This window comes from Drosophila eugracilis, unplaced genomic scaffold (assembly GCF_018153835.1).
Source record: "Drosophila eugracilis isolate 14026-0451.02 unplaced genomic scaffold, ASM1815383v1 contig_2120, whole genome shotgun sequence".
Lineage (NCBI taxonomy): Eukaryota > Metazoa > Arthropoda > Insecta > Diptera > Drosophilidae > Drosophila > Drosophila eugracilis.
The window spans coordinates 226-72,314 of record NW_024573001.1 but is presented as its reverse complement, the minus strand read 5'-3'; the positions used below and the strand labels follow the sequence as shown (position 1 = coordinate 72,314).

Here is a 72,089-nt window from a genome sequence, read left to right as displayed (position 1 = left end):
ATTTAAAGTGTTGCTGTAGGAGAAGGATTATATCTCAAACCATATAGAACAGGTTATGGATTCTACCTAAAACCATAAAGTAAGGGATATGGTGTTAAAAGCCGAAAAAACGAATATGTCAGCTACCCAATAGACCACTTTCAAATATAGACATTACAACTTTTGCTTAAAAATATATATATATAAATTTTCGAGGAGTATATATGAGGGATTTACTTCCACGCTCTCCAAGAATTCGCGAATGTGGTATAGTAAACCTAGATGATTCACAATCAAGTGGTACACATTGGGTCGCATATAACAATAATAAAAATGGTATACATATTTTGATAATTCGGAAATCTACAACCACCTATAGGGTTAAACAAATGTGTCGTATATACGTTTGTATGTGTGACTTCTGGATGGTATAAAAATCGGGGCTGCCTACTTCAAAATTCACAGTCCAAGTTTCGACTTTACAAAAAACAACTGCTAAACGACAAAAAAAACAACTTCTAAACAACAAAAAAAAACTGCTAAACAACAAAAAACATCTGCCAAACAATAAAAAACAACTGCTAAGCAACTGCCAAACAACAAAAAACAACTACTAAACAACAAACAACAACTTCTAAACAACAAAAAACAACTGCCAAACAACAAAAAACAACTGCTAAACAACAACAACTGCCAAACAACAAAAAACAACTACTTAACAACAAAAAACAATATACATATATAATAAAATGGAGAACGAGGAGACTACAGAATTCGAATTCGATCCTATTGACCAGGATAATAGGAAGACACCTGTTAATCCGACAAGTTTGGTTTGTTATTTCAACGAGAAGAATGATGAAAAAGATGATGCCGCAGAAACAGCGTTCATACTAATTGATGTTGAAAATAATGCAAAACGAATAAAGCTTGAGACGGTAACTCAAGAATTCTATAGATGTAATAAGAAAGCTATTTTGTCAAAGGCAAGGATGCCTGAGAATGTTATGTTCCCCATCTTCAAGACGGAGTGTAAAAGGACGAAGATTGGAAAATCCCTTGTTCTGGAATTAGAGGATTACTTTCTATACACCCCGGAAAGGTATAAACATCTTCGGTAGGAATTTATTAAGGAAATGGGATGGGAAATTTAATATTCATAAAAAGAATGATAATTTATATTTAGAAAAAAGTAAATAAAATATTAAAAATAAATAAATAATAAAAAACCGGAATTGTATAATTCGTCGAATAAATACAATTTTAAAATCTATATAAACAATACATTTTTTATTTCATGGGATGGATGGGGAGGATATAAATATTAGAAGTTATAGTTTCCAGTATACAGTATAGATCCAGTAACTGAAGAGTGATTACATAAAGATTATATATTTTTTTAAATTTACTTTATCTAAATTTCTGCAGGTTTCAATAATAAATGTGCACAGTTAACAAAAGCGAGATCTGCCTTTACATGAACTTGTTAACGAAAATAAAAGTCAACCATTTTTAAAAACAAATGTAGGAGCCAAGGTTAAACGTGAATTATATAAAAATGAAAAGTATGAGAATGATATGACAGATGACGCTGATCTGTACAATAAAACCAATGGGAGACAACATCAGACAAAACCAAACTTATCTACAAAATTTATTAACAAAAATTTGAAATTTGATTACAATAATAGGGTACATAGAACCATAAAAATAATCCAATCACTGTCAACACAACCAATGAAAAACAAATATTACAAGAGTCATATAATCACATAAAGATATATGTTGATAGTGAGCTACGAAATGGCGATCACGTTCGTATCAGCAAGTATAAACATGTGTTTGAAAAAGGGTATACACCAAATTATACAACAGAAATCTTTAAAATTAGAAAAGTCAACAATACATTCCCCAAAACATATTTACTTAAAGATTATAAAGGTAATCCGATTTAGGGTGGGTTTTTCAAGTTGAGAAAATTTTAAAGCGAAGAGGTGATAAAGTTTTGATAAAATGGCTTTGCTTTCCAATGGACGAAGCCAGCTGGGTAAATAAAGTTGAAATTTTATAGTACAAATACCAAATTAAAAGACAATGTAATGTTTCATTTTTATTTTTGTTTTATTATTAATATTTTTCTCGATCAAAAAAAAAACATTTCCAATTCAATTGACTTATAAAATAATTCTTGTTCTATGTCTACTTGCTTATCTCTAAGTTAATTTAATGTATTTACATCTGTATATCTCCCATTTATTATATCTCTTAAAAATATATTTTCAAGTTCTAAGAAATTGATACCATCCACATTGTCCTTTTCCAGTAACCTTTTATGTTTTATTGATAGAGTACCATGATCATCATGATTTAACATTGTAAACTCTGTTTCAATATGTTTTCGTTTTCTTTTACTATCATTAGCACAAAGCACATTCTTATATACCCTATTTGTTGATATTTTGTGCGCCCTTGATCTTAACATTGTCCTACTACCATATAGTGGAGTTCCAGTGAGTAATACATTTTTATAATGATCCATAGTTAAATATCTGGAGCTCACACCTTTTGCTTTATTATAAGAGTTTTTATCTTCATCTATTTTATAAATATAAACTTTGGAGCATAGACCTATAAACTCACTCATTGGTTTTACATTCAACTCATCTTTAAAATATCCTAACCTCTTTTTATTAACGTTTTTAAAATTATATAAATCGATTCTTCTATCTGAATAATCGGATGTATCAAATGTTGATTCAATATCACCACAAATATCCTTATAAAAATTATCAGTTTTTATAGTATAGATGAATGAGGGTGTATACATGTAATTTAAAACTAAATTTTATTGAAGTTTGGGTTTCATGTATTGGTAATGAAAATCATACATTTTCCACTTTGATAAGTCCAATAAAGCAAAACCCAAATACATTGGCTTATCAAATACCACAGAAAGTTTTTTCATTTGGATGGTATAGAACTCGTCATATATTTTAGTTGCACTATGAAAATTGATCTTTTAAATTACATTTTTAGCACAATGTTTTTTCCGACCGAGTTTATGAACATCTGTAGACTCCCATGTAGTTACCAATTTAACCTCTGCACGTTTTTCAGGATTTGCCATAGTTTTCCCATAGACCGAGTTGTTTCTTAATTTAAAAAAATCTTTTTCAAATTTATTCTTGGCATTCTGTCTACGTAAAGTATTTAAGTCAATATAAGTCTTTAGCAAAGGTTTTTGTAAAAAGCGAACCGCCTATGAATCTTTTTTAATATTACTAAAATGGATTACATAATTATACCCGTTACTCGTAGAGCAAAAGGGTATACTAGATTCGTTGAAAAGTAAGTAACAAATAGTAGGAAGCGTTTGCGACCCTATAAAGTATATATATTCTTGATCAGGATCAATAGCCAAGTCGATTGAGCCATGTCCGTCTGTCCGCTGAGATCTCAGGAACTATAAGAGATACAAAGTTGAGATTAAATATGAAGATTCTTGAGGTCCCGGGACAGCGCAAGTTTATAACAGCATCCTGCCACGCCCACTCTAACGCCCACAAATCGCAAAAAATTAAAATTGCAGAAATCTCAGGAACTATTGGAGCTAGAAAACTGAAATTCAGAAAGTACAATCTTTAGATGCCAGAGCATCTTAAGGTGGTTATCCGTCTACACCCACCCATACGCTCACAAGGCTCAAAAGACGGTTTTCGGATTTTCTAGAAAAGCTGATATCTCGGTAACTATAAGAGATAGAAAGGTCGGATTATGCATGTAGGTTTTTATGATGCTCCCAATTCCGATCAAGCCACGCCCACCCTAACGCCCACAAAACCCGAAAAACCAAAAATGCAAAAATCTCGAAAACTATAAAAGCTACAAGGTGCTTAGGAACACGTATTTAAGAGATGCCTCTGCAACTTGCCACGAAGTTGCATCCGTCCACGCCCACTCTAACGCCCACAAACCGCGGAAAACTGTGGCGTCAATAATATTATTATGAATGCGTTCGTTTGACCTTGTATAACATATATTTTCATTAATATCTACCGATTTTCCAAAGAGTTTTCAAATCGGAACATTATTTCGCTATTTATAAAGAAATTAAGGTTATAAGGCCTCACATGGGCAGTGACGTCACTATAAGCATACTCAACATACTTCCTCTGACAATAGGTGGCGCCTTGTGAATTCCCACTAGCTAAATTAATATTTTAAAATTGTGTAAACAGTAACGGTTATAGTCGCGGCACTCGACTATAGCGTTTCCTCTTGTTTTTTTTGTTCCCGAGGTCAGCTATTAATTTTTTAACTTTATCCTCTTTAAATGCCAAACTATTTGACGATGCGAGCGATAAGGGTAAATTAGGTCTACTTCCAAAAAATATCCATACTCACTCTCAATAGATTTTTTTTTTTTCGCGACTCTCGTTGCTTGCCACCTTCCGACCAACCGACCGAGGGGCGCTGCCGTCTGACGTACGGCTCGGAACACGGGGATAGATCCGAGTGGATTAGTAAAGATACGAGGAAAGTTAGTTTTGTGCTAAATGGATTAGTATCGAAACTTTCAAAGTGTTAGGAGAACACCGCGGAGAGCAAATATTAAAAAATTACTTTGGATGGATTCAATAAGGCACTGGTGGACCCCATACTGGGGGTCCCAGATACATGATCCATATTCAAGAATCGGACGAACTAATGAAATAAAAAGTTTTGGTAATATAGGGGTCGTTAAATTCCTTCGACCACCTTTTAATGAAACCAAGCACTCCTCTAGCTCTAGCTAGCTCCTCTTTGCATCGAGTAAGATGCCAAAATCTTCAACTGCATTTATTCTTTCTAGAGCTACACCATGCAGAGTATAAGTGGCAACTTTAGGTCTTAGGCGCCAGAAGATCATTGCTTTGCACTAAGAGCCTTTAAGATTTAATAAGTTTGCAGAGCACCAGTTTTGAAAATTATTAAGGTCAGATTTCAGTTTCTTCTGGTAGGAGGCATCGGTAAATTGCACACAGAGTTTGACATCGTCTGCAAACATAAGTACTAGGGAGTCATTAACAACCAAGGGAAGGTCATTAATGAATAAAGTAAAAAGTAACGGCCCAAGATTGCTCCCCTGTGGGACCCCGGAAGAAGCGTAGACTAAAGCAGACATTGAATTTTCAAAAAGAAATCGTTGCGTTCTACCTGTGAGGTAACTGCTAATCCAACCCAGGAGATCAGTAGGAAAACCGATACGATCAAGTTTTTCTAAAAGAAGGCCGTGATTCACGGAGTCAAATTTACTGAAGTCAGTGTAAATGACATCCGTCTGAAGTTTATTTTGGAAACCAGTGATCACGAAGGATGGCATGGAGATATGACAGATCTACACTGGTGCTGGAAGTGAGGCACAAGAATTTTTTCGAAAAGTTTCGGAATTGCTGATAGTTTAGATATACCTCTGTAATTTTCAGCATCCGATTTTCTCCCCTTCTTGTGAAGAGGAATAATAAGGGACTTTTATCAGATAGCGGGAAACGTGGACCTTTCCAGGGAAATGTTAAATAATTTTAAAAGAAGTTTCGCCAGGGTAGCAGAGCAGTACCCAAGCACACAGCCCGGTACCCCGTCTAGACCTGGCGAAAAGTCGGGCTACACATTCTGAAGATCCTTTATAACCCCACATTTCGACAAGGTGGGTCGGGAAATAAAATTAGACCGGGGGATATCCTAAGCGTAAGTCTGCGCGTTTATTAACAAAGATGAATATGTGGTTTGAAAAAACTGTGCAAAAAGACCGGAATTTCCTGATTCGTGCTTGCAGTAGATTTTCCAAACGATAGCAAAGTCGGAAAGGTTTTAGATTTACGCTTAGTGTTAACAAAACTATAGAACTGTTTCGGATCCAGAGCAAACTGGTTCTTACATCGAGCTAAATAGTTCATCTAACACTGGGTGTTATGCACGGTAAAGTTAGACCGAGGCACCATATAATGCACATAACAGTCATTGCTGTTAGTTCTTAAATATTTTTTAAAGAATATTAATTTAATATTTTTTAGATTAGAAAAGTGCCTTGTATACCAAGGGGGCTTGTCCGCCATAGCCGGATACTGCAACGGAACAAAGCGATAAAAAATTAGGTTTAATGTACTATAAAATATATCTACAGCAGTCGACTTATCGGTACATGCGTAAAAATCGGACCAGTCAAATTCTGAAATAAAGTTATTAATTCTTTTAAAGTCGGCTTTACGAAAACATCGAATTTTCTTATCAGCGTAATTGTTCTTAGATCGTAAGATCTAATGTTGGATGATCATAATCTTCAGGGTGTGTGAGAGGTGGAGCTCTGTATATGGATACGGCCTCCGTATCAGAGAGAAAGCACAGATCGAGCAAACGACCGAAAGAATTCCCTATATGATTAATTTGAACCAGTGACATGTCTAACGTGCCAGCAATAAAGTCGTGATGCGTCGTAGGTGTTAAAGCTTAGGTGTTATCGTTCATGGACCAAGCCACCTGGGGTAGGTTGAAATCACCCAACACCACCAGCTGATCCATGTCCGATAACATTGAGAAGACAGACTGAATGGCTGCTAGGTGCCGCTCATATGTCAAGGAATCGGACCTAGGCGGAATATAAGAGCAAGTGATATATAAATTTAACCTAGAGAATGAAATTTTAACTGTAATAAATTCTAAGTCTCCAGTTTGAAGATTTATCACATCGGAAACGAGATTAGAGTCCACTGAAATCAGGACCACCATTTCCGAGGGATCGGTCAAGCCTATATATTGTGTACCTAGTGGGAAAAACTTCAGAACTAAGAATTTCTGGAGTTAGCCAGGTTTCGGTAAACACAATGACCTGGGATGCAAACGAGAAGCTTACCGAGATCAAATTAGAAAGCTTAGAGCGTAAGCCCCTTGTGTTCTGGTACGAAAGAATAATGGATGATGTTAGTTTTTTAGGTTGGAAGGAGCGTTTACTTGTGGAAGCTTTACTCCTAAAGGTCGATTTTTTTCTTCTTTTTATTTTCAAGCTGATGTTCTTGAACGAAAATATGTTGCGGCCAAAAATTGGTCGAACAGATATCGTCAAAAGCCATCGGAGGAACACGGATCTTAAAAGATGATACGTTCCTAGCGTAGGAATACTTATACTTACAGATAATATCGACTTTAAGTTTGGATTGAATGTAAGCCAAGATGTCCGATTCGGATGTATCAGGGGAAAGCCGGGAAACAAAAATTTGTTTTTCTAGAGAAATACCAAACAAAGGCTTTGGCGGGGCGGGTGGTTTACCCACGCTACCAGTGGGTGCCGGTAAACCGGACCCTAAGTTCCTCTGGTGAGTCAAGGGTAAGTTCTTTTGGGCTTGTGGAACATTTGGCACAGGAGGGTCCAATGCGACTACCTTGGACTGCTCATCGGAAAAATGCCTACTCACCTTAGCAACATTTTCGGGATCCGAAATATGGGCTGTTACCTGTGTCTTCACGATTGGAGTGGTGGACGGCAGCGGTGACAATGAAGGAGACTGTTGTTGTAAATTGTTGAACTGAGTGTCCAGCGCAGAAAACAGGTCGTTAGCTTTGCGAAAAGCAACCAATACCTGACCGAACCCATTTTTAGTCTGCCGCATAAGCGATCTAATTTCCTTCTGTGCCTCACGACATCTGTCACAACAGTAGTGTAAGCCAGAGCCGGAACGACCCAAAGCATCCGGAATGGTGGCTGACTTAAACCCTGCACACTTGGGGTGCGCAATGGTATCACACAGCCAACAGTGGACGTTTACTTGGTCAACCGACACAATTTTATTGAATTTTTTAATGCAACAGATAATATCGGACATTTTGGCAAATAATTAATAAAATGTAAACCACTGTGCCACAGAAATATTATAGGGAAGAAGAAAACACTTGCAAACGCCACCACTCAGATGACAACTAACCCTCAATCACCGAATACTAATATAAATACACACGCAAAAACAACACAACCACAACATAAAAAATCGAACAACACACCCACATCAGGAACCCAAACTCCTCCATCAAATACGACAGCTACCGGTTTAGTCACAACAACTCCACCATCAAGCCAAACTCTTCAACGCCATCACCACCGCGATTACGACAAACTAAAAGACATGGATACTGACTGCATCACACATACCATAAAACTAACCACACCATACTCGTCACAACTCATAGAAGACTCACTAAAAATAAAAATCTTCCATAAAGATAAGTCTAAAAACCTAACAACTAATCTTAAAGCATCTAAGACTAAGACCAAAGCGCTAAACAAAAACCAACTTACTAACAACAGCGACAGCGAATCCATATAGAACCTTAAACTCTAAGTAAGACTTAATCTTAAACCGTTAATACTACTAATAAAGTTAAGTTACAAACTTTCATCTTCACAAAAATGTCATTAACAATAATTCAATAAAATTTAAAAGGATATGTAAATAACTATAACCAACTCCTTATTCTCATCAAAAAACATTCACCACATATAATTTCCCTCCAAGAAACCCACATTCAATACACTAATAATATACCAATCCCAATAAGCTACAAACTATTAAAAAACATAGCAACCAACAGATTTGGCGGCATAGCACTTTTAGTTCATAAGTCAATTAAACACACTACCCCTAACACCACAGACGACCTAGAAACAATAACCATAAATATACAATCTAAACTAAAATTAAACATATCTTCAACATACATATCTCCCACCAAAAACATTACTATCCAGACACTTCAAAACACATTTAACACACATCAAGCACCCTCACTAATTATGGGGTATTTCAATGGATGGCATCCTTCCTGGGGCTCACCAACAACAAACACACGAGGAAAAATAACTCAAAGATTTATTGACAATGCACACCTTATTCTACTAAACGACAAATCTCCCACTCATTTTTCAACTCACAATGCTCTTCAATTTTGGCCCCCCCACACTAAGTGGGAAATACTGAACGACCTTCATGGTAGCGATCATTTTCCTATTATCATCACCCTATTTATATCAACTACTACACAAAAATTCAATAGACCCTTCTTTAAGCTTAAAGAGGCCAACTGGGAAAAATACAACTTATTTACGCAACAATCAAACGAAAAATACCCAACCTCTCAAAACGTAAACAAAGAAGTAAAGAGAAGAAGAAGGTAAAAATGAAAAATTTAGATACACCTTAAAAAATAGTAAAAATGAAGCCTCTAGATCCTTTACTTCAACCATCCAACCATCAACCCCTTCATCCAAAATATGAATATAAGACGCTTCTGCGGAATTAACCCAGTTATGCAAATCCACGCCATACCAAACCCAGACAACAACGAAGTAACTACAACTAATAACGAATTTGCCAATATCTTTGCTAAACATTTTTCAAACCTGTCACACGACATGAATTTCCCAGAACATTTTCGAACCAACAAATACAGGAACAATAATGTAGATTACACACCCTCCCCATCAGCTCAATCCATAGAAAAACAGATTTCAAACCTCGAACTAGCGTCAGCACTACAAACCCTCAAAGGATCTGCCCCAGGACTCAACAGAATCTCCTACCAAATGATCAAAAATAAATTCAATTCTACAAAAAACAGAATAACAGCCCTATTTAACAAAATATTCGAGACTCACATACCACATGCCTTAAAAACTAGCCTTATAATTCCTATCCTGAAACCAAACAGTGACAAAACTCAAACCACATCCTACAGACCCATCTCCCTCAACTGTTGCCTAGCAAAAACACTAGATAAGATCATAGCCAAAAGACTTTGGTGGTTTGCAACTTACAACAATCTGCTAAATAAAAACCAATTTGGATTTAAAAAAGGCAAATCGACTTCGGACAGTCTACTTTACGTAGACTATCTCATAGCGAAGTCACACCAACACAGCTCACTCGTCACTCTTGATTTTTCAAAAGCCTTCGACCGAATAGGTGTGCATTCTATAATCGACCAACTTCAGGAATGGAAAACAGGGCCAAAAATAATAAATTATGTCCGAAATTTTATGCTTAACAGAAAAATAATAATTCGTGTCGGTCAACACAGATCCAACACACTACCCTTATTCAATAGAATCCCTCAAGGATCCCCAATCTCCGTTATACTATTCCTCATAGCCTTTAATAAATTGTCCGATATAATATCCTTACACAAGGAAATCAAATTTAAAGCATACGCTGATGACTATTTTCTCAAAAAGCACAACTGCACTTGTATCGTTACATTCAATAGCATGCAAATCCCCACAGTAAACTCGTTAAAAATCTTAGGAATAAATATAGACAGCAAATTCAAATGGAACACATACATAGATAAACTTATACCTGCACTTCATAAAAAACGAAATATAATAAAATGCCTATCCAGTCTCAAGTTTAACTGCAGCACATACACATTAATTAACGTGGTAAAAGCTACTATTGTTGCAAAAATAGATTACGGCCTGTTCCTATACGGACACACACCCAAAACCACACTTAACAAATTAAAACCGCCCCTAAACTCCGCTATTCGCCTAGCTCTCGGAGCCTTTCGTTCTACTCCAATAAATAACCTCCTACAAGAAGCCAATATTCCTCCAATAGAATTAAAACGAGATTTGGAAACAGACACTAAATCAAACCTTAAATCACACAAAAATAACCGACATTATAACATACGCCATTACAACGGAAACAAGAATCCTGAATTGAGGAATCCTACCACCATACTCCTCTGTTTTAACAGCCGAAATCATCGCCATTCTCGAAGCCATCAAAATTATAAAAAACAAAGGAGGCAAATATGTAATCTGCTCAGACTCCCTCGCAGCAATAGACTCAATTAAAAATACAAACAATAATAATATTTCCCCAAATAAAATAAGATCACTATGAACACAGTTAGCCCCAAAAATAAAATTAATTTGGATTCCTGGTCATGCAGGCATTACGGGAAACGAACTAGCAGATCAAGCAGCAAAGTCGACCAACAAAAGACCACTAATCTTTACACCCAATATAAATCCTACATATATAAAAGACAACTCAAATCTGAGCTCAAGGCAAGACAAAGCCAAAACGTAATACACTGTAGCCAATGGTACCAATCCATCAACACCAACAGCCACCATATTAGCGACCATTTTAGACAAAGCCACCCAAACTGGAATAGACTCGCCCAAACTAAAGTTACCCGACTCCGTCAAGGACACACCAGCCTCACCCACCAACAATATCTAAACCAAATTCCAACACCACCTTGCCCTTTCTGTCAAGGCAACCTCTCCCTACACCACATACTAAACACATGCCCACCTCTCTTGCAAACAAAGCAAACTATCTTCCAGAACTCCAACCCGCTAGATCTCCTCAATGACCTAAACCCAGAAAACATTAATAAAATACTACTTTTCCTAAAATCAACACAATTATACCACAAAATCTAAATATAAACATTTAATAAGACTAGTTGCCTAACTTAAGAAAAATAATGTACAGAATAAATAGATAACGATCCCTTAAGACTTAAGCACCAAAAACTCACATACCTGAAGGCCACAGTAGCCAGCGCTATATCATTAAGCTAGTCTAGTATTGTAAACTTTTCTACCTTTTATAATGATAATAATAATAATAATAATAATAATAATATGATAAATACCTTGAAATATTTTTAATGAACATATAATGTCCATTTCCGTACAGAATGTTAACGTGACATGGTTTCTCAATCTCCGATTGAAACAGCGGCCCACTTTGTTTGGAATCTTCATTATACCCAAAGATGTTTATATTCATGTAGAGATTATTCTTTAAAAATTGTTTCACATAGTTTATTTCCATAGGGAAATTTAGATTGGTGAAATCCAATATTAATCCATTGTTCAAGTATATTTTTTCATTGGATATATCAACGTTATAGGAACTACATCTTTGGGGGTTTTTTAAAGCCGATAGCAAGGCCCACTTAAGCCAGTATGCATCATTTTCATTACATACATTAATAATAGCTTTCTTTGAAGCTAAGAATTTTGGAAGCGGGATATATGATGAACCTGATAAAGGTGTATATTTGTTCACATTAATTTCTAGGCGCATTACTTTAATTAATGCCCACCCGCTATATTTTTCTTGGAATTCCTGTGTTTTTGTTACTATTTCCATAGTATGCTTAAGAAAAATCCCCACAGTAAACTCGTTAAAAATCTTAGGAATAAATATAGACAGCAAATTCAAATGGAACACATACATAGATAAACTTATACCTGCACTTCATAAAAAACGAAATATAATAAAATGCCTATCCAGTCTCAAGTTTAACTGCAGCACATACACATTTAACGTGGTAAAAGCTACTATTGTTGCAAAAATAGATTACGGCCTGTTCCTATACGGACACACACCCAAAACCACACTTAACAAATTAAAACCGCCCCTAAACTCCGCTATTCGCCTAGCTCTCGGAGCCTTTCGTTCTACTCCAATAAATAACCTCCTACAAGAAGCCAATATTCGTCCAATATAATTAAAACGAGATTTGGAAACAGACACTAAATCAAACCTTAAATCACACAAAAATAACCGACATTATAACATACGCCATTACAACGGAAACAAGAATCCTGAATTGAGGAATCCTACCACCATACTCCTCTGTTTTAACAGCCGAAATCATCGCCATTCTCGAAGCCATCAAAATTTTAAAAAACAAAAGAGGCAAATATGTAATCTGCTCAGACTCCCTCGCAGCAATAGACTCAATTAAAAATACAAACAATAATAATATTTCCCCAAATAAAATAAGATCACTATGAACACAGTTAGCCCCAAAAATAAAATTAATTTGGATTCCTGGTCATGCAGGCATTACGGGAAACGAACTAGCAGATCAAGCAGCAAAGTCGACCAACAAAAGACCACTAATCTTTACACCCAATATAAATCCTACAGATATAAAAGACAACTCAAATCTGAGCTCAAGGCAAGACAAAGCCAAAACGTAATACACTGTAGCCAATGGTACCAATCCATCAACACCAACAGCCACCATATTAGCGACCATTTTAGACAAAGCCACCCAAACTGGAATAGACTCGCCCAAACTAAAGTTACCCGACTCCGTCTAGGACACACCAGCCTCACCCACCAACAATATCTAAACCAAATTCCAACACCACCTTGCCCTTTCTGTCAAGGCAACCTCTCCCTACACCACATACTAAACACATGCCCACCTCTCTTGCAAACAAAGCAAACTATCTTCCAGAACTCCAACCCGCTAGATCTCCTCAATGACCTAAACCCAGAAAACATTAATAAAATACTACTTTTCCTAAAATCAACACAATTATACCACAAAATCTAAATATAAACATTTAATAAGACTAGTTGCCTAACTTAAGAAAAATAATGTACAGAATAAATAGATAACGATCCCTTAAGACTTAAGCACCAAAAACTCACATACCTGAAGGCCACAGTAGCCAGCGCTATATCATTAAGCTAGTCTAGTATTGTAAACTTTTCTACCTTTTATAATGATAATAATAATAATAATAATAATAATATGATAAATACCTTGAAATATTTTTAATGAACATATAATGTCCATTTCCGTACAGAATGTTAACGTGACATGGTTTCTCAATCTCCGATTGAAACAGCGGCCCACTTTTGTTTGGAATCTTCATTATACCCAAAAGATGTTTATATTCATGTAGAGATTATTCTTTAAAAATTGTTTCACATAGTTTATTTCCATAGGGAAATTTAGATTGGTGAAATCCAATATTAATCCGTTGTTCAAGTATATTTTTTCATTGGATATATCAACGTTATAGGAACTACATCTTTGGGGGTTTTTTAAAGCCGATAGCAAGGCCCACTTAAGCCAGTATGCATCATTTTCATTACATACATTAATAATAGCTTTCTGTGAAGCTAAGAATTTTGGAAGCGGGATATATGATGAACCTGATAAAGGTGTATATTTGTTCACATTCATTTCTAGGCGCATTACTTTAATTAATGCCCACCCGCTATATTTTTCTTGGAATTCCTGTGTTTTTGTTACTATTTCCATAGTATGCTTAAGAAAAATAGATTCCAAATCCGAGTACTGATTTATAATACTCATTTTACTTCGAAAACTTTTAATCTCAATTTCTTCCGTTTCACCCTTAAAGAACATATACTCGCAAATAACTCGAAATTTACTTTAACCGATATATAACTGTCTAATAATGTACTGAGATGTGTGAGCCAAAATGATCCTGCTTCACTCATAAAGTTTTCAGGTAATTGGATGTCCGATCCATCGTTTACATACATCGAATGGAGAATCCTTCCTTTAAATCCTTCCGAAATTTTCTTGATGCGTCCATCGACGGGTTAAATTGCATTCTTCTTATGCATTTCCGTGCGGAGATGGTTTGTCCACTTGTTCTTAATAACCAACAATTGGCACGAATGGCAAAACTCGAATTGATTATTCATTTTGTTTTTGTTTTTTATTGATTTTGGTTTGTTTTTGCTTTTGTTTTTGTTTTTTATTTTATTATTTGATTTTTCTTTTTAATTTATTGTATGATACTTGATAAATATATATACATATATATATTTATTTAATACACTTCACTACACTTTTAGTCGTTTGCTTCTTTTTAAGTTTTCAAACTAACAATGTTGTACCGAGATTGACTTGGAAAGAACTAATTAAGTTCTCCGATTTTGTTCACAATTTTAAAGTGGGCGTTTACAAATTTTAGAAGTCTGGGAGTTACAATTCTAGGTTTCAGAAGATAGCAGCTCAGATAGATTCCTAGATAGTTTGAGATGGTTCGAAACCAAATGAAACCTCAGTTAAAAATATAGTCCTTTGGTTAGAATAGATCAGAAATAGTTTCTTCAAGATACAGATTGTTCAAGAAAAGGAAAACCAATATAGTGTGAGTTTAAAAATAGATGACCTGTAGTTAGAAGAGAGTAGAAATAGTTTTTTTCAAGATAAAGATTGTTTGAGAAAAAGTAACCAATAGAAGCCGAGTTTAAAAATGGACCTGGAATACATTGAAATTAATGACTTTTCATTTGCAGGACTTAAGATATTTACAAGTCAGGGTAGAAAAGATGAAGAAAACTAGAAATTTTTTAGAATGAATTCGGTAAGCAGGTGGTATAGAGCATCATTTCTTTTTTTAAAACTTAAAGTCTTGGATGTACATTATGTATTCGGATCAAATTAAATTGTTTCTCAATCAGTTTAATGGAGTTCAACTAAATTCTCACTATCTGCGACTTCTCTTTATAAATACAAAACTACTTGAGTGTGAAGAAGTTGAAATGATAACTTCTATCCATGGTGTACACCGAAAAATATGTATCTGGAGTAAGGACTCAGCTACGGACGGAATTGACACTTGTGGATGTCATAAAAATGTTGAGTACAAAAGGGAGGCAGCAAACATTAATAATATATATTATAATCTAGAAAATAGAATGAGAAGAAAATAAAAAATACAAAAAAAGTATTTCAGACTATATAACTTTATTTTAGATAATTAAATATTGATTTAATTATATAATGAAAACAAAATCACTGAAATAATGAAAATATTTAAATAAACACATTTAATGATAAAGTAAAAATTTGTTTTATTTATTTCAGTTAATATGGGCGTGAAAAAATAAAAGACTTTTACTTTTGAATTTTAAATATTTTTATTTCATTTTATTTTTATAAAATTTTTATTTAAATATCAAAGCTATTGGCAACATTTATTAAAAACTCATCGTCTTCATCTTTCAGTAAATTTAGATATTTATTTTCTAAGTCATCCACTTTTATATAATCAAAGAGGTAGTCATCGTTTGGAAAAACAATTTCTTCCGGGTCATCTATATCCATCCTTTCAGCACATTGAAAGTGCTCATACAAAAACTCATTTCCAAATACATCCATCATTTCTTCTCCAAATGGGAAATCTTCCCATTTGAGTGATTCCAACTCTTTTGGAATCGTTTGAGTAGATGATCAGTAGGTTGCGAATACTTCCGTCAGATTCCTGTCTATGGTGTCTTCTTCGTCTAGAGCCATTATACAGTTTGGCTCCGAGTCTTCGATGACCACCACATCGGAGTCTTGGTCACCGATTTCGATGTCCGTCAACAATTCCAAAGCCTGAATTGAATCGACGAATTCCACAGATATTACGCTCATGGTGATTTTGGTGCTCCTGACGAACTGATGCTGAACAATTTGACTGCTCTCCTTTTTATACTTAAAGGGCATACAGATATGTTATAGTCCTAGACCTCCCAACAATCCAATTCAGTTTTTCAACTATATTGAAAGTCAGATATCCCAAACACTTTGAAATATGTATAGAAATGTCTTAGAAACGTGTTCTCAGAAAACAATTACTGCAACGTTACACTCCTTGTATCCATTTCCTCCTTCAGTTAATTGAGTTGGTTCGTGTTTACCCAATAACTGTATGCATATGTATTGACACTTTTATTACGGGTCGGAAAACTAATCATGACACAATCGTCACATTTTATAACACTTTTTGAACACGTGCACTGATTTTAAAAACTATAATTTATGGGTTTATGATTTCTGTGCCAGAATCCATACTGACTAAGAGGGTGGTGAGGGGGAATCGTTATCACAGGAGACGACGGATAATGGGTTTCGGGGTGGGGGAAACCATGTTTTTATCACTAATATGACACCTTAATAGCCCATAAATCAGAACCAGCTTTATTTACCTACTGACAGGGTAATTATAGAACACCCAGACATTGTTGACAGAAATAGGCATATTCCTCAAGTAAAAGTTGAATCTGTTACCGACCGCAACGAAATACGGGAAGCATAAATATTGCTAATCAGGCTATTGAGTAGCCAATGGTTAGGACTAGAAAAATTATTGGCCAATAAAAAGACCAATATTTTGAGAAGTTATAAGTGTGTTAAAAAAAATACACCCATAAGAAAAGAAACGCTGCAAAAACATTTGGGAGAAAAAAAGCTCTCCAGAAGTATGAGATTGTTTTCCATATACCAGAGAACTTTAAAGACCCAATAAAGGCAAATATAACAATTGCCTACACAGACGTCCACGATAATTCGTTGGCTGATATTTTTGAGGAAGATATCAGTGATGATTTCTTATTTTTCGAAAGCCCTCTAGAAGTCAGCAAAACAGAAGTAAAGTGGATACAGAAAACATTAAAAACATAGTTGAGGACTTGGAAGAGGCAATAATGGCTCAAACCAATGTCCAATTCTTAAAAACTGCAGCTTCACTCATTCCTGAGTTTGATGGCAAAGCAGAAAATCTACGAAGCTTCTTAGATGCCTTGGAGCTTGTAGACGGAATAAAATAATCATATGAAAACACAGCAGTCCAACTAATAAAGACAAAAATAAAAGGACGTGTTCGCAAGCTCATTGGAGAGGAAAACACAATAGAAACAATTGTGGCAAAGCTGAGTAAGTCAGTCAAAGGAGAGTCGGTTGAGGTTTTATCAGCCAAACTCATGAATTTGCAGCAAAAAACAAAACGGTAAATGCATATGCCAAAGAAGTAGAAGATCTGACCAGAGCATTACAAGGGGCTTATATAAACGATGGCTTAACACTAGAATTAGCATGTAAATGTAGCACCCAAAGTGCTGTGAAGGCAATGACAACAAACTGCTCAATTGATAGGGTAAAACTTATCATGCAGGCGGGAACGTTCACAAATATGAACGAAGCCGTAACTAAATTTGTCAATAGTTGTACCGAAGCGACAGGGCAATCGAACGCAGTATTATTTTATAATAATCGGTATAAACAAAACAATTACCAAGGAAATAACATATATCGGAGTATATCGTGGTGGTGGCAGAGGAAACCGTGGCTGGTGGCCCAACAACCCGTGGAACCCATAACTCCTCAAACCGCGAAAATAACTATAACCGAAAGATTAGGATCACACAGGAAAACGAGGAAGACCCCTTGACGATTAAATAGGAAGAAGAAGAGTAAGAATCTATAAAATCAATATTAGCCTCAGTTTTCCATAAAAGTTAAAAATGAAAAAACCAACAAATATTTAACAGTGTTAGTAAATACCGGAGCCGAGATTTCATTACTCAAACAATTTAGTCAAGAGTACCCCGAATTAGACAGTTCTAAAATTTCAAATATAATGGGAATAGGGCAAGGTTCTATAAAATCCTTGGGTTTAGTGAGCTTAAAACAAAAATGTCATTATACCACATGACTTTCAAATAGTCCAACCTAATTCTTCATTAAAGAATTCAACTGTATCTTAGATTTTCAAAACTCACAAGGTTCTTTAGTATTAAGACCGAACAACCTGACTTTTCCAATACAAATCCCAATGCACAATTCAATTTCCGAAAATACTCTCTTACTACCATGTACAGCAGAAGTAATTAGAACAGTAAAAATGAACTCAAAAGAACCGTCCGTTTTTATTCCGAGCCAAGAACCATTTAAAGGTGAGCTGGGTCCGAGCACATTGGTTAACACGAGTTGTGCAACAGTCCGATATCTAAATACAAACTCTGAAACAATTAGTTTGAATGTTAATACAATAAAATTCGAATCGTTAGAAAATTATGATATACAAAAGCCCAAGGAACTCAAATCCAAGTACAGTAATGATAAAACAAAAGAAGTATAAAAAAAAACTTCGTTTTCCCTCTCAATTTCAAACAAAATTGTCAGAACTGTGTACAACTTATAGCGATATATTCGGTCTTTAATCGGAACCGATATCGGCTAACAATTTTTATAAACAACAACTTCGCTTAAGCGATAAAACACCAGTATATATAAAAAATTATAGAAATGCAGAAAGTGAAAAGCCAGAAATAAACAAACAGGTTGACAAATTTAGAAGGATGGTATAGTCGAACCATCAATTTCAGAATATAACAGAATATAAAAAATGTCTACCAAATTCAACAGAAAAACGATGGAGACTAGTGGTTGACTATAGACAAATAAACAAAAAATGATTAGCTGACAAATTTCCTTTACCACGCATAAAAGATATATTGGATCAGTAGCCCGTCCTCTAAATATTTTTCTTGCTTATGTCCGGATTTCACCAAATAAAGTTGTCCGAAAAGTCCAGAAACCTTACATCATTCTCTACAAATAAAAGTTCATTTCCCTATACGGGATTGCCATACGGACTAAAAGTGGCACATAATTCATTCATGAGAATGATGACCCTAGCATTTTTAGGTCTAGAACCATCACAGGCGTTCCTATACATGGACGACTTAGTAGTCATAGGATGCTCCGAACAACATTTGTTCAACAATTTAACAAAAGTATTTCAGTTATGCCGCAAATTTAACTTAAAACTTCATCCAGAAAAATATACATTCCTTAAGCACGAAGTTTCCTAACTGGGTCATAGGTGCACAGGCAAGGGTATATTACCAGATGAAAATAAATTTAAAGCAATTAAAAATTACCCAGTGCCCAAAAACTCAGATGAGGCGCGCAGATTCTTAGCATTCTGTAATTACTATAGAAGATTCATCAAAAATTTTGCAGATTATTCTAGACATATAACAAAACTTTGGAAGAAAAATGCCCACTTCAAATGGAACAAGGATTGCATTTTATTATTTAAAAGAGGCCTTAATGAGACCAAAACTCTTACAATACCCAGATTTCAACAAAGAATTCTGTATAACAACAGATGCTAGCAGATACGCTTGTGGAGCTGTACTTGCGGAAGAACATGGGGGCGCGCACTTATCAGTTGCATATGCGTCTCGATCTAACAAGTCAACCACTGAATAAGAATTAGCTATCTAAAATACTTCAGACCATACGTTTACGGGAGACATTTTATAGTAAAAACAGACCATCGACCTTTAATTTATATATTTTCAATGAAAGGCCCTAGTTTAAAATTAACAAAAATAAGGCTAGATTTAGAAATATACGATTTTACTGCGGAATACCTCAAGGGGAGAAATAATTATGTGGCGGACGCGCTGTCCAGAATTACAATAAATGACCTAAAGTCAATACACAGACAGGTAATGAACATTACAACCAGGTCAGAAACACGTAAAAATCAGGATCAGAAATTATAAAAGGAACCCTTGCAGAACCAAGAGCTTCAGAAGCCCAGAGTCTACGACGTTGTCAATAATAATGACATACGGAAATATGTGAAACTTAAATTCATCAAACATAAGTGTTTGTTTAAACGAGGAAAACGAATAATTTCACAATTCAAAATTGATGATTTGTACTCTAATGGGAAAATTGATTTAAAACAATTTTTCCAAAGGCATCAGATACAGGCCGGAATGCAAAACATAAAACAATTCTAATTGGCACCCAGCGCACTGATTTTAAAGTCAGTATTACTACTGCTACTACTATTGGCCAAACATGACAAAAGTAGTTACTCAATACTTGAAAACCTGTCAACAATCTAAGACAACCACTCCTACAAGAACACCATTGACCATTACCGAGACACCCACATCAGCTTTTGACACGCTATTAATTGATACCATTGGCCCGTTACCGCGTTCGGAGGAGGGAAACGAATACGAAGTCATAATTATTTGTGATTTAACTAAATACTTAGTTAGAGTACCAATTCCGGATAAAAGCGCAAATGCCGTTGCGAAAGCAATTTTTGAAAACTTTATACTCGTTTACCGCCCAATGAAGATTATTCTAACACACATGGGCACAGAGTAGAAGAACAGTATAATAGGAGACTTATGCAAATATATGAAGATTGACAAAATTTCATCGACTGCACACCACCATCAAACCTTAGGGAGTATTGAACGCAGTCTCCGAACGTTTAACGAATATGTCCGTTCATATATTTCAAGTGACAAAAGTGATTGGGACATATGGTTAAAATAATTTACCTACTGTTTTAACACTACACCATCAGTCACACATAATTATTGTCCGTACGAAATAGTGTTTGGAAGACCGGCACGAAAATTGATAGATATTTCTAAAATAAATCAAATAGATCATATATATAACATAAATGATTATGCTAAGGAAATTAAGTTTAGGTTAGAATCAGCGTACAAACGTGCAAAAACCATGCTAGAAAGGGAAAAAGAAAAGCGAAAAACACTATATGATAAAGACGTAAATAACTCCGACCTAAAAATCGGAGACCATTTAGGACCATTTAAGATCATAGGTATGGACTATAGGAATAATGTTAAAATCATAGACAATAAGAAAAACAACAGATAGTAAGCAAAGATAGGTTAAAACCATTCTTCAAATAATACAACATAATTAAACAAATATGTATATGTAAGAACATACAAAGTTTTCTTATATCCTTTAATTAATTCTTAATTTCTTATAACTTTATATTATTTTAACACAAAAATAATTAAAAATTAAAAATAAGAACCGACATAAAAACCATTTAAGACCCAACATATATGCATCATCATATAATTCCATATTATTTCATTCAAGTTTATTTTGATTTTATATTCATTTCTTTACAACTGTTTTAGAATAAATATTTGTCATTCATTTTAACGGGGGAGGTGTAGCGAGCGAAGTATATAATTTTAATTCTATTTTAATTACATAAATACATACTTTGTATATGCCCATACAAACTAACACATTCCTTCTCAAGTGTCCGGCCAACGCGCCGGCCCTAAATGTCGACTCTACACCAACTAACACTTATAGCGGCCATCTCGTGGTATATGTATACATATGCATGTAATACTCCTATCGCTGCTCACTTCAGTTTTTACCTTCTAAGAACAAATGTTTGCGAATAAAAGTTCAGTCTGGAACACCACTCACAACGATAATGTCTTATGATTTTTCCCATTATTACATTTTATGTCCTATATTTTATATTTATATTTATGGTTGTTCATTTATTTATTTTGATTGTAGGTTCGAGCTAACGCCCACGTCGCGTGACACATCCGTGTAATTTTTCAGAATTTTTGCGCCCTTTTGGCTTATAAACTATTTATACCCGTTACTCGTAGAGTAAAAGGGTATACTCGATTCGTTGAAAATTATGTAACAGACCCTATAAAGTATATATATTCTTGATCAGGATCAATAGCGAAGTCGATTGGCCCTGTTCGTCTGTCGGTCCGTCTGTCCGTATGAACGCTAAGATCTCAGGAACTATAAGAGATACAATGTTGAGATTAGGCATGAAGATTTTTGAGGTCCCTACGCAGCGCAAGTTTATCACAGCATCCTGCCAAGCCCACTCTAACGCCCACAAATCGCGAAAAACTAAAATCGCTGAAATCTCGGGAACTATTAGAGCTAAAAAGTTAGAATTCACTATGCAAAAACTTTGGATGCCAGCGCATCTTTTAGTGGTACTATTATCTGGCCACACCCACCCATAAGCCCACCAAGCTCAAAAGACGGTTTTCGTATTTTCAAGAAAACCTAAAATCTCGGTAACTATAAGTGATAGAAAGTTCGGATTAAGCATGTAGATTTTAATGATGATAACGCCCACCAAACCCGAAAAACCAAAAATGCTAAAATCTCGGGAACTAAAAGAGCTAGAAAGTTAGGCTTAAGAATACGTATTTAAGGTTTGCCACTGCTACTTTTTATCCAGCCACGCCCACTCTAACGCCCACAAACCTTGAAACACTGTGGCGTCTATAATAATATTATGAATGCCTTCGTTTGACTTTGTGTAACTTATTTTTGTTAATATCTATCTATTTACCAAAGATTTTTCAAATCGGAACATTATTGCGCTACTTATAAAGAAATTTAGGTTATAAGGCCTCACATGGGCAGTGACGTCACTATCAGTTACTCGACATGCTTTCTCCGACAATAGGTGGCGCATGGGTAATATCAACTAGCAAAATGAACATTTTAAAATTGTGTAAAACAGTAACGGGTATCTTATAGTCGCGGCACTCGACTATAGCGTTTCCTCTTGTTTTTTTTTAACAAGCTACTGGTGATATTTCTTAACAAGTAACATTGGAGTAATTCTTATTCTATCTTTATCTATGGCCTACGCAGAGACCGCATCTGTTTTGACCTGAGCGGGAGAGTTATCTCTTGACCCCAGCACAAGTCCTTTGTGTAGCGGAGGAAACATTTCAAGTGATTATATTTGGAGGCTCAAGTGGCCTGCACTTACAGATTACAATTGCAAATAACTGTTCCCCTGCATGGTTTAGGTAAAAGATCGTAAATTATGGCTCTGGATCGATTTACAACGTGACAAACACGAGCTCATAGAATCCTACAATTGGGATTATTTGGGTTGTTTACCCAAAGACATTCTGTGACCGTTCTGCAGGAGGTCATTTTACATGTTAAGTGCGTGTATTTTGTTTTATAAAAGTGGCTGCTATACTTATATTTAGATGTGTTCATGTTGAAACAGTTGGAATTGGAGTTTATGGATTTATGTCTGTTTTTTTTTATTTCTCGTTTGAGTATTGCGTTGGCCTTTTTGGTAAATTATTATATTGGCTGTATTTATATAGCGACACACGTTTTGCCCGGCTAATTTTATTTTGGTTTTTAGTTTTTGTAGATCGATGTCCCGCCAGGGGACTTGTTTGGATGTGTTTGGGTGATATTATAGTATGTATGAATGGGGCTGTGTCTTATGATGTGGCACAAAGGTGGACAGTTCCTTGATTTATTTGTTTTCTGAGTGGTCTGTCATCGGAAAATTGTTTACAAAATTTTTGATTGAGGGAACAGTTGGATTTATCAATGTTGAATTTAGGTTTAATGACGGAGGGGTCAGTTGATACATTTACAAAAAGTTGAATTGAGATCGAGAAGTGCGGTGAGGTGGTTTTCAATTGTCCATTTAGAGCAAAGGTATAGTTCAGGGGAGCTAGAGTGAGGTCAATATGTGTAAAGGCGAGGTGTGTAGTGAAGTGGTTGGGGAAGCCATTATTAAGAGTGATTGGTTTATAAATTTTAATAATAAGTTTCCTCGTGAGTTATTATTTTGTGATCCCCTACTTTTGTGCCAGCTGTTAAAGTCGCCTGTTATTAGGATAGGAGTGTTGATATAATTGTAAGTGTCTTGTAATTCTTGTAGAGTGAATGGTTTGTTAGGGGGTATATTCATACATAACTGGATATTATAGTGAATATCATTTTAGAATGTATGGCGGTTGAGTCAAAGCTTATATTGCGGATTTGGGTTTGTTGTTGTTGTAAGGAGTTGTGAAATAGGAGAGCTACTCCGCCATAAGGGTTGTTCGAGTAATTTATGTGGTAGAGAGTGAAGTATAGAGAGCGGACACACTTCTAATTATTGATTCATTATTTGATTGCTGGAGCAGCCTTAATGCCGCTTGCAACGTCCAGTTGTTTCTGATTCTTACATTTTCCTTAGGTTCTAAGTAAGCCTAGGTCTCGTAGCTGCGCTGCCCACAGTTGGACGGCAGAGACGGTTATGTATATCTTATATCTATTATATATATTTAATTATGCTCTCTTTAGCTGGAGCGCGAGGGTATATGGATGTACTTGAGTTCGTTTGAGCGGCCTGCGTATGTAACAGAATGCTGACACTTGCAGAAAGAAATTTAATATATGAGTAACTAATGTAAAGTAAACGTAACGTATGAGTAAATAACGTAGTTTCATGTAGTTATTTTAGTTCTTATTATCTATAAAATTAAAAAATTATTTTTTTTGTTTTTATTCTTATGCTCTTCTATCATTATCCTAGCTCTTTTATATGCTACTTCTAGTCTGTATTTACTTTCTTTAGCATAATCATCTATATTATATATTGTTTCTGTGGGATCAATGCCATTAAATTGTCTGGGTAAATTACTTGTTTTACCAAATACTAGCTCATATGTACAAAAATTATGTGCCATAGAGGGGGTCGTGTTGAAACAAAAGACAAAGTATTGAATCCATACGTCCCAATCAGTTTTATCAATACGATATAAAAGATATCGTATGTATTCATTAAAAGTTCTATGACTTCTCTCTATTGTTTCTACTGTCTGGTGGTGGTGTGCCGTAGATGTTATATTTTCAATTCTTAGGTATTTGCACAAGTCATTTATAATTGAATTTATATATTCTGTACCCATGTCCGTAATGAACATCTTCATTGGACCGTACTTCAGAATAAAAGATTCAAATATTGCTTTAGCGACAGTATTAGCGTTCTTGTTTGGTACAGGTATGAGTCTCATATTAAAGTGACTCATTGCCATTTTCTGATTTTAGTAGCGGACCAATAGTTTCCACTATCACTCTGTCGAAAACTTTTATAGGCGGGTCTGTTATTGTTAAAGGGGTCTTACTATGTTTAGTTATTTTAGCTTTCTGGCATTTCTGACATTTTCGTATATACTCTGTAATATCACGAGTCATATTTTTCCAAAAACAATGTCTTTTGATTTTTGCCAAAGTTATTGAAATGCCAGTATGACAGTAGCGCTACTCTTAATGTATTCAACATTTTATTGCCCATTAATTTGAAATTATCTATTGAAGTATATTCAAAGATATTTTTTCACGGTGCCACTTTGAGTTTGCTTATTTTATTTATACCTGCTTGCAGTTCAACCATTTGGAAAAATTGACCTAAGTCTAGAGTTCCATTGGTACATAAATCGCTAACATCATATCTTGCAGTAATTTTCCTGCCATGTTTAAATAAACATAACATATCCTTTACATGCAATGTCACTACTTAACGTACTTCGTCATTGTTAATGACTTCATATACGTTGGGCCTAGAAGCTGAATTGCGTAGGCAATTCTTTTTCTTTATTTTCCACGCGGATTTTCCGTCTATTCTGATATCTTGTAGTGACTTTATTGATATTGCCAGTTATGTTTTGTAGGTCTTTGATGGTTATTCTTGATAACGCATCAGCTACATAGTTGTCTTTTCCCTTCAGATATTCCATAGTGAAATTATATTCTTCCAGCTCACTTCGCATGCGCGTTAGCTTAGAGCTTGGATTAATAATTGAAAACAGGTAAGTTAAAGGTCTATGATCACTCTTGATAGTGAAATGTCTACCATAAGCATATGGTCTGAAATAAGTTATTGCCCAATAATTGCTGTCAATTCTTGTTCTGTTGTACTTTTATTTATTTTTTTATTTATTTATTTATCTAAGGCTAACAATTAGTTAAAACTAAGAGCTAACAAATGGCTAGGAGCAATAGCAGCTAGGGCCTTCAGCTCGGCTTAAGTTAGAATGTGGCTGGTTAATTTTTAGCTTATGAGTATATACAAGCTATGGATTACTATTTACATTTTATTTACAAAAACTTTGATTTAGTTAGATTTGGGAGGTGATATGGGAGTTGTTTAGGAATTTGAGGATGTTTAAAGAGTTTGTATCTGTGGGGTTAGCTATGGTGCTGATTGGATCTGGATTATTAAGGAATAAGGATCTTTGCGTGGAGAGGGAGGGGCAGGAGCAAATAATATGGTGGAAGTCAATCTGGGAGATGTTGCACAATGGGCACACGTTGTTCCTAGTTCTGTCGAGGTAGAGGGCGTTTGTTAAGAATGAGTGTCCTAGTCTGAGGCGGGTGATGATGATTTGTTCTCTTCTGTTTAGGAGGGAGTTTTTGAGGAGCTGGGTAAACGTTGATAACTTGAGTATTTCTTGATACCAAGCGGAGGTACGCAGTTGTGTTTGTTTTGCATGTAGGAGAGATTTTAAGAAATGGGATGTATCACTGGGGCTTAGGTTAGGGGTGTAGGTTAAGGGGAATTTGGCAGCGTGTTTTGCTGCAAAGTCAGCTTTTTCGTTACCTGCAATGCCCATGTGACTGGGGATCCAGATTAGTTTGATTTTTGGGAAGTGTTGGGTGATCATATTGCGAGTTAGGGTTGGATAGTGAGAATGGTTATCGTGGTTAAGAATAGCGGTAACTGAGGAAAGGGAGTCTGTACAGATGGCATGCTTGCCTGGCAGCTTGGCGCAGATGACTAAGGCTTCCTGGATAGTACTGAGGAGAAGATAGGTAGGAGGCCTGTTTTTATGGTTTCGCGCTCGGTTGTAATGCTGTAGGTGGTTATACCATTGGCTTTGGAGCCATCTGTGTAGATGAAGTTGTGATTAGGATAGGATGATTTGAGGGAGTGGAAGAGTTGTTGGAAAACGATGTCTGTGGCTTTGATGATGTTGAGCATATTGAATTTTTTGGAGGGTAACTTTATTATTGGGAGGGTTGGGATAGAATGGGAGTTACAGGATTTTAGGATTAGGTCTATGGTACTGGGATATCTATAGTTTCGTTTTTGGGGTTTTGTGAAAGTTTTTAGGGGGGTGTCCTTAGACAGTGAGAGGGTTTTGGAGAGCTTGCCGGTAAGGAAGTATCTTTTGTGTTCGATGGTATTGATGCCCGACTCAGCCAGCAAGTTGTTGGTTGGCGTAGAGCGGAATGCACCCAGTGCTGATCTAATTGCGGAGTTAAGGGAAGATTTTAGGCGGTTAAGCTGGGATTTGGGTGCGCGACCGTAAATGGGGAGGCAGAAGTCACTATAAGGGATTTAACTATTTGGACAAGAGCTGCTATATTAGTGTTGTACTTGAGGGAGGAGAGGTGCTTGACAATGCCAAGTGGTTTTGTGAGGTCAGATTTCAGTTTGTTGATGTGGCAGGACCAGTTGTATCTGTGGTTAATAGTAAGGCCTAATATTTTGAGGGTATTGGTGCTCGGGATAATGGCGCCGCCTGAGATTATCTTGGCCTTGCAGTTATGTTTGCGGCAGATGTGGATGAGTTGACATTTTTCTACAGAGAGAATGGAGCCCGATTGGAGGCACCATTCGTCAATGCGATTAAAAAGGGATGAGAGGTTGGATGTAGGATTTTTACGCTTGTTGTGTTGAATAAGGAGATGGAAGTCGTCAGCGTAGGCGCAGAACTTAATTTGTTTTGGGATAGATAGGATGTTGGAGAGGGAATTGTAGGCAATTAGGAATAGGATTACGGAGATGGGTGAGCCTTGTGGGATACCATTGTCAAGTGGGAGTATGCTTGATAGGGATTTCCCAGACTTGACGATGATTTTCCTGTTAGTCATAAAGTTCTTGACGAAGTTGGTGATTTTTGGGCCTAAGTTCCAATCGTGCAGCTGGTGTAAGATCGTGTGTACACCAATTCTATCGAAGGCTTTAGTAAAGTCTAGCGAAAGAATTGACAGATGCTTTTTGAGAGCAATGGATCTGGACGCTAGGTGGTCTACGTAGAGTAGACTGTCTAGTACAGATTTGCCTCTTTTGAATCCGAATTGGCTGTTGTGTATGAGATCGTTATTTAAAACGAACCACCACAACCTCTTAGCCACAATTTTGTCAATTTTTTGGGTCACCGGGTTGATTAGCGCTACTCTTAATGTTTTCAATATTTTATTGTCCATTAATTTGAAATTATCTATTGAAGTATATTCAAAGATATTTTCCCACTGTGCCACTTTGAGTTGGCTGATTTCATTTATCCCGGCTTGCAGTTCAAGCCTTTGGAAAAATTGACCTAAGTCTAGAGTTCCATTGGTATATAGATCGCTAACATCATATCTTGCAGTAATTTTTCTGCCATGTTTAAATGAACATAACATATCCTTTACATGCAATGTCACTACTTTACGTACTTCGTCATTGTTTATGATGTCGTATAAGCTGGGCTTAGAAGCTTTTTCAATAGTTTGCTTAGGCAATTCTATTTCTTTATTTTCCGCGCGGATTTTCTGTCTATTCTGATATCTTGTAGTGACTTTATTGATATTTTCAGTTACATTTTGTAGATCTTTTATGGTTATTCTTGATAACGCATCAGCTACAGATATCCCTTCCCTTCAGATATTCCACAGTGAAATTATATTCTTCCAGCTCAAGTCGCATGCGCGTTAGCTTAGAGCTTGGATTAATCATTGAAAACAGGTAAGTTAAAGGTCTATGATCACTCTTGATAGTGAAATGTCTACCATAAGCATATGGTCTGAAATAAGTTATTGCCCAATAATTGCTGTCAATTCTTGTTCTGTTGTACTTTTATTACTTTCGCCCTTAGTAAACGATCTTGATGCATAAGCAACTGGAAGTTGAAGTCCATTTTTGTTTTGAGTTAAAACCGCTCCACACGCTTGCTTACTTGCATCCGTTATTATGCAAAACCCTTTGCTGAAATCTGGGTGTTGTAGTAAATTCGGATTTGTTAATGCCGATTTAAGATGTTTGAAGGCATTCTGGCAATCAGTTGTCCATTCGAATTTAACATATTTTTACATAATCTTGTTATAGAATATTCGGCAAAATTTTTTATGAAACGTCTATATTGTCTATTGCAAAATGTAACGAATCTTCTAGCGCTGTCCGCATCATGAGGGACTGGGTAATTATTGATGACGTCGTATTTTCTGTCATCTGGAAAGATTCCTTTATCAGTGCATTTATGTCCCAGAAAAGTGACTTCATGCATGAAAAATGAGCATTTTTCAGGTTGTAAGTTAAGGTTGTATTCCCTACATTTCTCAAAAACATCAGTTAAGTTTTTAAGCATATGTTTTTCGGAGCAACCTAAATGCCATGTTAGTATACTTTCTTCATCTGATTATAGATGAATCTCTCGGACCACTTGAGATCTTGCTGCTAGAATTAAGGAGTTATTACCAGAACTGTATGTTATAGGAACATAAATTGGAAAATTCAAATTATTTGGTCTTAGGATAAACCAATCTTCTTTACGATTGAAGTTTAGTTGACAATTAAATTTCTTTATGAAATCAATGCCTATTATTCCATCACATGGTATTGCAAAATGCAAATCTACTATATGAAAATCGTGTGGAATTATATATTTATCTGTCTATATCTCGAGGAAAATGAAGCTTTTTTAATTGAATTAGCTCTTCGCCTATGCCTTGAATGCTTATTTTATTATCTTTCTGAATATCACGAAGGAAAGCAGAATTTTCTTTTAATATGATATGTCTGCACCAGTGTCAATTAAGAACACAAGTTTTCTGTTGGTTTCTGTATTCGTAAAGTATACAAATATATAAGGACTAAGATTGATGGTATGAACATTGTGGTTTACTGTTGAGTATCTGAAGGGTGAGAGTTTCCCGAATTATTCTGGACAATTCTCACATAATTATTTGTGTTACTGTCATTGTGGCCTCAATTCGAGTGGCCACGGCCTCTTGAGGCCTCTGTTATAATTGGAACTGTTGTAGGTGTTGTAATTATTATTACGACTACGATAGTTTCCTCTGAAGTTTCCACGTCCGCGGTTTCCACACTGCTGTGAATAATTTATAAAATAAAGGACAGTATTAGATTGCCCAGTTGTTTCCGTGCAACTGATTACGAACTTGGATATGGCATCATTCATTGTGTTGAAGGTGCCAGCCTGCATGATAAGTTTTTCCTTATCAATTGCGCAATTCTTTGTCATTGCCTTAACTGCAGACTGTGTAGAGTAACTTCTGGCCAACGCAAGTGGTAGGCCATCCGTTATGTACGCACTTTCTAAAGCTTTTGTAATTTGCTCTGATGTATATTGGTTAGCAGTTTTGTTGCGTTGCTGTAGATTCATCAGTTTAGCTGATAATACTTCTACAGTGTCGTCTTTGACATTTCCCTTTAGTCCGGAAATGACTTCTGATATAGCTGTTTCATTACCGACTAAGTTTCTGGCGACACCCTTTAGCTTTGTTTTTATTATTGAAATAGCTAATTGTTCGTGTTCGCCTTTTATTGATTCTTTAATTTCCAATGCATCGAGAAAACTTGCTAAGTTTTCTGCTTTACAATCAAATACTGGTATAAGCTTTGATGCAGTATTGATAAAATCAGTATTCGACTGTTCCATTGTAATTTTTTCTTCAACTATGCTCGAGCTATTGTCTGAATCTGCAAAATTGTCCAATTCGGACATTAATATAGTTGGGATAGTGAGATTATTAATTTCTTTCTCTTCCAACTCTTGTTGGTCAATAACTTCTTTTGAATCTGATTCTTCACCAGTTTCAATTATTATTGAGATATTAGGAATATTAGGTATTGATATATCGAGATTGAACCTTTCACTAATAGTTGTTAGATTGGATTTTAGTCTAATCAAAAACTTTGATACCTGAGACCAATGATCTTTATTTAACTTATCCATGTGCTCATATATTAGTATTGGAGCTTCATTAAAGCATTTAACTAATATTTCTACGTGTTTCCTAACCGTTGTTTTCTGTATCGGTCTATTTTGTGTTAGTGACTTATGTGATCTGTCAAATTCTACTTTAATGTTTGATAGTTCTTTTGATAGTTCATTCCATTCCATTATACTCTTCTACTGAAATATAGGTCGCTTTCATAATTTTTGCCTATGGCTCTTTGTGTATCCATAGTTGAATATACATATTCATATTTTGTTTCAAATTTTCTAAATCATTACTTTCATCATTAATATTTGTTGTTTGTGTGCTTTGTTTTCTTTTTTTCATTTTATCCAAGTCATTTGCTTGGTTTATATACCTTTTTCTCAAACATTTATTATGGAGTTTGTACAATTTATAAAAGCAATTGGCACACATTATGACAACAATTATTAATAGTATTATATTATATTAACAAATTCCAAATCAATGTTATTTGGTTCAACCTTATTTATGACGTTAGCAGTGGAATCCACTGACTTAACGTCAACTATAGCCATTATTGTTTTGTTAAATTTATAATTATAGTTATAATTTTCACCTATTTCCTCACCGAATTTACTTATCAAATTACTCCTCATCTATTCTTTCTTATACATTTATTTTGTTTCTTTTACATGTATCCTACATAGTTTTTGTATGGTTTTCAGGCCACATGCTAATCGGGCAACTTTAATGTCGCTCGATTTTACAAAAGTTATTGTGATATAAATGAAAAATATGCATCGCAGTGCAATTGAAACTCGCAATGGGGTGAACCTATGTTCACCCGAAATTAAAAACATAAAAAATTTTGTATTACAGGGTAGGTGGATGGTGTGTGGCTGTGATTTGATTTTTACGTACTGTTAGCAAATTTTTTATGTGTTTAATTTCGGCATGTATTTTTACCGAGTTGTTCCAATTTATTGCGTTGCCGCTGTTCAGCAGCTTTTGCCTTTCTGGCTTTTAATCTATTCACAACGCCACTACGTTTGGGACACATCACACTCTACTCACTGCGTTTCTACTTGTGGTTCCTTTTTTTGTTATTTCTGCCGTTGTTGTTTCTAACGCCGTTGTTATATTCAGATCCAGGTCCAGGTCCAGGTCCTTTTGAACCAATGTCACGGTCGCCATGTAGGGAGGGGGCACTTGGTTTTCTAATTATCGATTCTTTATTTGATTGCTGGAGCAGCCTTAATGCCGCTTGCAACGTCCAGTTGTTTCTGATTCTTACATTTTCCTTAGGTTCTAAGTAAGCCTAGGTCTCGTAGCTGCGCTGCCCACAGTTGGACGGCAGAGAGACGGTTATGTATATCCTATATGTATTACATATATTTAATTATGCTATCTTTGGCTGGAGCGCGAGGGTATATGAAGGTACTTGAGTTCGTTTGAGCGGTCTGTGTATGTAACAGAATGTCAGCATTCTTTCGAGAGAAAGGCTCACGAATTGTATTTTATTCATAAAACATCGGATAGCTCAAGGTGGGATTGGCTTACTGAACTGTTACACAAAACAGTATAGAGATACGCAAACTGATGTGGATTTAAGAGAATCAATCTGAGATAGATAGCAGAAAGGAAGCAGATAGATAGGGAAAGTTTTGACTCGCTCTACGACGCCGTCGTGCAAAGCACAGACTGCCTAGAAGCACCCATGCCATAAAAGGATCTAATCGATCTTTGGAGAAACTTACGACAGGAAATCAGGCTCGATCTTTTAAATGTAGGCATAGAATCGGTGCTGAAGCTAAGGGATATTTGTCAATGTAGGGAAGGGTTTCTTGAGGACGTGAATTGTAAGGGAGAGAGTCATCATTATCAGCAATGCAAGGTGAAAAAAGAGTATTTTGCTTTGGTCGCGGCCTCGGTGATACCTACAACGATGCTTGTCAAAGTTGTCAGAAAAAACCCGATGTTGAACGCACGACCACGAAAACAGGCGTGTGTTCTGAGAGGAAACGCAGCGGATTCCGTCAATCAGCAGTAACTTTAAGCACACCCGAGTCAGGAAGGGAGGGAGGTATCAAACTTTCTGGCCGCAGCTAATGAAAAAAAGCCATTATTAAACTTTACAACAAACTCGTTTAAAACCTTCTCTCGGAATGCAAAAAGAATTTGACATTGGCAAGCGGCCAAAGCTTTTAATGCTACTAGATATAAGAATCGGGATAGAAGCCCCTACGCTGAGATTCGGATGTTAAATGGAGTTGTACTTGGTCTTTTAGATATAGGAGTATTCATGAATGCCTTGGGATGGAATTTGGCCCAACAAATGCTCAGGCAAAAAATACCGTTTAAGAGAGTGAAAACTACAGCAAGTACATCCGACGGTTAAAAGCTAAAAGTCGTAGGACGATTTAAATTACCAGTACAGTATGGGGGAATGAAAAATAGCTAGAATTATATAAAATATTATTCCTTCATTAAGTCAGGATTTGTATTCAGGTATAGACTCCTGGCCCGTTTTTGAGCTTTTGCCACCCGAAATAAAGGTAGACGAGTTGCCTAGTGATGCTCATATTTTGTCTAATTTTTAACAAGCCGATTTGCAAGCAGTCGTTGGTCAATTTCCTTCTTTTGTGGATTAGGGACTGGGAAAAACTAGCATTTGATCTCACTCTATCGGTGTCGGAGATGCCAAGCCTGTAAAACAAAGGCACTTTCCTGTTTTGCCAGCGGTAGAGAAGTTGTTCTATGAAGAAGTCAACCGAATGATTAAGCTCGACGTAATTTAGGAGACTGATTGTCCTTGGTCTTCGCCGGCTGCGTTGGTGTAGAAGCTAGGAAAGCGGCTTTGCCTCGATAGCAAAAAGTGAACGCCGTTACAAAGATGCATATCCTTTACCTCAAATAGATTGAAAACTTCGCCTTCTTTCCAAAGCCTTCTAGTCTCGACCTCAAAGATGCCTATTGGCAGATCCCTTAAGATCTGCAGTCGAGCGACAAAACTGACTATAAAATGCGTGGAAAGCCACTACATCATTTTAATGTCATCCCTTTTGGATTAATGGACAAGGTAATACCGATTGAACTTAGGGTCGAAGTCTTTGTACATCTTCAGGATTTTCACATTGTCTCAGAGAGTTTTGAGAGTCATTTAAGCGTTCTGAGTTTCATTGTCAGCCATATTAAGGCTATTTGCTTTAACGTTGAACGTGGGGAAGACAAATTCTGTATGAAAAGCGTCAGGTACTTGGGTCACATTCTAGGAGAAGGGGTAGTGCGAACGGATCCAGATAAAATATCGACAATGACGGTTTTTGCATTGCCTAGGACGCTAAAATCATTGAGAAGATTTCTTGGAGTGGTCTGGTGTCTCCTTAAAATTCATCAGCAACTTTGCAGCAGTGCACTGTGGTTGATCTGGTATGGCAAAGGCGGCCAAAAATATTTCCAGTAGGAATATGGAGCTTATAATTTCTGTGCTGCTATATGGACTTAATATTATGAAGAACATTATTAAACAAAGGCAAAAAATTCGTTAAGGCTCTACAAAATAACATTTTAAAACTTTAATTCAATTGCATACTTTCAGGCTGGAAAGTTCTTTATTAATTAAATGTTTTATTTTCGTTTTATCAATAACCAAAATAAAATAAAAAGAAGATTGTTAAAGTATATAGTAGGCTTTAAATATAGAATCCTCTTATTTGCCATTGACTGATTTCAAGTTTATATTATAGGTGAAGAAAATATTTAAAGAAACGAATAAACGCTTGTAATGGAGACAATCCAAATTCATACCGATTTGTTCTGACTTTTTTTCTAGGCATTTGTCTCACAAATGATATTGTAATTGGTAGGGAAATCCTTAGTCAAGGATACGAAATCTTCTTGACACCTGATAAATTTGAATTTGTTATGTCTAAATCTGTAAACGCCTGTAAAGTATTTGAGCCATCTGCCTTGTTATTTAATGTTGATACTGAAATGATTGGTAATGACAAGGAAAACTTAATTAAATTACTTAAAGACTATTCAGATGCATTTATTGATGGAATCCCATGCACAATGGTTAATACGGGTGAAATGACCATTAGATTAATTGATACAAACAAAACTGTGCAGCGGCGTACATATCGATTGAGTCCAAATGAAAAAAAATTGTACGAGAAATAATAACAGAATTGTTAAACTGTAACATTATTCGACTTAGTTGTTCTCCCTATGCTAGCCCTATACTCTTGGTTAAACGGAAGAACGGGTCCGATCGACTTTGCATTGACTATCGTGAACTGAACAACAATACTGTTTCTGACAGATATCCCTTATCACTTATCATAGCTTATATGGCTAGTGGATACCATCAGATCCCACTCATCCCGATTCTGTTGAATATACCGCGCTTGTTATGCCTGATGGGCACTATGAGTATCTGACAGTGCCATTTGGCCTCAAGAACGCCCCGTCTGTTTTTCAGGGAGCTATTATAAACGCATTGGGAAATATTGCATTTTCTTATGTAATATTCTATATGGACGATATAATGGTGGTGTCATCTACCATAGAACTAGGTATGAAAAGATTGAGGATTGTGTTGGATGTATTGACTGCAGCGGGATTTTCTTTTAACATAGCAAAATGTGGATTCTTAAAAAACACTCTACTTGGGGTATGAGGTACGAGCTGGAGAGTTAAAGCCTAATCCACGAAAATTCTTGCGTTAAATTCGTTGCCACCACCGCAAACAGTTCGTAGTGTAAGACAGTTTATAGGATTGGCGTCTTATTTTCAAAATTTCGAGCCTAGGGTTTTTACAGATTATCCTTATCTTCAAGTAAAAGTGTGTTTAATTTGAATGACGATTTGGAAGATATAAAAAATTATTGCTTATCCTTGTAAATAAGCCTGTACTTGTTATTTTTTGATCCCAACATCCAATAGAGTTATACACATATGCAAGCTCATACGGTTATGGTGCAATGTTGATGAATCGAATCAATGGTAATCCTCATGTAGTAGAGTATTTTAGTAAAACTACTTCCCCCTACAGAGATACCATTCATAGGAATTAGAAACCTTGGCAGTAGTGGAATCTGTTAAACAGTTCCGTCATTATTTAGTTGGTCGTACGTTTGTAGTGTATACTGATTGTAATTCTCTTAAATCATCGGAGCAAAGATTGATCTAACACCAAGGAGTGCATCGTTGGTGGGCTTTGGATTTTTGTAGAGAAATCATATTCAGGAAGCCACCAATGTTGAAAGTCATTAGTCCCTGAAAAGCGTGTAAACTTGGCAGAAATCTCGAAGTGACTGGCTTGCTGCTGAACAGCGCCAGGATTCTGAAATTACGGATATCATCAACAAACTTGACAGATGATGTTGCACAGACTTATCAGTTGAGAAAAGGTGTCTTGTTTCGTAAAGTTCAGAGAAATGGAAGAATCCGTTGTTTGCCAGTAGTACCCCATGCATTTCGATGGTCAGTAATAAATCAAGTGCACGAGTCCATCATGCATTTGGGATGGAAAAAGACTCTTGACAAGACTTACCAATATTATTGCTTTGCTAAGATGAATAAATATGTTAGGAAGTTTTCGATAGCTGCACTACACGTAAGACTGTTAAGGGCTCATCTGAGAAGATACAAGCTGAGTTACATCCAATTCCAAAAGTGAACATGCCATGGCACACGGTGTATATCGATATTTCTGGAAAATTAAGTGGGAAGAATGATCATAGGGAATACTATTATAACTTTTATTAATTTGTTATTTAGGCCAGTAAGTAAACAATATTTATTGAAAACTCAACCGCGTGTTTATTCACCCCTCTTCAACAGCTTTTAGGTTATGAATAGTTATGTGTGTTTATGATTCGATACTATCGTACTATCGATATGATATTTCAAAGGGCCCTCTGACTTGGCGGGTAATTTTGAATTAGAAACATTTATCTTCAACACTTTCTATTGTGAGAATTCAAAATTCTAAACTTATGACTTATGACTATATAAAGTAAAAATAAATGGTGTTTTTTTTCTTCAGAAGAATCAATCCTGTTGCAAAGAATCGGAGACGAGTATTGAGGATCGAAGCTTCGTCATCATATCAGCGAGTTGTTCCTCAGTCGGGATTTGTTCGATCCCAAATTCTCCCTCAGCAATTCTTTCCTGATAAAGAAATGCTTGTTGGCTATATGCTTGGTCCTGCGATGGAATTCGGGGTTTTAGGCCAGTCTCATGGCAGCAGCATTATCGACCTTGGAGAATCGGGGCTCGGTCCAATCTTTCGATTTCTTGGAACAATCTCTTTTAGCCAAATTATTTCTTTTGCAGCTTCATTTGCTGCTACGATCCCAGCCTCAGCTAGCAGAAATGGCCACCATAGCCTGCCTTTGACTTTTCCGTGATTATGGCTCTTGAAGCAAACATGATGATGATCCCTGATGTAGATCTTCCGGTCTTAGTACAGCCACCGAAGTCAGCATCGCTGTAGCATTCGAGGATTCCCCTTCTTCTGTTTTTGATAGACTATCCCAACGTTGATTGTACCGAAATGTAACGGAAAACCCTCTTCACTTGAACAATGTTTTCTTTTACAGGATTTTCAAGCGTTCTTGAAAGAAATCCGATGCTGAAAGCCAAGTCTGGCCTAGTTCAAGCATAAGGTACATGAGAGCTCCGATGGCTTGGCGATAAGGGAACGCAGTCGTCTCTGATTCTTTCCCTGCTGTCGTAATTTCCAAATTCTTGAGAAGTGGGGTTGAAACAGCTTTGCAATCCGTGAATTGGAATCGCTCCCTTGCTGACTAATTTTTTAGTTCATTTTCTTGTTTCTTGATTTCCAGTCCCAAGAAGCACTCAGCCTTGCTTGAGACAATTTTGAACTCTGATTTTAGCTCGTCCAAAAATTCTTCCAAATCTTGCGTATCTGTAGACGACTAGACAACGAGTAGAATCTTTTGTCATTTCTTTCCCTGATGTAGAGGACATGGATCTGCCTCGCTAACTTTGAAATTGTGTTTCCGCAGGAAACCTCCGAAGCGTTCTTGCCAACATCTCGGCCCTTGCTTAAGCCGTAGAAACTCTTCTTCAATCTGCAAACAAGCCCCTGTCCTTGCTCGTATCCCTCATGTTGTTGCATGTAAATCTTCTTGTCGTCCAATTCACCGTATGAAAAGCTGTCGAGACGTCAAACTGGACCAAAAACATATTATTTTGCCTGCAACGCTCAACACTGAGCGGATTGTTTCCATTCTTGCGACAGAGCTAAAAGTTTGGTCGTAATCAATCCCTCGCGTCTCTGGGCGAATCCTTTGATGACCAAGCGATCTTTTGTATTTGTCGATACTTCCGTCGTGGTGGGTTTTGACTCGATAGACCCACTTGCACAGAAGTACTTTCGATCCTCTGGGGAGTCTTGTCAAGTCCCAAGTTTCATTCTGATGAAAGAATCAATTTCCCTGTCCATTGCCTTTTTCCACTCGACGTTGCTGTTGATGGCCTCATGGAAGGAATCTGGACTCTTCAGCACAAAATTCTCGGTGCTGCTACGTAGTCATCCAGATGCTCCGTCTCTTCAACTTCGAACGATCCCTCCACCGCATTGATTGCATTTTTCTCTTGTTGTTTTCTTCTTCGTCAAAGCTTGTTTCTACTCCGGTTTCGTAACTGCTTTCGCTTCCTGTTTCAGCTGTGTCTTCTTTCAAGTCTTGCTCCTGAAGTGTGTGTCTTCGTCCTTATTTTCTACGACGTCCTTGGATTCAAACTCTTGAAAAGGTAGGTCGACGCCTGGTTCACAATTGCTGAATTTCTCTTGAAATTTTACGTTCCTCGACACGACTACTTTGTGCTTCCTCTGGTAAGTAAATACGATATCTCTCATCGCCGTCGTAACCCACCAGATACCCCTTTTCAGCTTTTCGTCCATCTTCCTTTTGGCATGGAATGTCGATCCTACGATTCGAAGGTGTTTGATTCTTGGTTTCTTGCCCAGCCAAAGTTGGTAAGGGCTCACACCCTTCAATGAAGATTTTGCCCGTCCTATTGAGAACGTAGACTGCTGTGCTTGACCAACTCGGCCCAAATTGCTTCTTGAAATTTTATTTCTGTATTAGAATACTTGAAAGTTCTCGCCATTTCGACTATCGGTTGATTCTCTCTCTTGACACCACCGTTTTGTTCTGGAGTATAGGGAGCGGTGAGTTGAAAAGTTATACCAGCTTCCCTGAAGAGTTTCTCTTACTCCTGCACAGTCGAATTCTCCTCCATTGTCGCTCAGGAATTCCCGAATTGTGTGCCTTATTGCTTGGCGTGAGAAACCATGTGTCGCAGCACGTCCTTGACCTCTGACTTCTGCTTGACGATGTACCCGTATCGAAACCTGGTGAAATGATCCTTAAAAACTACCAGATACCTCTTCTTCTGGAAAGAATCCTCAAATGGGCCGCAAACATCGCCTGACATCAGTTCCCCTGGCTTCATCGCTGGTTTCCTCGTTCCAAATGGCAATCGATGCGCCTTTCCAAGGATGCAAGGCTCGCAAAAGCTACTCTCAATCTTGATTTGAATGCCCATTTCTCTTTTGAGCATGTCCTGATGTGATTCTTGTCCTGATGTCCCCATCTCTCGTGGTAGAGTTGGAGAATTGAAGTTCCTGAAGTTGCGACGTTGACATCGACGTTTCGTTCTGGAAGTATGGGCTCGATCGCTGCTCTGTAGAGTGTTCCTCCAACTTATCTGGCTCTAACGAGGACAATCTTGTCGTTTATTTTAAGGGGGCGCTCGGTTGCTGACGACTCAAAACGACTACTTGGATTATTGTCTTGGGCAAAAAACTGAAACAGGTTCTTCATTATATTGGGAAACAAACCATACATTTTCAAAGAAAGAAAAGAATTTTTCCATTGACAATCGTTTTGACTTTGATTGTGCCTAGCCCAAAGCTGACAAGGTTTCATTTCCAGCTGCTCTGATCCAACTCGGATTTTCAAACTTCTCAAAATGCTCGAAATACTTCACAGTCTTCACAACGTGTTTTGTTGCACCGTTGGTCTATCCACCAGTCGACCTCTGAGTTTGCCTCTGCTGCAAGACACGCTATTGTGGACTGAGACGAGTTAACGTTGGTTCTGCACAATTTCCTTGTTCAGCATGCTGGTAGACTCGGCTTCGGACGTCCATCCTTCTTCCATTTTATGCAGTTCCTGATCCAGTGTCCCCTTTTTCTTGCAATAGCGGCAGGGTATCTAATCGCCGACTAGATGCTCCTGAATCCTGACGATGCTCCTTTTTTGGTATGGTGAAAAAAGCCTCCTGGCTTTCCTTTTCATCATTTTCTTTTGTTCTAAAATTTCTCTCAAACATGACAATTTGATTAGTTAACTCGTCAAAAGTCTCTTCTTCTTCTTTTGTCAAGAGCATCCAACTTTGACGGAACGTTTCGCAAAATATGTGGAGCGTTTTACAAACAAGTATTAAATCTGGCATCTCAGTTTCATTTTTAGCCTTCAAAGCTTGATTTAAATCGTTCCATAGACTACGCAATTTTGTTATGTGGGTTGATACATCGTTACCTGGATTCAAGAGAAAGCGAAAAAACTCGTTGCATATCCTGAATACCTGGTCCTTCGCTGTTGCTTCAAACTGATTTTTCAGAGCTTCCCACGTATCGTGTGCTGTATCCTTGTCCATGATCTTCTGCTACACCGAGTCCGTGACCGCAGTGGTAATCATGGGATTTTGCATAGTTGTTGGCCTTACGAAAAAAGTCGCTCTTCTCCTTGTTCTTCTTTGCATCTTCTGTTGAGGCGCCTTCTGGCAATGGATCCGGTTTGACGATCTTTCCGTCCAACGCGTCGAGAGCACCGTCGTGATAATCTATCAGTTCCCTAATTTTTCTTTTCCAAATCGGCCAATCGGTCGCACCTGAGAGCTTCGTGACGTGCTTCGCCAAATCCATCGTAATCGAGCAAAATGTCCCCTTTTTTCTTTTACTTTAAACTGAACAAAACGTTCCTGGGCCCATTATAACTTTTATTTATTTGTTATTTAGGCCAGTAAATAAACAATATTTATTGAAAACTCAACCGCGTGTTTATTCACCCTCTTCAACAGCTTTTTAGGTTATGATTAGTTATGTGTTTATGATTCGATACTATCGTACTATCGATATGATATTTCAAGGGCCCTCTGACTTGATACAGGCCCTCCGTATGATACAGAAATGGAGGTAGAAATAGTCAATGCTAGGGCATTTGAAAATATGAACAATCAAGCTAGTTACGACAAAATAAGGTTCGATAAAAATAAAGCAGCAGTTGAACGACATAAAATTGGAGATTTTGTTTTACTGAAAAATGAAGAACGACATCAAACTAAATTAGATGTAAAGTTTAAAGGACCATTTTTGGTTTTTGAAGTCATTGCATAATAAGAGAACTTATAAATATTGTCATGAAGATTTGAGAAAGATGCCAGATGGTTATGTTCCGAGTGAATTAGAGTGCCCGCCTGAGACTTGTTGAAATGGTTATAATATATTCGTATGAGAGTATATGTTATGTGAAAAAATATGTCCATATAGAGTATGGAATGGCTGAGATGAAGTTGCAATAGACTTCGATAAGAAAATGTCTGTGAATGGCGGATGTGTCTGCGAATTCGAATGGAAATAACCTGTCGGATGCAAAGTTTATGCATGGTTGATTTATGACAATATTTGATTAAAATGTATGAGTTAAAGATATGGTTTTGAGATTTGAGCTATGTCCATCATTGTCCTTGCTCGTATCCCTCATGTTGTTGCATGTAAATCTTCTTGTCGTCCAATTCACCGTATAGAAAAGCTGTCGAGACGTCAAACTGGACCAAAAACATATTATTTTTGCCTGCAACGCTCAACACTGAGCGGATTGTTTCCATTCTTGCGACAGAGCTAAAAGTTTGGTCGTAATCAATCCCTCGTCTCTGGGCAAATCCTTTGATGACCAAGCGATCTTTGTATTTGTCGATACTTCCGTCGTGGTGGGTTTTGACTCGATAGACCCTCTTGCACAGAAGTACTTTCGATCCTCTGGGGAGTCTTGTCAAGTCCCAAGTTTCATTCTGATGTAAAGAATCAATTTCCCTGTCCATTGCCTTTTTCCACTCGACGTTGCTGTTGATGGCCTCATGGAAGGAATCTGGACTCTTCAGCACAAAATTCTCGGCTGCTGCTACGTAGTCATCCAGATGCTCCGGTCTCTTCTTTTCATCATTTTCTTTTGTTCTAAAATTTCTCTCAAACATGACAATTTGATTAGTTAACTCGTCAAAAGTCTCTTCTTCTTCTTTTGTCAAGAGCATCCAACTTTGACGGAACGTTTCGCAAAATATGTAGCGTTTTACAAACAAGTATTAAATCTGGCAGCTCAGTTTCATTTTTAGCCTTCAAAGCTTGATTTAAATCGTTCCATAGACTACGCAATTTTGTTATGTGGGTTGATACATCGTTACCTGGATTCCAAGAGAAAGCGAAAAACTCGTTGCATATCCTGAATACCTGGTCCTTCGCTGTTGCTTCAAACTGATTTTTCAGAGCTTCCCACGTATCGTGTGCTGTATCCTTGTCCATGATCTTCTGCTACACCGAGTCCGTGACCGCAGTGGTAATCATGGGATTTTGCATAGTTGTTGGCCTTACGAAAAAGTCGCTCTTCTCCCTTGTTCTTCTTTGCATCTTCTGTTGAGGCGCCTTCTGGCAATGGATCCGGTTTGACGATCTTTCCGTCCAACGCGTCGAGAGCACCGTCGTGATAATCTATCAGTTCCCTAATTTTTCTTTTCCAAATCGGCCAATCGGTCGCACCTGAGAGCTTCGTGACGTGCTTCGCCAAATCCATCGTAATCGAGCAAAATGTCCCCTTTTTTCTTTTACTTTAAACTGAACAAAACGTTCCTGGGCCCATTATAACTTTTATTTATTTGTTATTTAGGCCAGTAAATAAACAATATTTATTGAAAACTCAACCGCGTGTTTATTCACCCTCTTCAACAGCTTTTTAGGTTATGATTAGTTATGTGTTTATGATTCGATACTATCGTACTATCGATATGATATTTCAAGGGCCCTCTGACTTGGCGGGTAATTTTGAATTAGAAACATTTATCTTCAACAAATACGTGATAGTACAAATTGATGCCTTAACAAAATTTGTTTATTTGTTCCATACTTTAAGATTAGATTCTGACAGTTGTATTCAGGAAATGAAATCATTTATTTTTTTTTGTTTGGAATACCGCAGCGTATAATAGCTGATCAGAGTATATGTTTTACTAGTGGGAAATTTTCAGAATTTTGTATATAACAGAAGATTAGGCTTCATCTTATAGCTACAGAAGGAGAATGGTCTAGTTGAACGTGTGATGAGTACACTTGAATCGAGATCGGTGACTTGGCAAGATGCTTTAGGTGAGGTACAACTTTGCCTTGAATTGCACAGTTAGTAGTCCAACCAAAGCAAGTCTCCTAGAGTTGCTTGTCGGAAAGGAGGCTCGTTCTTTGGGTTTGGTTCCGTATGATACAGAAATGGAGGTAGAAATAGTCAATGCTAGGGCATTTGAAAATATGAACAATCAAGCTAGTTACGACAAAATAAGGTTCGATAAAAATAAAGCAGCAGTTGAACGACATAAAATTGGAGATTTTGTTTTACTGAAAAATGAAGAACGACATCAAACTAAATTAGATGTAAAGTTTAAAGGACCATTTTTGGTTTTTGAAGTCATTGCATAATAAGAGAACTTATAAATATTGTCATGAAGATTTGAGAAAGATGCCAGATGGTTATGTTCCGAGTGAATTAGAGTGCCCGCCTGAGACTTGTTGAAATGGTTATAATATATTCGTATGAGAGTATATGTTATGTGAAAAAAATATGTCCATATAGAGTATGGAATGGCTGAGATGAAGTTGCAATAGACTTCGATAAGAAAATGTCTGTGAATGGCGGATGTGTCTGCGAATTCGAATGGAAATAACCTGTCGGATGCAAAGTTTATGCATGGTTGATTTATGACAATATTTGATTAAAATGTATGAGTTAAAGATATGGTTTTGAGATTTGAGCTATGTCCATCATTGTCCTTGCTCGTATCCCTCATGTTGTTGCATGTAAATCTTCTTGTCGTCCAATTCACCGTATAGAAAAGCTGTCGAGACGTCAAACTGGACCAAAAACATATTATTTTTGCCTGCAACGCTCAACACTGAGCGGATTGTTTCCATTCTTGCGACAGAGCTAAAAGTTTGGTCGTAATCAATCCCTCGTCTCTGGGCAAATCCTTTGATGACCAAGCGATCTTTGTATTTGTCGATACTTCCGTCGTGGTGGGTTTTGACTCGATAGACCCTCTTGCACAGAAGTACTTTCGATCCTCTGGGGAGTCTTGTCAAGTCCCAAGTTTCATTCTGATGTAAAGAATCAATTTCCCTGTCCATTGCCTTTTTCCACTCGACGTTGCTGTTGATGGCCTCATGGAAGGAATCTGGACTCTTCAGCACAAAATTCTCGGCTGCTGCTACGTAGTCATCCAGATGCTCCGGTCTCTTCAACTTCGAACGATCCCTCCACCGCATTGATTGCATTTTTCTCTTGTTGTTTTCTTCTTCGTCAAAGCTTGTTTCTACTCCGGTTTCGTAACTGCTCTCGCTTCCTGTTTCGGCTGTGTCTTCTTTCAAGTCTTGCTCCTGAAGTGTGTCTTCGTCCTTATTTTCTACGACGTCCTTGGATTCAAACTCTTGAAAAGGTAGGTCGACGCCTGGTTCACAATTGCTGAATTTCTCTTGAAATTTTACGTTCCTCGACAAGACTACTTTGTGCTTCTCTGGTAAGTAAATACGATATCTCTCATCGCCGTCGTAACCCACCAGATACCCCTTTTCAGCTTTTTCGTCCATCTTCTTCCTTTTTTGGCATGGAATGTCGATCCTACGATTCGAAGGTGTTTGATTCTTGGTTTCTTGCCCAGCCAAAGTTGGTAAGGGCTCACACCCTTCAATGAAGATTTGCCCGTCCTATTGAGAACGTAGACTGCTGTGCTGACCAACTCGGCCCAAATTGCTTCTTGAAATTTTATTTCTGTATTAGAATACTTGAAAGTTCTCGCCATTTCGACTATCGGTTGATTCTCTCTCTTGACACCACCGTTTTGTTCTGGAGTATAGGGAGCGGTGAGTTGAAAAGTTATACCAGCTTCCTGAAGAGTTTCTCTTACTCCTGCACAGTCGAATTCTCCTCCATTGTCGCTCAGGAATTCCCGAATTGTGTGCCTTATTGCTTGGCGTGAGAAACCATGTGTCGCAGCACGTCCTTGACCTCTGACTTCTGCTTGACGATGTACCCGTATCGAAACCTGGTGAAATGATCCTTAAAAACTACCAGATACCTCTTCTTCTGGAAAGAATCCTCAAATGGGCCGCAAACATCGCCTGACATCAGTTCCCCTGGCTTCATCGCTGGTTTCCTCGTTCCAAATGGCAATCGATGCGCCTTTCCAAGGATGCAAGGCTCGCAAAAGCTACTCTCAATCTTGATTTGAATGCCCATTTCTCTTTTGAGCATGTCCTTGATGTGATTCTTGTCCTGATGTCCCCATCTCTCGTGGTAGAGTTGGAGAATTGAAGTTCCTGAAGTTGCGACGTTGACATCGACGTTTCGTTCTGGAAGTATGGGCTCGATCGCTGCTCTGTAGAGTGTTCCTCCAACTTATCTGGCTCTAACGAGGACAATCTTGTCGTTTATTTTAAGGGGGCGCTCGGTTGCTGACGACTCAAAACGACTACTTGGATTATTGTCTTGGGCAGCCAAAACTGGAAACAGGTTCTTCATTATATTGGGAACAAACCATACATTTTTCAAAGAAAGAAAAAGAATTTTTCCATTGACAATCGTTTTGACTTTGATTGTGCCCTAGCCCAAAGCTGACAAGGTTTCATTTCCAGCTGCTCTGATCCAACTCGGATTTTCAAACTTCTCAAAATGCTCGAAATACTTCACAGTCTTCACAACGTGTTTTGTTGCACCGTTGTCTATCCACCAGTCGACCTCTGAGTTTGCCTCTGCTGCAGACACGCTATTGTGGACTGAGACGAGAGTTAACGTTGGTTCTGCACAATTTCCTTGTTCAGCATTCTGGTAGCTCGGCTTCGGACGTCCATCCTTCTTCCATTTTATGCAGTTCCTGATCCAGTGTCCCCTTTTCTTGCAATAGCGGCAGGTATCTAATCGCCGACTAGATGCTCCTGAATCCTGACGATGCTCCTTTTTTGGTATGGTAGAAAAAGCCTCCTGGCTTTCCTTTTCATCATTTTCTTTTGTTCTAAAATTTCTCTCAAACATGACAATTTGATTAGTTAACTCGTCAAAAGTCTCTTCTTCTTCTTTTGTCAAGAGCATCCAACTTTGACGGAACGTTTCGCAAAATATGTAGCGTTTTACAAACAAGTATTAAATCTGGCAGCTCAGTTTCATTTTTAGCCTTCAAAGCTTGATTTAAATCGTTCCATAGACTACGCAATTTTGTTATGTGGGTTGATACCTGGATGAAAGCGAAAAACTCGTTGCATATCCTGAATACCTGGTCCTTCGCTGTTGCTTCAAACTGATTTTTCAGAGCTTCCCACGTATCGTGTGCTGTATCCTTGTCCATGATCTTCTGCTACACCGAGTCCGTGACCGCAGTGGTAATCATGGATTTTGCATAGTTGTTGGCCTTACGAAAAAAGTCGCTCTTCTCCTTGTTCTTCTTTGCATCTTCTGTTGAGGCGCCTTCTGGCAATGGATCCGGTTTGACGATCTTTCCGTCCAACGCGTCGAGAGCACCGTCGTGATAATCTATCAGTTCCCTAATTTTTCTTTTCCAAATCGGCCAATCGGTCGCACCTGAGAGCTTCGTGACGTGCTTCGCCAAATCCATCGTAATCGAGCAAAATGTCCCCTTTTTTCTTTTACTTTAAACTCAACAAAACGTTCCTGGGCCCATAACCCAGTAAATAAACAATATTTATTGAAAACTCAACCGCGTGTTTATTCACCCTCTTCAACAGCTTTTTAGGTTATGATTAGTTATGTGTTTATGATTCGATACTATCGTACTATCGATATGATATTTCAAGGGCCCTCTGACTTGGCGGGTAATTTTGAATTAGAAACATTTATCTTCAACAAATACGTGATAGTACAAATTGATGCCTTAACAAAATTTGTTTATTTGTTCCATACTTTAAGATTAGATTCTGACAGTTGTATTCAGGAAATGAAATCATTTATTTTTTTTTGTTTGGAATACCGCAGCGTATAATAGCTGATCAGAGTATATGTTTTACTAGTGGGAAATTTTCAGAATTTTGTATATAACAGAAGATTAGGCTTCATCTTATAGCTACAGAAGGAGAATGGTCTAGTTGAACGTGTGATGAGTACACTTGAATCGAGATCGGTGACTTGGCAAGATGCTTTAGGTGAGGTACAACTTTGCCTTGAATTGCACAGTTAGTAGTCCAACCAAAGCAAGTCTCCTAGAGTTGCTTGTCGGAAAGGAGGCTCGTTCTTTGGGTTTGGTTCCGTATGATACAGAAATGGAGGTAGAAATAGTCAATGCTAGGGCATTTGAAAATATGAACAATCAAGCTAGTTACGACAAAATAAGGTTCGATAAAAATAAAGCAGCAGTTGAACGACATAAAATTGGAGATTTTGTTTTACTGAAAAATGAAGAACGACATCAAACTAAATTAGATGTAAAGTTTAAAGGACCATTTTTGGTTTTTGAAGTCATTGCATAATAAGAGAACTTATAAATATTGTCATGAAGATTTGAGAAAGATGCCAGATGGTTATGTTCCGAGTGAATTAGAGTGCCCGCCTGAGACTTGTTGAAATGGTTATAATATATTCGTATGAGAGTATATGTTATGTGAAAAAAATATGTCCATATAGAGTATGGAATGGCTGAGATGAAGTTGCAATAGACTTCGATAAGAAAATGTCTGTGAATGGCGGATGTGTCTGCGAATTCGAATGGAAATAACCTGTCGGATGCAAAGTTTATGCATGGTTGATTTATGACAATATTTGATTAAAATGTATGAGTTAAAGATATGGTTCTTCTTCGTCAAAGCTTGTTTCTACTCCGGTTTCGTAACTGCTTTCGCTTCCTGTTTCGGCTGTGTCTTCTTTCAAGTCTTGCTCCTGAAATGTGTCTTCGTCCTTATTTTCTACGACGTCATTGGATTCAAACTCTTGAAAAGGTAGGTCGACGCCTGGTTCACAATTGCTGAATTTCTCTTGAAATTTTACGTTCCTCGACACGACTACTTTGTGCTTCTCTGGTAACCCACCAGATACCCCTTTTCAGCTTTTTCGTCCATCTTCTTCCTTTTTTGGCATGGAATGTCGATCCTACGATTCGAAGGTGTTTGATTCTTGGTTTCTTGCCCAGCCAAAGTTGGTAAGGGCTCACACCCTTCAATGAAGATTTGCCCGTCCTATTGAGAACGTAGACTGCTGTGCTGACCAACTCGGCCCAAATTGCTACTTGAAATTTTATTTCTGTATTAGAATACTTGAAAGTTCTCGCCATTTCGACTATCGGTTGATTCTCTCTCTTGACACCACCGTTTTGTTCTGGAGTATAGGGAGCGGTGAGTTGAAAAGTTATACCAGCTTCCTGAAGAGTTTCTCTTACTCCCTGCACAGTCGAATTCTCCTCCATTGTCGCTCAGGAATTCCCGAATTGTGTGCCTTATTGCTTGGCGTGAGAAACCATGTGTCGCAGCACGTCCTTGACCTCTGACTTCTGCTTGACGATGTACCCGTATCGAAACCTGGTGAAATGATCCTTAAAAACTACCAGATACCTCTTCTTCTGGAAAGAATCCTCAAATGGGCCGCAAACATCGCCTGACATCAGTTCCCCTGGCTTCATCGCTGGTTTCCTCGTTCCAAATGGCAATCGATGCGCCTTTCCAAGGATGCAAGGCTCGCAAAAGCTACTCTCAATCTTGATTTGAATGCCCATTTCTCTTTTGAGCATGTCCTTGATGTGATTCTTGTCCTGATGTCCCCATCTCTCGTGGTAGAGTTGGAGAATTGAAGTTCCTGAAGTTGCGACGTTGACATCGACGTTTCGTTCTGGAAGTATGGGCTCGATCGCTGCTCTGTAGAGTGTTCCTCCAACTTCTCTGGCTCTAACGAGGACAATCTTGTCGTTTATTTTAAGGGGGCGCTCGGTTGCTGACGACTCAAAACGACTACTTGGATTATTGTCTTGGGCAGCCAAAATTGGAAACAGGTTCTTCATTATATTGGGAACAAACCATACATTTTTCAAAGAAAGAAAAAGAATTTTTCCATTGACAATCGTTTTGACTTTGATTGTGCCCTAGCCCAAAGCTGACAAGGTTTCATTTCCAGCTGCTCTGATCCAACTCGGATTTTCAAACTTCTCAAAATGCTCGAAATACTTCACAGTCTTCACAACGTGTTTTGTTGCACCGTTGTCTATCCACCAGTCGACCTCTGAGTTTGCCTCTGCTGCAGACACGCTATTGTGGACTGAGACGAGAGTTAACGTTGGTTCTGCACAATTTCCTTGTTCAGCATTCTGGTAGCTCGGCTTCGGACGTCCATCCTTCTTCCATTTTATGCAGTTCCTGATCCAGTGTCCCCTTTTCTTGCAATAGCGGCAGGTATCTAATCGCCGACTTAGATGCTGCTGAATCCTGACGATGCTCCTTTTTTGGTATGGTAGAAAAAGCCTCCTGGCTTTCCTTTTCATCATATTCTTTTGTTCTAAAATTTCTCTCAAACATGACAATTTGATTAGTTAACTCGTCAAAAGTCTCTTCTTCTTCTTTTGTCAAGAGCATCCAACTTTGACGGAACGTTTCGCAAAATATGTAGCGTTTTACAAACAAGTATTAAATCTGGCAGCTCAGTTTCATTTTTAGCCTTCAAAGCTTGATTTAAATCGTTCCATAGACTACGCAATTTTGTTATGTGGGTTGATACATCGTTACCTGGATTCCAAGAGAAAGCGAAAAACTCGTTGCATATCCTGAATACCTGGTCCTTCGCTGTTGCTTCAAACTGATTTTTCAGAGCTTCCCACGTATCGTGTGCTGTATCCTTGTCCATGATCTTCTGCTACACCGAGTCCGTGACCGCAGTGGTAATCATGGATTTTGCATAGTTGTTGGCCTTACGAAAAAAGTCGCTCTTCTACTTGTTCTTCTTTGCATCTTCTGTTGAGGCGCCTTCTGGCAATGGATCCGGTTTGACGATCTTTCCGTCCAACGCGTCGAGAGCACCGTCGTGATAATCTATCAGTTCCCTAATTTTTCTTTTCCAAGTCGGCCAATCGGTCGCACCTGAGAGCTTCGTGACGTGCTTCGCCAAATCCATCGTAATCGAGCAAAATGTCCCCTTTTTTCTTTTACTTTAAACTCAACAAAACGTTCCTGGGCCCATAACCCAGTAAATAAACAATATTTATTGAAAACTCAACCGCGTGTTTATTCACCCTCTTCAACAGCTTTTTAGGTTATGATTAGTTATGTGTTTATGATTCGATACTATCGTACTATCGATATGATATTTCAAGGGCCCTCTGACTTGGCGGGTAATTTTGAATTAGAAACATTTATCTTCAACAAATACGTGATAGTACAAATTGATGCCTTAACAAAATTTGTTTATTTGTTCCATACTTTAAGATTAGATTCTGACAGTTGTATTCAGGAAATGAAATCATTTATTTTTTTTGTTTGGAATACCGCAGCGTATAATAGCTGATCAGAGTATATGTTTTACTAGTGGGAAATTTTCAGAATTTTGTATATAACAGAAGATTAGGCTTCATCTTATAGCTACAGGAGGAGAATGGTCTAGTTGAACGTGTAATGAGTACACTTAAGAATCTACTGTCAGCGGTTGAATCGAGATCGGTGACTTGGCAAGATGCTTTAGGGTGAGGTACAACTTTGCCTTGAATTGCACAGTTAGTAGTGCAACCCAAAGCAAGTCTCCTAGAGTTGCTTGTCGGAAAGGAGGCTCGTTCTTTGGGTTTGGTTCAGTATGATACAGAAATGGAGGTAGAAATAGTCAATGCTAGGGCATTTGAAAATATGAACAATCAAGCTAGTTACGACAAAATAAGGTTCGATAAAAATAAAGCAGCAGTTGAACGACATAAAATTGGAGATTTTGGTTTACTGAAAAATGAAGAACGACATCAAACTAAATTAGATGTAAAGTTTAAAGGACCATTTTTGGTTTTTGAAGTCATTGCATAATAAGAGAACTTATAAATATTGTCATGAAGATTTGAGAAAGATGCCATATGGTTATGTTCCGAGTGAATTAGAGTGCCCGCCTGAGACTTGTTGAAATGGTTATAATATATTCGTATGAGAGTATATGTTATGTGAAAACAATATGTCCATATAGAGTATGGAATGGCTGAGATGAAGTTGCAATAGACTTCGATAGGAAAATGTCTGTGAATGGCGGATGTGTCTGCGAATTCTAATGGAAATAACCTGGCGGATGCAAAGTTTATGCATGGTTGATTTATGACAATATTTGATTAAAATGTATGAGTTAAAGATATGGTTTTGAGATTTGAGCTATGTCCATCATTGGGCAATCACAAGTGAAAGACGAAAGTTGGAAGATGGCGTGTGGCGCTCTTGACGGGACTATGCTCTTAATCAAAAGGAAATCATAGTGACCATATCTATAGTCGAATTTTGAATTGCTGAGAAGCTAATGTAATTAATTAAAATATTCAATTGAATAGGATTATGCAATGAGATTAAGATTTGAAATTTGTTTATAATGTTGTGTAGAATGTAAAATAATGAAAGATTATGAAATAAGAGAAAATGTTAAGAATAAGGTAATATACCGAATAAATAAATGGTATTTGAAATTGATAAGTAAAAGAAAACACAAGCTATGGTCACGGATTTATAAGTCATATTTCTAATATTAAGATTACAGTAACGAGGACGTGTAATTGTCAGAATGGCCGTGTCGGATCTTAAATTATGATGGCCAGTGTAAAAGAATGTATCAAGTGACAATTCTCGTCTGTGCACTCTAACGGTTGTTTGTTAGTACGCTTTGTTCCATCTATTCTCTTGATGGTCAGGATAATTCGATGCGAATATGAGAAAGAGATGTTGCGTGAGGATAGAGGTTTTAGAGAGAGATACGCATTACAATTGTTGTGCGCGTAAGCTTTTAAAGCCCAGTCAGTAACGCCCTCAAAAACTGGAAAACCAAAAGTGCAAAAATCTCAAGAACTATGAAGGTTAGAAAGTTGTGCTAAGAGATGCCACTGCAACTCGACACAAATTTTTTTCTGGCCTAACGCCCCCAAACCGCGAAAAACTGTGGCGTCCATAATATTATAAAGGATTTCTTCATTTGAACTCGAATATTCTATTGTGAAAATTTATTAGATTATTTATGGTTATATTTAAAGATAGGCGTGCTTTTCCTATGTGAAATCTTTGAGAATTTTAGAAAAGTATGTAAACAAATCTACAATTTAGATCCATGTCAATATTATACAACTCCTAGACTCTTATGGGATGCAATGTTGAAAACAACAAAAATAGAACTGGAACTATTCCCAGATATTGATATGTATCATTATACTCGTTACTCGTAGAGTAAAAGGGTAAACTAGATTCGTTGAAAAGTATGTAAAAGATAGAAGGAAGCGTTTCCGACCCTATTAAGTATATATATTCTTGAACAGGATCAATAGCGAAGTCGATTGAGCCATGTCCGTCTGTCCGTCCGTCCGTCCGTCCGTACGACCGTCCGTCCATCCGACCGTCCGTCCGTCCGACCGTCCGTCCTTCCGTATGAACGCTGAGATCTCAGGAACTATACCAGATACAAAGTTAATATTAAGCATGAAGATTTTTGAGGTCCCGGGACAGCGCAAGTCTAACGCCCACAAATCGCGAAAAACTAAAATCGCTGAAGTCTCGGGAACTATTAGAGCTAGAAAGTTTAAATTTAGTATGTATAAACTTTGGATGCCAGCGCATCTTTTAGTGGTACTATTATCTGGCCACGCCCACACACCACACCCACAAGACGGTTTTCGCATTTTCAAAAAAACCTGATATCTCGTTAACTATAAGTGATAGAAAGTTCGGATTAAGCACGTAGATTTCTATGATGCCCCAAATGCGAATTGTTTTTTTTTCATTTAGCCACGCCCACCCAAATGCACACAAAACCCGAAAAACCAAAAATTCAAAAATCTCGGGAACTAAAAGAGCTAGAAAGTTAGGCTTAAGAGTACGTATTTCAGGGATGCCACTGCAACTTCCCACGAGTTTTCATCTGGCCTCGCCTACTCTAACACCCACAAACCGCGGAACACTGTGGCGTCTATAATAATATTATGAATGCCTTCGTGTGACCTTGTATAACTTATTTCTGTATATATCGATTTTCCAAATGTTTTTCAAATCGGAACTTTATTTTATGATGAAATGTAGGTTATAAGGCCTCGCATGGACAGTGAGGTCACTATCAGTTACTCAACCTGATTGTTCTGACAATAGGTGGCGTTTTGTAAATTGTGTAAAACAGTAACGGGTATTCGCGGCACTCGACTATATCGCTGATTCCTTCTTATTTATTAATTTCTTCGGTACTAATACGCAGTATGCACAAATTTTATAGGCCACCACACGCTCAACAAGACTACCGAAAACGCAGCGAAAAACAACAACCTGCCAAGCCTACTCTAACGCCCACAAATCGCGAAAAACTAAAATCGCTGAAATCTCGGGAACTATTAGAGCTAGAAAGTTGAAATTCGGTATGTATAAACTTTGGATGCCAGTGTATCTTTTAGTGGTACTATTATCAGGCCCACCCATACGCATACCAAGCTCAATAAACGTTTTCGCGTTTTCGAGAAAACCTGATATCTCGTTGACTATAAGTGATAGAAAGTTCGGATTAAGCATGTAGATTTCTATGATGCCCCAAATGCAAACTGTTTTTTCCCATCTAGCCATGTCCACCCTATTGGGACCTATAAGAGTTAGAAAGTTAGGCTTAAGAATACGTATTAAAGAGATGCCACTGCAACTCGGCACGAGTTTTCATCCGGCCTCGCCCACTCTAATGTCCACAAACCGCGGATAACGGTGGCGTCTATAATATGATTATGAATGCCTTTGTATGCAGCCATCAATTTTTACCCGAGCAAGGGGCGAGACGGGAAAGACACACACAAGTACACGAAGAGCTAGTGTGCAGCAGATCTACAAAGCTCCCAAAAGCGCATGCGCTACGAATACCAGCAAAGGGTATGCGAAACTTCCTTTGTTCCAACAGCTAATTCGATGCTCTGCGAGACCAATCAGAATGAAGAGACCGAACCGCCAGAGTCCCAAGGGCTGTTGGGTCATCATATAGGTGGGCACAGCACATGATGAACATGATCATGTAAAAGAGGTATGATGTTAAGCGTGTTAGTGGCATCGTAACCGATCCCAAAGTACAGTATTCATATTAGAAGACCCGTGATCAGGTTAATGGCGAACCGCATCGTGGTCAACGCGCTGACCCAGCAGAATGATTACATGGTGGTAATTTGCCTCTTGCACAAGTGCGATAAATATAGTTCAATGGCTGGCTTGTTTTAATTCCACTTGGGCTTGCAGTAGCATCCGGCGCACGGTCGGCGGTGATTCCGATTCCAGCCGTATGGTTGTCCTTCACTCGAGAAAAGAGCTCATTGATGGGAGTTAGTGAGGACTGAGCACTGAGGCACTGAGACAAATGAGGACATTACTGCCATTAGTTAGTCAACTTTCTTCATGACTGCCAGTTGCGCTACTCGAGCAGATTTGCTCTGTCTCCTCGTTGCGCCCATTGCCCGTCACGGCTACCAACTTCCTCCTCCGTGTCAGAGCCGTGAGTGGCTATCTCCATTAAGTAATCGGCTGGGTTTTAGGACTTAAAGCAGTACAAATTGAGGGCTCCCAATAAGGGCAAAATATTTTGGGATACGCATGCGTAGATGCATTGCCCCTCGCCAATGGCGTACAGGTGATTGAACATGGCAAAGGTCAAGGCACTTGGCTGATGGATTGTGCAAATAACTGTGCATCTTTCGAGGGCGAGTTTCTTGAGCAGATTAATAAAAAGCGTCTTCTGCACCTATTTGGATTTGCCCAACTGCGAACAGTTATAATAACAGGCTGGCTTCAATTCCCGGAACTCATGACAGCCCGCATATTAGCATTGAATCCCTTAGCTGTAGGATATCGTTGATGTGAGCCTGAATATTAACCGTCGATTACTAAAACATCATAGTTATCGTCATTAATCTCATGCGCTCTTGCAGTATCCAAAGCTGACATAAAATGAGCCAGCTGAGCTTCTCTACCTTGGTCAACTGAGGATGGCTGTAAATCGTCGTGTTAAACAGGGCGCAGAAATTCGCCACTTGACATGGGAGCAGGCCTGTGTGAACTACCAGCACCACTGGTACCATTAAAAATCGCAAAGCGGGCATCAACTCTCATGGAGCGCTTCACGCTCTAAAACTATACTCGTATCTCTATCGATATTTCAAATCGGAATTTGTTGTCGCTATTTATGAAGAAAAGTAGGTTTTAAAGCCTCACATGGTTTGTGACGTCACTATCAGTTACTCAACATGTTTCTTTGACATAAGTGGCGCTTTATAAATTTCCACAAGCAAAATGAATATTTTAAAATTAACGGGTATTTTATAGTAGCGGCACTCGACAATAGCGTTGATTCTTGTTTATTTAATGCATGCACAAATTTTAGAGGCTACACACTCTCAGCAAGAATACCGAAAACGCAGACAAAAACAACAACAACACCAACGCTTACACTTGTCCAGCGATAAAGAGAGGTCTAAAGAACTGGTAGCGCTGTCGGGGCAAGAGTGCGTATTTGTGATTGTATTTGGCCAGCGGCTCTCTCTTTTATATATGACGACTCTTTGTGGAAAATGATGCATTGGCCGAAGTAGGAACGATATACGGGTTCTGGCTACAAGGTAAAATATACGGGTTCTGGCTACTAGAAAAAAATATACGGACTCTGGGTAAATTCGTCTTCTGGGCTCTCCCTCCACTCCTCCCTCCCCTTACACCTAAACTCAAGCTAGACTCCTGCCTCCATTCCTCCCTCCACTTCCACTCATCCTAAAGTCATTCTCTACTAGCCCTAAACTCCACCTCCACTCACCTTAAACTCACCCACGACTCCTCCCTCCAGGCAGTGTGTGAGTGTGTAGTGTGTATAGTTATTACAAACTGTGAGCTGAAATGATAACGATTTCCTCTACTCTTCCTCAATGAGAGTTATGTGTGAGTGGGTTGCATATTGGGACATTTTATCATGCCTCAATCTTTTCTAGAACATTCTCACTTCCTGTCCGCTCCACGTGTAATATATTTTGCATATTATTTTTTTTGTAAAGAGAATTACAATTATCGTAATCCTCTCAGTTCTCGCACTTATACTTTCAATCAAATGGTATTTAATACTGGATGTAAGCAACTCATAAGTCGACCATTTCTAAATTTTGTGAATTTATATATATATATATACATATATTATAAATTGTTCATTTGACGGCAAGTTGGATATACATACATGTGGGATATGGGTCTATTAAGGTATTAAGTATTAATTTCATATGGGGACACAGTGTTCGGAATTCCACAACCTCGTAGCTTTTTTCCATCAGCCAAAACGCTATACCCAACACCCTCTTCCTAATAGAAGTTGCGCCTTACTAATTTTAGTTGAAGACAGTTGATTGCGAATATTGAAGAGAGCAAGTGTCATCCATAGAGTGCGGAAGTCGTCAAGTTTAATACAAAACCTTTGTTTCTTTAATTTACCTTTATATATATCCGAAATAAACATTACCAATTTGTACTACCCCTAAAATAAAAGAACAAAGAGAAAACTGTGCGTTAACAGATCGAAAACTGTCGCGACGAAGAATGAAGTGAAGACTGAGAAAAAAAAGAAGTAGAAAACTGAAAAGCGTTGGATGTAATTGCTTAACAAGAACAGATAAAGACGAGGAAAATCTAAAAAGTTAAAAAGATCGACCAACTTTGAAGCAACGAATTGGTGTACACAGACTACAAAAGTGCCAAAAATTTTGCAAAAACTTTACTGTGAGCGTACCCAAAAATTAACTCTAAGAAAATACCTGCAACGCAAAATCTGCGCAGTAGAGAAAAGAGAACAACGTCATACAGCAGTGGACTGACCACTTCCTATTTTTGCGACAACAAAAAATTCCCTGTGGCGAAAAGAGGAGCTGCAAGATCTGGAAACGATGCAATCCGCCAAAAAATTGCGAGAGACGATCAAGAAGTGGCAACGAGACGAGCAACCAGTGCAGCGTGACGACATCGTAGAAGAGTACGAGCTCGAGTAGCAGAGTGGACTGGATTGGCAAAATTCAAGCAGACGTAGAAGACAGCAAAATCCAATTGGGTGTGGTGAGCGACTGAGGCGATTTCATTTATTTAATCTGATTTGAATTTTTTTTGAATACACGAATTGTTTAACGTCAATTAAATTCTTACTTTGTTGTATCAAAACATTTAAATATTGAATTGTACCACTGTATGTAAACGGCTTGAACGCATTACTATGGATGCTAGAATGATCCACGCTATGACTGTGCCTCTACTAAGGGCAAAGTTATCCGAACTAGGTTTGGATACAACTGGCAGAAAAGGAGATTTGCAGGATCGGTTGTTCGATCATTATGCATTAGATGTGGCTGCGAGTATTAGTAGTGCTTCCAATTACCAAGAGGCGGTTCAACCTAGTAGCTCGAGACTCGAGACGCGATATTCAGAACAGTGTTTCATCATTTTCAGGCTCCGAACAGAAAGACGTCAATCACTGGCTGTCTGAATTTTTTTTTTTTTTTTTTTTATTACTTTGCTATTTATTTTATTGAATCTTCTCCCTTTGGAGACTAACAATAAGTGTATCAAATCTTAAACCTAATTACTCTAACTAACTGTCATATGACTGATATTGTGCTATAGGGGGCCCGAAAGTAATTGCTAGCTGTGCAGGTCGTTGCTTTGTAGACGGGATCGGCTGGGAACCAGGCTTCTTGAGATGCGATTGGGGTACATAGAGAGTTTTTCATTGTAAGACGCTTTTTGTTTGTCTATTTCATCTTTTACGGTAAGAATGCCTAGGTCCCTGTGGATGTTTAGATTGCGAATATACCATGGTGCCCCAGTGATAATTCGGAGGGTTTTTGACTGGACGCGCTGTATAATGTCTATATTCGTTTTGCTGGCGTTCCCCCATAGCTGGGAGCCGAATGTCCAGATGGGCTTGAGGGTAGAGTTGTAGAGCAAGACCAGACGCAGGGGTGAACGGGCGTTAAGAATCCAGTGGAGGCTGTTGGCTTTTAGTTTTAGGTGTTCTTTTTTGCATTGGATGTGTCTTCTCCAGGTTAGTCGTCTGTCAAGGTGGACGCCGAGGTACGTTACATCGTTAACTTGGGGAATCTGGGTGTTATTTGATGATAGTGGAGGGCAAGTTTGCCTGTTGAGGGTAAACGTTATGTGTTTACATTTTTGTTCATTTATTTTAATCCGCCAATCAGATAGCAACCTCTCTACTACGAGGAGGTGATTTGCTAGCTGTGTGGTGGCTCTGCCTGGGCACCCCGAGCGACTTAGAATTGCGGTGTCGTCAGCGAACGTAGATGTTGTTAGCTGCTCATTTGTGGGAATATCCGATGTGTATAGGAGGAACAGAGTAGGCCCTATCGCGCTTCCTTGCGGGACTCCAGCTTTGATAATGTAGTCGCCGGATGTTGCTGTGTTGCACCTTACAGAGAAGGTTCTGTTGTATAAATACGACTCAAGAAGCTTATGAGTGTAACCAGGCAAGTGTGTTTTAATTTTGTGCATGAGACCATCTAGCCATACTCGATCAAAGGCTTGACATACGTCGAGGAATATTGCGCTGCAGTATTCCCGATCCTGAAGGGCTGTGCGAATTTCTGATGTTATTTTGTTTACTTGTTCAATTGTTCCATGGTTTTGACGGAAGCCAAATTGATGAGCAGGGATAACATTGTGTGCTTCTAGATATGGTATTATGCGGGTTAGAAGACATTTTTCGAACAACTTAGACAAACACGATAATAGACTGATTGGCCTGTAGGATGTCGAAATTGTACGGTCTTTTCGGGGCTTCGGTATCATAATGACAATAGATTTTTTCCATTTTTTTGGATAGTAGCCGAGTGTCATGATCCCATTGAAGAGCTTACAAATAACCTCAACGGCAGAGTTTGGAAGTTCGGTTATCATTTTTGGGGTTATTTGGTCACCGCCAGTGGCCTTTTTCTGTTTCAGTTCCCCAATGACTTTCGCGATCTCCTTCGGCTGAAACAATGGTGTCAAGGAAATAGATTCAGATTCGATTTGTGGTAGTACAAATGAACCAGTGGCAGGGTTCGGCTGGAAGACGTTTCTGAGATGTAAGGCAAAAAATTTCTTATCGGCGTGACAGTTTCGATAGGGGAGCTCAGATTTGGATGAGCCCTCCACAGAGGATGTTTTGTACTGGTTGGCGAAAGTTTTTTGATATACCGCAGTTGTGCCTTTTCTGCTTCTTGCTTTAGAGCTCGATTTAGTAAGCGTGTGGCTTTAATAAGACGTTGTTTTGATGAAGGCGATCTGTTTGTTTGCCAGGCCCGTCGCAGGCTCCTCTTTTCTAGGACTAGCCGTTCAATTTGCAGATTAGTTTTAAGGTGGTTGGTTTCCATCTCCGTGCCTTGTGGTATTGCGATAGTGGCTGCCTTCACGAATACTTCTTCAAGAGCAGGTCTGGGACTTTCCGGGGGTCTGTTGGTATGTTGAATCGTAGTCTAATTTGTTGTTCGGTTTTATGATTGCATTGTATAATTGCCTTCCTTTGGGAGTCACAAGGCGTGATCCGCAGTGCGTGTGTTTGGCACTATAGTCCCCTGCGGCTATAAAACGATCCCCAAGCAAGTTATAGAAGTCCATGAATTGTCCTTCAGAAATTGTAAAGCGAGGTGGGCAGTAAACAGCGGCTATGGTGAGGTGTCCGTTGCCTGACTGCACTTGAACAGAGAGTGTATCCTCTTACTTGAAAGTTGTATTTGTTTGTGAGGTGCGTCTCTTCCAGTAGCATAATATCGATATGATTATTATTCAGAAACTGTGTTACTTCATGGTTGTGCCGTGAAACGCCAAGTAGCTGTAGCACCATGTTCTGGTTGAGAACCAGTGTTTGCATGGTCGTTTTCATGAATGACATGAATTCCATCATACTTTTAAGTTGGTACGTCTAGTAGCTTTTCCTAGCTTCCTACAGGTATTTGGAAACAGCTCGGTACTGTTCTTCACTTTTGTGACCGGAACAACATGAAAGTTTCCGTCTCCAGTCAACGCAACAATTTTGTTTACCAGGGCGTTCGTAATTTTCTCCCTAATGTATTTATGCTTTTGGTTAGTTGTCGTAGTTTTTATTGCCTTTGAAACTGAAGTAATGGCAGTAGCTGTGGTTGTTGTTGGTTCAGCTTGCGATAAGAGAATAGGCTGGAGAGCCGACGACATCGTAGACGCAGTTGTTGTTGTATTTGCAGTCGCGGCTCGTCTTGTTGCTCTTGTTGTCTTTCGCGAGCGAGCGCTGAAAAAAATTCTGAAATTCGATGACGTTGCAGTTACCGTGGGTTGGGATAAATGTGCAGAAATTTATTTATGCTAAGCAACTTCTGATTGGAGCAGCCAAGCTCTGCATTAAATGTACAAGGGGAGTTAGGGGTTGGATTAAGCTGAAAAACGCGTTGAAGGAAGAATTCGGTAAAAAGCTATGTTCGGCAGAGATACACAAGATTTTGCGCAAAAGGCAAAAACAACCAAAAGAGACATGCCTCGAGTATCTCTATAGTTTAATGGAGATCAGCAAACCGATAAATCTTGATGAGGAAAGTCTAGTATCGTACTTCATAGATGGCATCCCAGATAGCCAGGTCAACAAGGCAGGGTTGTATCGAGCGAATTCCTTTAGGGAACTTAAAGCCGAATTAAGCATTTACGAAAAGATAAAGGGTAAGGGAAATATTAAAGACAATTTGAACAGGGAATCGACAGGTAAACCGACTCAGAACAATTTTAAAAGGAAATGCTTCAAGTGTACCAGCGAAGGCCATATTGCTAAGGGTTGCAAAGGCGAAGTAATATGTTACAAGTGCAACAAGGAAGGACATTCAAAGCATTCTCTTCCGAAGCGAACGGACGTGTTTTTTTTTCTACTCTCGTTAACTTTGTTGGCTATTTACGAATATACGCTTAAACCGATACGAATTTCTTTGTATAAATAAAACCTTCAGCCGTTTGCCTTCCGCGCAGTGAACTAAACTGTGTAGCTTTTGTTTCTTTTGTTTAAACTCTCAATTTACTTAAATTATTTTCACATTCTCCTATTTTTCGTCTTTCGCGATAAACGGTTCCTCTCCCGCTCGCGTCGCTCTCGTGTTGTCTATCTATACCTTATCTTGATTTCAATCTATTCCCCCGCTCCCTCACACTTCTCATAGTGTGCATATCTAAAACTTATCTTGTTTTTATTCTTATTTTTCTGTTCTCGCACAGTGGGCTTTCTTCGATTAAATAGTGCCTAAAAATAATAATTATAAATCATTATGTCTGAAATTGTCTGCTACTTAAAATCTTGTAACAAAATAATTACAACTAACCAGCCGAGCGTTTTGTGTTGTTTGTGATAATATGGTTCATGCCAAATGTGCCAATTTCCGTGCCACCGTATCGGACGTTTTGGCCCGAGGCGATTCCGCCTTACATTATTGCTGTGAAAGTTGTCGGGGGACTCAAAGGGAAATGAGATCTTTTATGCGGCAGATAAAAAATGATTTTCGTGAGGTGCTCGGCGCTTTTCGTAAAGCCAGCGATTTTCTCACGGCGCTGGACACCCAATTTAATAATGTCCAATTGTTAAATGAGTCTCCAAAGCGTAAAAAATCAAACTCTTGTGTGCCGCAGATCACTAGTTCCCTTCTCGCTCCCACTTCTTACCTTCAGAACACTGAAGTGTCGCCGCAGCTGTTTGGAACGCCTTTGGCCAACACTCCGGTGAGTACGAAAAATTCGGAATCCGAATTTTCTGGACATGATGGTAGGAAATCGTTAGATAGTTTTTCTGCTTCAAGGATCCTGTCTCCTACAGAGCCAATCTCCATTAACATCAACCCACCCGATACACTGCAGGGGAATTTCGTGCCCGGACTACCGGCGTGCACTGGCGGTGCAGGATCAGAACCTGCTACACCAAAACCCCTAAAGGTAATCCCACCTGAGAAACATATATTTGTTTCCCGGCTTTCCGAGGATACGTCTGAGTCAGACGTATTGGCATACATACAAGCCAGAACGAAAGCCGACATTAAGGTGGATAACATAACTAAATTTAAATATCATTATAACAGAATAGTATCATCATTTAAGATTCGCGTCCCCTCGGTGGAATTTGACAAAATGTGCTCAACCAAGTTCTGGCCGGAATTTTCGTCCAAGAACATCGACCGGGACATAAAAAAAAGAAAATTAATCGACCTGCGGTAAAACTCCCTCAAACAAAAGCCATTGAGCAAACCCTCGCAAAAAACTAACATCGTCTCTCATTCTTTCCTATCAGAACACAAGGGGGTTGCGTACTAAGCTTCCTACTTTGTTTTCTGAGAGCTTTTCTTTTGCATCCCAAATAATTGTTTTTACCGAAACATGGCTGGTTTCGGAAATTCTTAGTTCTGAAATTTTTCCGAGTAGGTATGTAATATACAGGCTTGAACGATCACTCGGATCTGGGGGTGGAGTGTTAATTTCTGTCGACTCTAAACTTGTATCCGAGGAGATTAACCTTCAATTCGGCGATATCGAATTCATTTGTGTTAAACTTACGCTTCCTGATAGGTTTTTATTTATTACATGTTCTTACATCCCTCCCAAGTCCGACCCATCCACGTATGAGTTGCACCTAGCGGCCATACAGTCCGTTTTTACGTTATTATCAGATGTAGATCAGTTAGTGGTTCAAAAAATGAAAATAGTTTAGCTTTAACACCTTCCTCACATAATGATTTTATTGCAGGTATGTTAGACATGACCCTGGAACAAATTAACCATGTTAAAAACTCTTTAGGTCGGTTACTCGATCTATGCTTTATCTCAGATTCGGACTCCGTACATATATCTAGGGTTCCACCACTTACACGCCCTGAAGATCTTTATCATCCCACTCTGGAGCTGGCGATCGATGTTGGACCACCCCAAACGACTGCGCCTACTAGGACTGTCAAAAAGGTTCGATGTTTTAGCATGTCAGACTTTCTTAAACTTAATATTCTTATCTCTGATTTTGACTGGTCCGATCTCTACGCATGCAATGATATGACTTCAGCTTTAAACATATTCTACCATGCATTAAACCAAATTTTTGATATATGTGTTCCGATGAGGTACCCGTCCAGAACGGATAACCCTCCTTGGTATACCAAGGGCTTAAGCACCTTAAAAAATATAAAGTTCAGGCTTCAGAAGAAATACTTAAAAACTAGAACTCCGCTTAGTTACTCTCAATACTTAATTGCTCGGTCAAATTTTACCGTGCTTAACGCTCAGTGTTATAAAAATTTTTTAGGTCGTTGTAGGACCCAATTTACAAAGGATCCGAAACAGTTTTATAATTTCGTTAAGACTAAGCGTAGACCTAAAACGTTTCCTTCAGCACTAACGTTTGAAAACTCAACGGCGAGAACTGATCAGGCAATAGCCAATATGTTCGCCAAGTTTTTTCAAACCACATATTCACCTTCGACAACCGCTAGGTAGCCTTATGTCTACGGTGTTCCACAATCGAACCTCGTCACGCGACCTTTTCTATCTAAGAGTGGTATTCTTAAGGATCTTCAGAGTATTAAGCCGACCTACTCTCCGGGCCCCGACGGCGTTCCCGGCTGTGTGCTTAGGTACTGCGCGTCTTCCATTTGCAATCCTCTTCTCAAATTGTTTAACCTCTCTGCTTGAAACGTCTACGTTTCCCCCTATTTGGAAGGAATCTTTCATCATTCCTTTACACAAGAAAGGGAAAACTTCGGATGCTGGTAATTATAGAGGTATCTCTAAATTATCAGCAATTCCTAAACTCTTTGAGAAAATTATTGTGTCCCATTTGCAACACCAGTGTAGATCAATAATATCTCCATATCAACATGGTTTTATGGCTCTGACGGTCTACAACTACAAACTTGCTTGAATTTACCTCTTATGTCATTACTGGGTTCCGAAAAAGTCTTCAGACAGATGTCATCTACACTGACTTTAGTAAAGCATTTGACTCTGTAAATCACTCACTTTTAGTTCATAAACTTGACTTAATCGGATTCCCATGCGATCTTCTTAAGTGGGTTGAAAGTTATCTGACTGGTAGAACGCAACGTGTTTTATTTAAAGATGTCTTGTCTGGTCCGATTTATGCTTCATCCGGTGTTCATTATTCATAAATGACCTTCCAATCGCTTTAGCAAATTCTTTTTTTTTAATGTACGCAGATGATGTGAAACTTTGTATTCAATATAATGATGCGTGCTACCAGAGAAAACTACAGTCTGACCTAAACAACTTTCAATTTTGGTGCTCTGCAAACTTACTAAGTCTTAACGGCTCTAAGTGTAAAGTAATGACCTTCAATCGCTCTAAGCCGTTAATATCCACTTATACACTTTGTGGTGTAACCCTAGATAGAATGCTAGTAGACGACTTAGGTGTCCTATTGGATGCCAAACTTACATTTTCCGACCACATTTTTTCCATGGTTAACAAAGCCAGAGGTGTGTTAGGTTTTATAAAAAGATGGTCGAAAGAATTTAATGACCCTTACGTAACCAAAACTTTATTTGTCTCTCTCGTTCGTCCGATCTTAGAGTATGGATCTTGCGTCTGGAACCCCCAGTACGCGGTCCACCAAGACCGTATAGAATCAATTCAAAAAAGCTTTTTCTTATTTGCTCTTCGTGGCCAAAATTGGGATGCAAACTTACATCTTCCCTCCTATAAAAGCAGACTATTACTAATAAACTTACCTACCCTTGCTAACCGTAGGACAATGCTTGGCGTTGTTTTTATTAACAATCTTATTAGTGGGGACATTGATAGTCAAGCCCTAATAGGTCGCTTAAACATCAATGTGCCCGCTAGACCCACTAGAAACTATATTCCCTTATCCTTGAGACATTGCAGCTCGAACTTTGCCCTTCATGAACCATTTAGGGTATTATGTTCGAGTTACAATACCCTCTACAACATTATATCCAATACTTCTCCTACTAACATAAAAATCGTCTTACTAAACCACTTAGCTCATATTTAATTAGTTTATTTATTTAATATTCCACTCGGTACTATCCCCGTGTTCCGAGCCGTACGATAGACGGCAGAGCCCCTCGGTCGGTTGGGCGGAAGGTGGGTTGCACGTTAAGCAACGGGAGTCGCGAAAAAAAAAAAACATATCTCTAAAAATTGCGATGAGAATAAAGAAACTATTTCTGTTAAGAAAGAGTTTGCAAACATCCTGGAAGTGAAAGCTGCGAAGGGACTCATTTACAAAAAGATGAAAGCTGAAGGAGTGACATTCATAGCCATGATTGATTCGGGATGTGAATTGTGTTTGATGAGATAGGACATTTTCAGAAAATTTGATGGCTTGAAGCTAAAGCCAGTAGTTAAGCACCTGAGAGGTATCGGCAATGGCGAACTTGTGACCGTAGGACCGTAGCTACCCTGTCGCCCTCCAAAAAGACCAGGAAGCAACCAGTGAAGGAAGTTCCACCGTCGAGCGAGGAAGAGTCCGACGCTGAGCAGCAGATCGACGATCATTGATAATGAGGCTGAGGAAGATGAAGATGAGAGTAGTGACGAAGAGGAAGATGATGACGAGAAGGTGGAGCTAGGAGAGGTTTCAAAGACCTCAGACGCGGGGAAGGAAGAAGACTCCGACGAAGATGATGAAGCCCCTGTAGAGGAGCCTGTTTCCAAGAAAGGCAAGGAAAGTAAGAAACCCGAGAAATCCAACTCTGAAGGATTAAAAAAAAAGAGCGGAATTCCTAAAGTGTCCGTTAGTAGTATTCCGATAGGAACGCCAAAAAATCAGATCGTCTATGCCGCGAACTTCCCAAATAAATACAAACACAATGATGTGATCACCTTATTCGCCAAGTTCGGACTGATCTATGCAGTGCACCGTATCACTAATAAGTTGGGTTCCAATTCCGTCATTGTGGCCCTCGATACGCCGGCTGGAGCAGAAGCCGCTTGGCAAGCCAAGCATAAGGCGCTGACTCTTGGAGGAAATGTTTTGAACGTATCTCAGGTGAAGGACAAGGAAGCTTTAAATGATCGCACAGTTGTGGTTGCCCTGTTTGGACCAAAGAGGATACCAAGAGCTTTATCGAGAAAGTAGCTCCCGTGGAGGATGTTACTTTAACTGCTAACCGCCTTATCCCCAGGGCATTTGTACGTTTAAAGTCAGTAGATGATATTTCCAAAGTCCTAAAACTGCACAGTGGTGGTGAGCGACTGAGGCGATTTCATATATTTAATCTGATTTGAATTTTTTTTGAATACACGAATTGTTTAACGTCAATTAAATTATTACTTTGTTGTGTCAAAACATTTAAATATTGAATTGTACCACTGTTTGTAAACGTCTTGAACGCATTACTATGGATGCTAGAATGATCCTCGCTATGACTGTGCCTCTACTAAGGGCAAAGTTATCCGAACTAGGTTTGGATACAACTGGCAGAAAAGGAGCTTTGCAGGATCGGTTGATCGATCATTATGCATTAGATGTGGCTGACGATGAGGACGGCGAGGCTGATGGGGAAGTTGCGAGTATTAGTAGTGCTTCCAATTACCAACAGGCGTTTCAACCTAGTAGCTCGAGATTTAACTACGCGATATTCAGGACAGTGTTTCATAATTTTCAGGCTCCGAACAGGAAGACGTCAATCACTGGCTGTCTGAATTCAATGACGTTGCAGTTACCGTGGGTTGGGATAATTTGGTAAGCAACTTCTGATTGGAGCAGCCAAGCTCTACATTAAATGTACAAGGGGAGTTAGGGGTTAGATTGAGCTGAAAAACGCGTTGAAGGAAGAATTCGGTAAAAAGCTATGTTCGGCAGAGATACACAAGATTTTGCGCAAAAGGCAAAAACAACCAAAAGAGACATGCCTCGAGTATCTCTATAGTTTAATGGAGATCAGCAAACCGATAAATCTTGATGAGGAAAGTCTAGTATCGTACTTCATAGATGGCATCCCAGATAGTCAGGTCAACAAGGCAGGGTAGTATCGAGCGAATTCCATTAGGGAACTTAAAGCCGAATTAAGCATTTACGAAAAGATAAAGGGTATGGAAATATTAGAGACAATTTGAACAGGGAATCGACAGGTAAACCGACTCATAACAATTTTAAAAGGAAATGCTTCAAGTGTAACAGCGAAGGCCATATGGCTAAGGATTGCAAAGGCGAAGTAATTTGTTACAAGTGCAACAAGGAAGGTCATATCTCTAAAAATTGCGATGAGAATAAAGAAACTATTTCCGTTAAGAGTTTGCAAACATACTGGAAGTAAAAGCTGCGAAGGGACTCATTTACAAAAAGATGAAAGCTGAAGGAGTGACATTCATAGCCATGATTGATTCGGGATGTGAATTGTGTTTGATGAGAGAGAGCATTTTCGGAAGTTTTGACTGCTTGAAGCTAAAGCCAATAGTTAAGCACCTGAGAGGTATCGGCAATGGCGAACTTGTGACAGTAGGATGTTTCGACGTCGATCTTGAAGATGATGATGTATGCTTCTCGGTAACTTTCCATGTCGCCAAACAGAACGAACTCGAGTACTCTGCGGTTGTGGGAAAGGATGTGCTACAGTCAGTCCACGTAATGTTCAGTTCCAACGGCGTCTTGTTCAGGGCAAAAGAGAGAGACTTTGCATCGACATTTAATGTCACGGAGATAGTCGAGAAAAGTTCCGTCATAGATAAAATTAAATTATCTCACCTGGCCGACTATCAAAAACTAAAGGTACACGAAGAGGAGAAAAAGATCGCAGCTACCCAGTCGCCCTCCAAAAAGACCAGGAAGCAACCAGTGAAGGAAGTTCCACCGTCGAGGGAGGAAGAGTCCGACGCTGGTTCCAATGGCCTTTGATACGCCGGCTGGAGCAGAAGCCGCTTTGCAAGTCAAGCATAAGGCGCTGACTCTTGGAGAAAATGTTTTGACCGTATCTCAGGCGAAGGACAAGGAAGCTTTAAATGATCGCACAGTTGTGGTTGCCCTGTTTGGACGAAATGTCACCAAAGAGGATATTAAGAGCTTTATCGAGAAAGTAGCTCCCGTGGAGGATGTTACTTTAACTGCTAACCGCCTTATCCCCAGGGCATTTGTACGTTTGGAGTCAGTAGATGATATTCCCAAAGTCCTAAAACTGCACAGTGGAGGTGAGCGACTGAGGCGATTTCAAATATTTAATCTGATTTGAATTTTTCTTAATACACGAATTGTTTAACGTCAATTAAATTATTACTTTGTTGTGTCAAAACATTTAAATATTGAATTGTACCACTGTTTGTAAACGGCTTTAACGCATTACTATGGATGCTAGAATGATCCTCGCTATGACTGTGCCTCTACTGAGGGCAAAGTTATCCGAACTAGGTTTGGATACAACTAGCAGAAAAGGAGCTTTCCAGGATCGGTTGAACGATCATTATGCATTAGATGTGGCTGACGATGAGGACGGCGAGGCTGATGGGAAAGTTGCGAGTATTAGTAGTGCTTCCAATTACCAAGAGGCGTTTCAACCTAGTAGCTCGAGATTTAACTACGCGATATTCAGGACAGTGTTTTATCATTTTCAGGCTCCAAACAGGAAGACGCCAATCACTTGCTGTCTGAATTCAATGACGTTGCAGTTACCGTGTGTTGGGATAATTTGCAGAAATTTATTTATGCTAAGCAACTCCTGATTTGAGCAGCCAAGCTCTACATTAAATGTACAAGGGGAGTTAGGGGTTAGATTGAGCTGAAAAACGCGTTGAAGGAAGAATTCGGTAAAAAAGCTATGTTCGGCAGAGATACACAAGATTTTGCGCAAAAGGCAAAAACAACCAAAAGAGACATGCCTCGAGTATCTCTATAGTTTAATGGAGATCAGCAAACCGATAAATCTTGATGAGGTATCGTACTTCATAGATGGCATCCCAGATAGTCAGGTCAACAAGGCAGGGTAGTATCGAGCGAATTCCATTAGGGAACTTAAAGCCGAATTAAGCATTTACGAAAAGATAAAGGGTATGGAAATATTAGAGACAATTTGAACAGGGAATCGACAGGTAAACCGACTCATAACAATTTTAAAAGGAAATGCTTCAAGTGTAACAGCGAAGGCCATATGGCTAAGGATTGCAAAGGCGAAGAAGTAATATGTTACAAGTGCAACAAGGAAGGTCATATTTTTAAAAATTGCGATGAGAATAAAGAAACTATTTCCGTTAAGAGTTTTTTTAAAACATACTGGAAGTAAAAGCTGCGAAGGGACTCCATTCACAAAAAAAAGATGAAAGCTGAAGGAGTGACATTCATCAGCCATGATTGATTCGGGATGTGAATTGTGTTTGATGAGAGAGACATTTTCGGAAGTTTTGACTGCTTGAAGCTAAAGCCAGTAGTTAAGCACCTGAGAGGTATCGGCAATGGCGAACTTGTGACAGTAGGATGTTTCGACGTCGATCTTGAAGATGATGATGTATGCTTCTCGGTAATTTTTCAATTCGCCAAACAGAACGAACTTGAGTACTCTGCGGTTGTGGGAAAGGATGTGCTACAGTCAGTCGACGTAATGTTCAGTTCCAACGGCGTCTTGTTCAAGGCAAAAAGAGAGACTTTGCATCGACATTTAATGTCACGGAGATAGTCGAGAAAAGTTCCGTCATAGATAAAATTAAATTATCTCACCTGGCCGACTATCAAAAACTAAAGGTACACGAAGAGGAGAAAAAGATCGCAGCTACCCAGTCGCCCTCCAAAAAGACCAGGAAGCAACCAGTGAAGGAAGTTCCACCGTCGAGGGAGGAAGAGTCCGACGCTGGTTCCAATGGCCTTTGATACGCCGGCTGGAGCAGAAGCCGCTTTGCAAGTCGAAGCATGTCGCTGACTCTTGGAGAAAATGTTTTGACCGTATCTCAGGCGAAGGACAAGGAAGCTTTAAATGATCGCACAGTTGTGGTTGCCCTGTTTGGACCAAATTTCACAAAAGAGGATATCAAGAGCTTTATCGAGAAAGTTGCTCCTGTGGAGGATGTAAACTTTAACTGCTAACCGCCTTATCCCCAGAGCATTTGTACGTTTAGAGTCAGTAGATGATGGTCGTCGAAAATGTAGGCAAAGCACGAGTCTTACAGCTGCGATGCCTTGGAGAAGATATTCAAAAAATGTATGAATTGGACTATGTTGACGTTGTGTGTGCAGCAAACAGTTTTAGCTGTCACATTCAAGCAACCTGAAGGAGCTATAAAGGCTATTGCAAAACCCAAGGAAAGTCTAAAGGCTAAAGCTGAAGCCCTATCATGTCAGTAGCTCGGGGAGGGCTATCTAGTGACAAACTTGGGACGTCAGATACTACTGAAGCTGACCTTTAGGCAATTGTTTACCAAGAGCGGCGATATCGGGAGCATCCATATAAGTTGGGGCACTAAGGGCCGTAATAAAGTTCACAACCTTTCTGTAAATTATCTTGGCCAACGAAACTACCGTCAACCGCGTACCTATTTTTATCGAGCCCAACCCTCTCCTGAAGCACAGATTAATGAAAAGACACACTGCAAAAGCCACGCCCCCGGAAAGTTACAGAAGAACACATTTGGCCAAAACCTTTTAATATGTGTCCGTCACATGAAAAATGGGGGCAACTGTTTATAAAAAAGGAAGTTAGAAACTGAATATGCCGTAGGAGAATTAGTTGCCATAAAAAGAACACAGTATGAACTGGAATGAAACTTTCGTCCAAAATTCTCGGCCCTAAAAGTACTAGTAATTAATCAGGGCGTTAAGGTGAAGTAAAGAAAGAAGGTAAATCAGGGAGGGACCAAACATTACAACGACAGCAGCCGTCACATGAAAAATGAGGGTTCATTCATGAATGAAGATTCAGGATGGGGCTTGCCTGGATAAGGGCATATTAAGGTATTAAGCAGCGCTCTTTAATTTCATATGGGGACACACTGACTCGGAATTCCACAACCTCGTGAAGCTTTTTCCATCAGCCAAAACGTCATGTAGAAACTGTTCTCCTCCATCAAAAGAATGCTCGATAGCCAGCAAAAATTTTCTTCCCAATAGAGTGCGCCTGGGTAAATTTATTCTCTGGGCTCCTCCACTCCACCTCCTCACTCTTACACCTGAACTCAAGCTGTACACTCCTACCTCCATTCCCTCCCTCCACTTCCACTCAAATCCTAAAAGTCGTTCTCTACTAGCCCTAAACTCACCTCCACTAATACCTTAAACTCACCCACGACTCCTCCCCTCCAGGGCAGTGTGTGTGTGTAGTGTGTATAATATTACAAACTGTGAGCTGAAATGATAACGATTTCCTCCTACTCCTTTCCCAATGAGAGTTATGTGTGAGTGGGCTGCATATTGGGACATTTTATCATGCCTAAT

General features: G+C 38.5%; 1 pseudogene; it reads left to right on the top strand.

Moving 5' to 3' along the window:
• Positions 1-54,805: 54,805 nt before the first annotated feature.
• Positions 54,806-71,304, top strand: LOC108109608 (annotated as a pseudogene).
• The last annotated feature ends 785 nt before the right edge of the window (positions 71,305-72,089 follow it).